The sequence below is a fragment of the Helianthus annuus genome, chromosome 8 (genome assembly GCF_002127325.2).
Source record: "Helianthus annuus cultivar XRQ/B chromosome 8, HanXRQr2.0-SUNRISE, whole genome shotgun sequence".
NCBI classification, from domain to species: Eukaryota; Viridiplantae; Streptophyta; class Magnoliopsida; order Asterales; family Asteraceae; genus Helianthus; species Helianthus annuus.
In genome coordinates this window covers 110,595,306-110,667,394 of record NC_035440.2, presented here as the reverse complement: position 1 = coordinate 110,667,394, position 72,089 = coordinate 110,595,306, and the positions used below count along the sequence as shown (strand labels likewise).

The window sequence follows — 72,089 nt, the reverse complement described above, 5'->3', positions numbered from 1 at the left end:
TCTTTTAACCACTTAAACAAGATGTAAAATGAGGAGTGTGATGTTCTTACCACTAGCTCAAGGCTAGGGATGATCAATAGAAGAAATGAAGTGGATAAAAGCACATGGAGAAGGTCCTTTAGCTTCCGAAAGCTCCAAGCTTCTTTGTGCACCTTCTAACACCTTTTTATGTGTATGGATTGGATGGATGAAGATTGAATGATGGTGGTGTGTGGTGATGTGGTTACGGCCGAGAGCAAGGGGAAGGGGAAGAGAAGAAAGTATGTTGTGAGTTTGTGATGAAATGAGAGTTATGAGCTCTAAGGTTATTCTTATAATCCATCTCATGAGTTTAACTCTTGGTTTATATGTTGAAAATGAAGGAACAAGATCCAATATTATAACAAAATAAAATCTCAAGGTGGGGCCTCATGTTGGCCGATTACTAGGTAGGGGGGGTATAGGCTAGGTTTAAACTAGAAAGTTAGTTCATAGTAAAAATTCAAGTATTCTAGTTAGGGATTTAGTTACTAGTTGTTATGTGATGTGTTATAATGTTCGGGGATCATAACTAGCTTGGTAATGTTAAAACAATGCTTCTAGTGAAAATTTGGTGTTTCAGGTAGTGTCCGGTTATTCGGTTGGTTACCGGTTCGTTAAGGTGCTAAACTATGTAGTTTAGTGTGCCTTATGTTACCTTTTGTGACAGTTTCGATTCCCAACACTTAGGAAAGCATTCAGGACCATTTAACCATATTTCTGCATTATATTAGAGTGTTTAAATGCTGATTTTGCTGATTTTCTGCAGAATTCTGCAGTTTATGTGATTCTTAGGCACTTTCCGGCACTTAAACTATCTCTAGGAAAGCAGTTTTGTGATCCTTACTTTCCTACACACTATACTAGTGTAATACTGGATTTCTGGCTTATCCTGTGTCTCAACACCTTGTCTGTCTATGTACTAAACTCCGTCAGCATTTTTCTGATTTGTCTGATAACTGTGCTAACTGTGTTTCGTGCATCATTTGAGTCAATAAAGTTCTCATGCAATAATGATATGACATTAAGCAATATGTGTTGCATATGTATGTATCATAGCAATAACCAGAAGGCAATTCAAGTCACTAATTGTAATTCAGCACAGTCATTAAGCATTAATCATGGTTTAATAGTTGTACGGATACCTGGAATTTTGACAATTGTCACATTCTCCCCCTGTTAAGAAAATTTCATCCCGAAATTTTAAGCTTTACTACTAGCTGCAGGGGAGTTGGGGAACAAATGCGGGTATTTAGCTTTCATGCGGTCTTCACGCTCCCAAGTAAACTCTGGGCCGTGGCGTGCATTCCATCGAACCTTGACGAGTTTAACACTGCTCCTCCGAGTCTTGTTAACCTTCCAATTTGTAACCTCAACGGATTCTTCGGTAAAGTGGAGTGTGTCGTCAATGTGAACTTCATCAGTAGGGATGACCACTGTCTCTTGAGTTGGACTTTTCTTCAGATTGGATACATGAAATGTATCATGAACACCATTAAGTTCTGCTGGTAGCTCCAACTTGTATGCTACAGAACCAACCCTTTCCAAAATTTTAAACGGTCCAATAAATCGTGGGTTTAACTTACCACGCTTCCCAAAGCGTGCCACACCTTTCCAAGGTGAAACTTTCAACAAAACCATATCACCCACTTCAAATTCCAAAGGTTTTCGTCTATGGTCCGCATAGCTCTTTTGTCGATCACGAGCCGCCTTGATGCACTCTCAGATCTGCATGATCTTATCAGTTGTCTCTTGGACCAGTTCGGGACCAACCAGCTGTCTATCACCTGCATCTGCCCAGCATAACGGTGATCAACACTTGCGTCCGTAGAGAGCCTCGAATGGTGCAGCTTGGATGCTGGTATGGTAGCTGTTGTTGTAGGAAAACTCAACCAAAGGTAGGTGAGTGTCACAACTGCCACCCAAGTCCATTACGCAAGCACGTAGCATATCTTCAAGCGTCTGAATCGTTCTCTCACTTTGACCGTCCGCCTGTGGATGAAAAGCTGTACTCAGATTCATCTGAGAACCAAACGCTTCTTGAAAGGATTGCCAAATCCTTGACACAAATCTTCCATCTCTGTCTGATATAATCGAGATAGGCATTCCATGACGTGCGACTATCTCCCTTAGGTACAGCTCAGCTAGCTTACCTGTGTTATCCTTTTCTCTGATCGGCAAAAGTGCGCAGACTTCGTCAAATGGTCCACAATTACCCAAATCGTATCATGACCTCTGGGAGTCTTGGGTAACTTCGTTATGAAATCCATTGAGATTTGTTCCCACTTCCACATGGGTATCTCAGGTTGTTGCAGAAGACCTGAAGGCTTCTGATACTCGGCCTTTAACTTTGGCACAGGTCAAACACTTCCCAACATAAGTAGCCACATCGCCCTTAAGTCTTGGCCACCAGTAATAATCCTTTAAATCTTGGTACATCTTGTTAGATCCTGGATGGATCGAGTACCTCGATTTATGAGCTTCATAAAAAATAACATCCCTAAGACCACCAAAAAGTGGAACCCAAATTCATCCCATAAAATACAAGGTCCCTTCCTCGTTGGGTACCAACTTTTTCTCCATTCCACGAAGATATTCAGCCTTAATGTGTTCCTTCTTAAGAGCTTCTCTCTGTGCAGCACGGATGCGCAACGAGAGATCTGTCAAAACAATCATCTCCAAAGCCCTAACCCTTATGGGCTTGATCCTTTCTTTTCGACTTAAGGCGTCTGCCACCACATTCGCCTTTCCTGGATGATATTTGATTTCGCAATCATAATCATTTAACAACTCAACCCAACGTCACTGTCTCATGTTAAGCTCTTTCTGATCGAATATGTGCTGAAGGCTCTTGTGATCCGTAAAAATCATACATCGGGTACCATATAAATAATGCCGCCAAATCTTCAAAGCAAACACCACTGCGCCTAATTCCAAATCATGCGTGGTGTAGTTCTTCTCATGAACCTTTAATTGGTGCGAAGCATAAGCGATAACCATCTATCGCTACATTAGCACACAGCCCAATCCCTGACGCGAGACGTCACAGTATACCACGAAGTCGTCGGTGCCTTCGGGTAGGGATAAAATAGGTGCATCGCAAAGCTTGTTCTTTAGCAGCTGAAAAGCTTCTTCTTGTTTATCTCCCCGTTCATACTTCTTATCCTTTTGAGTAAGGGAGGTCAGCGGTTGAGCGATTTTGGAAAAATCCTCAATGAATCTGCGATAGTACCCTGCTAAACCCAGAAATTGATGGATCTCGGTTGGCGTCTTTGGAGGTTCCCAATTCTTAATCGCCTCGATCTTGGTGGGATCCACATGAATTCCATCCTCGTTTACCACGTGACCGAGGAACTGTACCTCGCGCAACCAAAACTCGCACTTTGAGAACTTAGCATACAACTTCTCCTTCTTTAGCAGCTCTAAGATGGCTCTAAGGTGTTGTTCATGCTCTACCTTTGTCTGTGAATAGATCAAAATACCATCGATAAACACAATCACGAATTTATCGAGATATGGCTTGCAAACTCGGTTCATCAAGTCCATAAATACTGCCGGTGCATTCATTAAACTAAACGGCATCACTAGAAACTCGTAATGTCCATAACGAGTTCTGAAGGCAGTCTTCAGTATACTCTCTTCTTGAATCCACAACTAGTGATAACCTGATCGAAGATCGATCTTGGAGTAGTAACTTGAACCCTGAAGTTGATCGAATAAGCCATTAATCCTCGACAAAGGATACCTATTCTTGATGGTCAACTTGTTTAGCTCTCGGTAGTCAATGCACATACGAAAACTACCGTCCTTCTTCTTGACGAACAGAACTGGAGCTCCCCAAGGCGAGAAGCTTGGCCTAATGAATCACTTGTCCAGAAGCTCTTGAAGCCGCGTTGACAACTCTTGCATCTCTGAAGGCGCAAGTCGATAAGGTGCCTTGGCAACAGGCGCGACGCCTGGAACGAAGTCAATACGGAACTCGACTTGTCGTTGCGGAGGTAGTCCTGGCAAGTCTTCGGGGAAGACTTCAAGATATTCCCTTACCACAGGGATTTCTTCGAGCTTCGGTTCGTCGGCCTCTTTGTCAACAACGTGAGCCAAGAAGGCAACACACCCTTTGCGCAAAAACTTCTGTGCCTTCAAACAACTGATAATCCGTAGAGGCGTATCCTGCTTTTCCCCATGAATCACGATCGTCTCTCCATTCGCCAACGGGATGCGGATAATCTTCTCATGGCATACAATCTCAGCTCGATTACTTGACAACCAATCCATTCCAACCACTACGTTGAAGCTTCCCAACTCAACTGGCAGGAGATCTATCGAAAACTCACGCTCTCCAAGCTCTATCACACAGCCTCTAATTACTTCGTTAGCCTCTACTAGCTTTCCATTAGCTAGTTCTATCGAGTACGGGATATCTAACTTACTTGCAACTAAACCAAGTATATTCTTAAACTCTAGAGATACGAAGCTATAGTCGGGACCAGTATCAAATAGCACAGATGCAAAATGTTGATTAATAGGGAACGTACCAGTGACTACGTTCGGATCCTGACGAGCTTCCCTAGCTCCAATGTTGAAAACTATTCCCTGAGCTTGGTTGTTCTTTGGGCAATCCCGCTTGAAGTGCCCTGCATCACCACAGCCAAAACAATCTTGGCCGCGACCATTCCCATTTCCGTTTTGATTGTTGTTTCCTCCGCGGTTTCCGTTTCCCGCCTGATTCCCATTTCCATTTTGGTTTCCATTACCTCCCTGATTATTGTTTCCTCCTTGGTTCCTATTCCCATAACCGTTTCCACCACGATTGCCATTCCCATTACCATTTCCATTACCATTTGCATTCCCTCTTTGACCGCTATTTCCACAACCATTACCAACCCAGCACGTTTCCTTCGAATGACCATTCTTTCAACAGGTTTCACATTTCCTAAACCTACACTAGCCGGCATGATGAAACTGACATACATCACACTTGGGCAGGGTGCCCATGTATCCTCTTCCTTTGCCTTCAGAATTTGCAGCACCAATCCTGACCTCGGCTGGTGGGTTAGCATCTCGACGCTTGTTAGTACTGTTGTTGTTTCCTTGGGTACCCTTCTGGAAATTTGAGAACTTCCTTTTGTTCTCTCCAGACGACTCGACATAAGTCTCTTTCTTCTTTCCCTCAGAAGTCGAAAACTTGCCCAATCTGATTGCTTCTTTAGTCAGTGCCACACCCAAGTCGATGGCTTCAGTGATTGTTGGAGGCTTGGATGTTGTTACCATGCTCAATATTTGGGGTGCCAATCCCCAAATGAAACGTTCGACTCGCTTGAACTCTGGTTCTACCATGTAGGGGACAACACGAGATAAATCATGGAATCTCTGCACATATTCTGCTATCTTAGGACCATCCATTTTCAGATTCCAAAACTCGGTTTCCAACGTCTGAATTTTAGCCCTTGAATAGTACTTCTTACGCATCAGCTCTTTCAACTCGTCCCAAGTCATAGCATACGCTGCAGCCTCACCTAGGTTCTGAACCTGAAGGTTCCACCACGACAGGGCTCCGTCGAGGAACAATCTAGAAATGTAAGTGACTTGATGCTACGGTGCACACTTACTCATTCGCAGCACAGAATCTTTCTTCTCAACCCATCTTACAAAAGCTACAGCACCACCAGTGCCGTCAAAGTTCAGAGGCTTGCAGTCAAGGAACTGCTTGTAAGTACAGCCTGTACTAGCAACATCATTCACAGAAAGCATTAGTAAACGCACATGGAAATGTCCAAACGTATTTTAATGTGTCTTAAGTGACTTAAACATTACCATTAGGTGGGTTATTCCCTGAGGTGCCTCCGCTATGTTCGGAGCGTAGGGCCTCATGTTGTGCGATTGCCTGTGAAATTCGTTCTTGCAATTCTGCCTCGGTTGTGGGCAACTGAGTGTTCCTTCGAGGAGGCATCTTCTAAGAAGAAGATTGTATAGGTCAGGTCTTAATTGTATAATAAATAGTACGTATACATAATAGTGTTTATCATAACAAGTAAGCATGTAACATCACAATCATAGCACAAACACGTAAATCAACAACGTATTTAATGAGAACATGACGATTGAGCTTTCATTAGTCATCGACCACAAGTATTGTTACATGTGTCGCAAATGTATCATATCAAAAGGGAACACAGGGTCACACTACCCTTGTCCAACAAGTCTATCAGTCTACAAAAGTCATACAATCAAAAGGTGGTCTCCAAAAGACTTCACAAGCTCAGCTCAATAGTGGTGCTCTCATCAAAAGTAATGCAACCTACATAAAACCAAAACCCAACAATGCTGATGGTGGTTGAGGAGGAGGAGGAGGTGGAGGAAAGAAAAGCAAGTTGCGCACATGCACAAGCTCCTCCTCAAGCTCATAGACATGACGCAGTAGATAACTGATCTGCTGCTCGACGGTGAGAAATCGAGCGTCAAACTCTGGGAATGGAGTAAGAGGTGCAGGTGGATGAGAAAATGGAGACGGTGATTGTAACACCACGTAAAAACGTGTCCATTGGGAAGCGCCTAAGACACCTACAGAAATTCGCAGCTTTCTGGGTTTAGCAGGATATTATAGGAGATTCATTGAGAACTTCTCAAGAATAGCTGTACCATTGACTTCCTTGACCCGTAAGAATGTGAAATTTATCTGGGGTCCAAAGCAGCAGGAATCCTTTGAGATTCTGAAACAAAAGTTGAGCAATGCTCTGGTATTAACTTTACCGGAAGGAGTTGAAGATTTTGTTGTTTACTGCGATGCTTCACACACTGGCATGGGGTGTGTACTTATGCAGCGAGGCAATGTAATTGCTTACGCATCGCGACAGCTAAAGGTGCACGAAAAGAATTACACCACCCATGATTTAGACTTGGGTGCCGTCGTATTCGCACTAAAGTTGTGGAGACACTATTTGTATGGAACAAAATGTGTAATCTACTCGGATCACAAAAGTCTCCAACATTTGTTTAACCAGAAAGAGCTCAATATGAGACAACGCCGTTGGATGGAAACTTTAAATGATTATGATTGCGAGATTCGCTACCATCCCGGTAAGGCGAATGTGGTCGCAGATGCTTTAAGCCGAAAGGAAAGAGTTAAGCCGATTAGGATCAATGCAAAGAGCATTGAATTGAAGAATAATTTGAATGAGAGACTGTTGGTTGCACAAAAAGATGCCATATTGGAAGATAATCTTCCAAACGAAAAGTTAGGTGTAACTGTTGAACAGTTGACACCTGGTAAGGATGGAATTCTGAGAATGAATGGTAGAATTTGGGTTCCTATTCAAGGAGGACTCTGGGATGTAATCCTTCAGGAAGCCCATAATTCTAAGTATTCGGTCCACCCGGGAGGTGACAAGATGTATCAAGATCTAAAGGCAAATTATTGGTGGATAGGTTTAAAGAAATCTATTGCCACCCATGTAGCTAAGTGCCTGACATGTGCTCAGATTAAGGCTGAACATCAAAAGCCATCAGGTCTTCTACCACAACCGGAACTTCCCACTTGGAAATGGGAAATGGTAACCATGGATTTTATAACCAAGTTACCTAAAACAAGGAACAGAAATGACACTATATGGGTTATAGTGGATAGACTGACGAAGTCAGCTCATTTCTTACCCATCAAGGAGACTCATAGCTCCGATAAGTTAGCCCAGTTATATGTTGATAAGATTGTAGCTCTTCATGGAGTACCAGTGGCTATTATCTCTGATAGAGATACTAGATACACCTCTCACTTTTGGAAAAAGTTTCCAACAATCTTTGGGCACTCGGTTGAATTTTAGTACTGCTTATCATCCCCAGACAGATGGTCAGAGTGAGCGTACTATTCAAACTTTGGAAGACATGCTTCGTGCATGTGTTATTCATTTGGGTGGTAGTTGGGATGACCACCTACCATTGATTGAGTTCTCCTATAACAATAGTTATCATGCCAGCATTCAGGCTGCGCCTTTTGAAGCTTTAAATGGCAGAAAATGCAGAACGCCTGTCTGTTGGGCAGAAGTAGGAGAAGCCCAGATATCAGGACCTGATATAGTCCTTGAAACGACGGACAAGATTGTCCAGATTCGTGATCGCCTAAAAGCTGCCAGGGATAGGCAGAAAAGTTATGCTGATAAGAGGCGAAAGCCTCTCAATTTTGAAGTTGGCGATAAAGTTTTGTTGAAAGTGTCACCTTGGAAAGGTGTGATGCGTTTTGGTAAAAAGGGCAAGCTGAGCCCTAGATATATAGGACCATTCGAGATCATCGAATGTGTCGGCAGTGTAGCTTATAAGTTAAACTTGCCAGAGGAGCTGAGTGGAATTCATGATGTGTTCCACGTTTGTAATCTCAAGAAATGTTTAGCCGATGAATCTCTGGCTATGTCTCATAAAGACGTACAAGTTGATAAAAGCTTGAGGTTCATCGAGAAACCCATATTGATCGAGGATCGGCAAGTCAAAAAGCTCCGAAGAAAATTTGTACCTATAGTAAAGGTTAAGTGGGATGCTCGTAGAGGTCCCAAGTATACGTGGGACGTTGAGTCCACTATGAAACAGAAGTACCCTCACTTATTCCAGTAAATCTCGGGGTCGAGATTTCTTTTAAGGGGGTGAGGATGTAACACCACGTAAAAATGTGTCCAATTATACATAGACACGTGTCTAAACTCCGGTGATGTGAAAGATTGAGTTTAAGGAACTAAAGTTGACAACTAGTGAAAATATGCAAACGAAAGGACTAAAAGTGTCAATATGCCAAACTTGAGCCTCTGAATGACCACACGTGAAGAAAGTATTCTTAATTGGGTGATTGATTGGATATGCGAAGCTGTTATGAAACCACATTAGCATAGGTGATTAACCCCTGAAAGGGTGTCTCCTAATTATCTCGTTTGACTGATTAAATGTCGGGTCAAAGTAGTTTGACAAAAAGTCAAATTGGACAGAAATGACAAAAATGATTCTAATTAATAAACCAGAGGTTCTAAATTATATTATAACATTCTAATGACTCGGTAATGACTATATAAACATGTTTTATCAGTCCTAATCCGACAATTAATCGTCTAAGGGCAGATTATAACCGAAAGTCGCAAAAGCTTGACTTTTGCTATGACTTTCAGTTCTGACCCATTCAAGCTTATTTCTTCCATGTTTTAAGCTTCCATTAGGACCATAATACATTGTAGTATAACTCTCTAAAGTTATATTGCATGGTGCCTAATCGTTTGTATTTTATGCTCTTGATCGTAATTATGCTCATTAATACCTAAAACGCCCTTTTTGCAAAAACTGAGATTTTTAGCAATATGAATGGACTAAAATCTTTGCTACTAATATTTAGACATGTCCCGAAAATTTGACATCAGTTTGAGGTATAGAATGGGAGTTATGCTCAATAGCGTAATTAAGGGACTTCTTAGTAATTAAAAAGCGTAATTAGCATAGGGCCCATCTAAACCCGATTTTCGACACCAATATTTTTACCTACTGATGTTAACTAATATTTTGAGATTTTTGAAGATTTTTATTTATTTTTAGGCTGAGCTTAACATAGGATTATAGCCTAATTTCGGTAATTACCGGTTTTACCCTTTTCATGCGTAAATTGAGTTTTACATAACATTTTGAAGCCAAACTTTTTGCTACTGATTCCAAATGATAAATATAATATTTTGAACCTTATAAACTGACCAAAATATCAGATTTCTTATTTTTACCAAATTAGCCCTTTAAATCACATATTAAGCGTTTTTAACACCTAGTATGGGTCAAAACTATATTTACCATTTAATACTCATAACCTACTGATGTTTTAAACTAAATTACATAATATTACAGTAAGTTAATGTTCTAAACTCAGAAACCTATTTTTAACCCTTAAAAGCCTATATAAAATTACCAAAATGCCCCTACGGTGCATAATTGGTTATAAAAGGTATATTTTCCATATGTTAAGTATCCTACTGATATAACTCAATAAAATACATGTTTTTACTAATCTAATCATACCTGGAACTCAGCTTTATAAATAAACTCTTTTATGAGCATCAAAATTACCAAAATGCCCTTATGGGACTTATTTTGGTTTAAATTGCTTTTTGGGCATAAATGTTGATATACTACTAATATATTAACATATTTTGAGCATAATAATGATTAAGACCTGTTTATAGCTTGTTCGGTTACCCGTTACGCATTTACGCGTTCGAAACGGCTTACGTGACTAGTTTACGTAAAATAACCGAAACGGGCTTAACTTTGTCATTAAAACCTCATTTTGCAGAATGTGTTTAGTTTACCCATATTATACAAGTATCCAAGCTTATCGGGTCTAAATCACATTCTATCCCGGTTTCCGTTTAATCTACCAGTTAGGTCCGTAAGGTTTCTTTCTAGCTAGTCGGTCTAAGTCTTTGACTTAAGTAAAGACCCATTAGCATCCTAATAGATAATTAAACCTTCTATACAGATTTATAGCTTCCGGTAAAAAGTGCCTTTCAGGAACTTTAGGGATTTACTGCTAAATCAGGTAAATACTTTTAACTTATTTTCCCTATACGGGCTTGGGATACGGTATATTAATACCGCTTGGTCGGGTATGGGATTATTATGTCGGATTGTGATTTAATAAATCCGCATAACCCGTTTTAATCTGTATTGTTTGATAACATAAACATTTGGGGGTTAACGGCCGTGTCCTGGATATCCTTGACTCATTTAAGTTATTAATGGCCACGACCTATGCACGGGGTGCAGGCATACACCCGACAGATGCAAATGCTAAATATTAATTTACCCACAAGTTGGGGATAACTCCTTTGTGGGTTCTATAAGTGGTGAGTCAGTTAATCATGTCCGGCTTACAAATCGGCCCCACATGTATGACAAGCATGTAAAACTGTATACAAGATTTTAATAAGATTGTCCCAAGTTATAAAGGATTTGTGCCTTGTGCATCTAAATCAATTTTTCTAAATGTTTTCAAAACGAGTCAGTTAAATTGTATTTACCAGTGTATACTGACGTATTTTCCTAAAGATTGACTTGACAGGTACTTCTCGAAATAGACTGGAGCTATATAGGGTGTTATAGAGGATCTTGCAAATCCCAATAGATACCCGGAGTCTGTAGTTTTTGTTTTCTTGTACTTTATGATCCGCATGTGGATCTTATTACATTCCGGTCTGTATTATTCATGTACTCAAACATCGACAGACAGTATGGTTTGTAATAGTTTATTTACCCAGCCTTCCGCTGTGCTATATTATTGTGTGTGTTGACAATGATGATATCAACTAAGTCACGATACTCCCCGCCGGGCCCACCGGTAACACGTGGAATATTGGGGTGTGACAGGTTGGTATCAGAGCCAACGTTGAGTGAATTAAACACTAACCTTTTGTGTTTAATCTCAATGACACAATAAGCACATTCCTTAGACTCTCGAGTCTAGGCAAATGACCTAGGGTGCATCTTTATCTTTCCTTTGCTATTATTCTGTTATGTTTTATTTTGTTCTCTTCTTTCAACAGGAAGCTTACCATCATGCCTCCAAGACTAAGAGGACGTGGCAAGGGTCCCATGCGTGGAGGACCGTCATCAGCTGGACCATCACATAGACGCACTCCATCGGTGTCCTTTTCCACCTCCGACTCTCATGATATGTGGGGTCAACCTTTCGAGCCGGCAAGACACTCAGTCTCGCTCAGATCTTCGACATCTTTTCATCCATCCTTTGGGCCGTTTGCTCCAGTCGAGCTCGAACACTCTCACCACTCTCATCAGTCTCACCATTCGCACGAGTCTTACCAGTCTCATCACTCTTTGCAATCCCATTCATTTCACCACTCTGACTCCCTCTACTCCCCGGGACAATTCAACCCAGCTGAATATGTTAACGATTTTCTTGGCTATAACCCTTATTAGCTCTGTTTTCGCTGTTCTAGAGTCGGTAGTTTTAATTGCTCGTGTTGAATCAGCCGGGAGATTCGGATGAAAGGTTCTCGAAATGGAAGCTCTGTACCAAGGGTAGAGGAGAAGAGACAACATAGCTATTCTAATCATTGCCAGCAGCACAGCCGTTGACAAATCCGCCTTAGCCTCAGGTAGTTGATACTTTCAGGGGGAGCAGGATCATCATTTCCACTAAAGTCGTGGAACCGGCTTCCATCTAAAAAAAGATGATTAGTTTCATCTATATAAATGGATCATTCTTAATTGGTCGAAGGCAAACGACCTAATGAACCCAACTACGGCAGGGAAGCCTTTATTCTGGGTGTCGGAATGAAAAGTTCTGAGGACCATTTCTCTCAGGAGATGGAAATGGATGATGACCCCGACCCGGAGATGCAAACAGGAACCCCGGGCCACCCTATCAGCAAATCTAGTGGGTCTCCGTTCCAGGGATCACCTTATAATGGGCCCGACTCGTTCCAGGAGAAAATGGCTACGTATGATTGGTTCTTTACACCATCTTACCATAACTCTCCAGCCCAACCACCTTTGGAAGATCCTCAACTTCAAGCTGTCTCACCACCACCACTCCCGGTAGAGGAGCCACCGCAGCCACCTCCTGAGCCTCCGAGGCGAAGAAGTAACGCACGCATGTCCGTGCGAGGAGGACCCCGTTTCAGTTCTCCTCGAGGTTCGAGTTCCTATCCCCCTGTTCCAGAGGACCCCCAGTTGGGTGGGCCCTCAAACGCGGCACCGGAGGCTAATCCTCCGCAAGCTTCTTATGCACCACCTCTGCCGCCTGTGGGATTTGATAACCCGATCCCGACGTACCCAGGTCCTTCCGGGTACAATCCTTATGAGAACCCAACGGGATACCCCTCGGACTATGTGTCTCAAGATCCATATCTTACGGCTGCGCAGTATCAACACCTTTATCCTTCTACTTACCCTTCTATGCATCCAGCTGGATACCCGGGTCAGGGTTACCAGTACCCGCCGTATTAGCCGCCTCCTTCCCAGCAGCTACAGCAACAGCATCAAACTCAAGAAATTCTAGAGAGGCTAGATAAGGTTGAAGGCTAGAAAGAACAAGGAAAGGCATACTAGCTTCATGAAAGGTCTTGCGAACCTTATCAAAGGGAAGAAGAAGTAGAGGATTGTTCTATTTTCTTGTTTGTTGTAATTGTGTCCCTGCGAGGACATTTGTTTGATTTCTGTATCAAGTCCCTGCGCGGACTTATTTTTCCTTTCTGTATGCCCCTGCGCGGGTAGTTTGTCTTTTCCTAAGTCCCGTTTAGGGCAGTTGTATTTGCTTTCGTCGTAATAAAGTTTTAACTTTGGTTTTAAATTGTGTATTTTATTACACCATGTTATCTCTTTTCAATTTATAATTGATCTGCCAAAGAAACTCTTAGAGGTATAACCTAGCCAAAGTATTAATTGGCTATGATGGTACAACCTTTTTAAGATAGCAAATCCCTGTAACATCTGAAAACATGTTGACATTCCAGCTGTGTGGCACGAGAAACCACACAAGCTTCCAAAAGGGTACTTGGATCCTTCCAAGTCACATAAAGCCAAAATGATCAATGCGAATCATGTCTAGTAAACATCAATATGATGTATACACCAAGACATCCATTTGAGATGCATGCTTTTAAGCAAAGGTGTAAAGATGACAATGAAAGTACAATTTATAAACTTCTTGTCAAAAAGGCGATGAACTGTGTTCAACCCTTAAAAGATCACCGATCTTAGAGATCGTTAGATAGATCTTAACTCGTCCTTATGACAAGCTTCCTAAACTATTTAAATGTCCTTCGAGACGAGTTTCATGATAAATAAAATGTCTTTCACGACATTGGCAGTTGTGAAATTTCTATCCTTTCCCTGCTCAGTAATGTAAAGGATAGTGCATTCTATTAATTTTTAGTTATGATTTGAAATGGTCTAAATGGTTTAATAATACCATGACCATTGAATCATCAATGCGATGAATCTATATGTAATTTAAATTATTATTATTGTCTATATTATAGCATCCAGGAATGGCTGGCTCAGACGAAGTAAACAGTCATCCAGTAGAGGGCAACACCAGAATCAATATTACTGGTGCCGAATTACAAGCTTTAATCACCGCTGCAGTCTCTCAAGCGGTAGATGCTAAGTTTAAGGAGCCGAGTATTGTTCGGTCTCAAACTCACTCAAAAACTCATTCTCAATCTCACACCCATAAGAAGACTGAGTCCCTACACTCGTCTAACCAGGGTAGTGTACCCAAGAAGCAGGTTGTCCCTGAGCATACCCTTAGGCACGCCAAGGGTTGTACCTACAAGTATTTTGTTTCCTGTAAGCCAAGAGACTTTACAGGAGAAAAAGGGGCGATAGATTGTATAAAGTGGTTAGATGAGATGGAAACGGTGATAGATATTAGCGGTTGCGCTAAAGAAGATGTGGTTATGTTTGTCTCCCAATCTTTTAAGGGCGATGCCCTTACATGGTGGAAAGTGCTTGTACAATCCACTGGAAAAGTGCATTTGTATAATCTCTCATGGGAGAAGTTTGTTGATCTGGTTAAGGACACCTATTGTCCTCAGCATGAAGTAGAACGCGTAGAGACTGATTTTCTCACCCTCGTGATGAAGGATCTAGACTGTAGATCCTATGTGACTAGTTTCAATTCCATGTCTAGACTGGTGCCGTATTTAGTCACACATGAGCCCAAGCGCATTGCGCATTTTATCGGTGGTTTAGCCCCTGAAGTTAAGGGGAATGTTAAGGCTTCAAAGCCCGCCACCTATAGATCCGCTGTGGATCTATCACTATCCCTCACTTTGGATATTGTGAGGAGCAGGGCGAAGAAACACTCTGAAGAGGGGAAGAGGAAGAGAGAGGATGATCAGTCCTCCCAGTCAAACAAGAAAGGAAAGGGGAACTCTGGTTCCAAGAAAGGGCAGACTGGTGATAAGCCCAGGTGTAAGACTTGCCAAAAAAAGGCATTTTGGCAAATGCAACCAAGATCCACAGGCTAAACCGTGTGGAATCTGCAAGAAGAAAGGGCACAAGTCTGTTGAGTGCCGGAACATTAAGGATGCAACCTGTTACGGTTGCAATGAAAAGGGGCATATCAAGACCAATTACCCCAAGAATGCGAAGAAGCCTGAAGAGGCTAAAAAGGGTAATGCCCGAGTATTTCAGATGCAAGCACGGGAAGCGGTGACCGATGATAACGTCATAACAGGTACCTTCCTCATCAATAATATTTATGCTAGAGTCTTATTTGATTCCGGTGCTGATAAGTCTTTCGTAGATCATAAGTTTTGTAAGTTGTTGAACTTGCCTATTAAGACTCTAGACATAAAGTATGAGGTAGAACTCGCTGATGGTACCTTAGAATCAGCTTCAACTCTTCTTGATGGATGTTCCATATCCATTAAGAACCAATCCGTCCCGCTGTCCCTTCTGCCAATGAAATTGGCTGATTTTGATATAGTTTTAGGCATGGATTGGTTATCGCATAACCAAGCCCAAATTGCCTGTGATAAAAAGCTTATCATTATTAAAACCCCTCCGGTGAATCAGTCACTATCCAAGGAGACACACAGTACGGATTGCCCAGCAATGTGTCTATTCTTAAAGTATCCCAGTGTTTGAAGGGTGGATGTGTCATTTACATGGCACAAGTGACTGTAAATGACCCGAAGCCAAAGATTGAAGATATACCAATCATTTCAGAGTATCCAGATGTCTTTCCTGACGAATTACCTGGATTACCTCCTGAGAGGCAAGTAGAATTCAGGATAGACATCCTTCCAGGATCTGCGCCTATTGCACGAGCTCCGTATCGTTTGGCACCTACCGAAATGAAGGAACTCAGAACTCAATTGGATAAGTTATTGGAAAAAGGTTTCATTCAGCCTAGCTCTTCGCCTTGGGGAGCTCCAATTCTGTTTGTGAAAAAGAAGGATGGATCAATGCGCTTATGCATTGATTATCGTGAACTGAATAAGGTAACGATCAAGAATCGTTATCCTTTACCCAGGATCGATGACTTGTTCGATCAACTCCAAGGAGCGAGTTACTTCTCAAAGATAGATTTGAGATCTGGGTATCATCAACTTAAAGTTCGAACTGAAGATGTTCTGAAGACGGCATTCAGAACGAGGTATGGACATTTCGAGTTCTTAGTGATGCCTTTTGGGCTCACTAATGCACCTGCAGCATTCATGGATCTCATGAATAGAGTCTGCAAACCATATTTAGATAAGTTTGTCATTGTCTTTATAGACGACATACTTATTTACTCACGTAGCCAAGTGGAGCATGAAAAGCACCTTCGGTGTATTTTAGAACTGCTTCGACAGGAGAAGTTATATGCCAAATTCTCTAAGTGTGAATTTTGGCTTCGCAAAGTCCAGTTCCTTGGACATGTGGTCAGTGAACACGGTATTCAAGTAGATCCTGCCAAAGTAGAAGCTATGATGAATTGGGAAGCGCCTAAGACACCTACAGAAATTCGCAGCTTTCTGGGTTTAGCAGGATATTATAGGAGATTCATTGAGAACTTCTCAAGAATAGCTGCACCATTGACTTCCTTGACCCGTAAGAATGTGAAATTTATCTGGGGTCCAAAGCAGCAGGAATCCTTTGAGATTCTGAAACAAAAGTTGAGCAATGCTCTGGTATTAACTTTACCGGAAGGAGTTGAAGATTTTGTTGTTTACTGCGATGCTTCACACACTGGCATGGGGTGTGTACTTATGCAGCGAGGCAATTTAATTGCTTACGCATCGCGACAGCTAAAGGTGCACGAAAAGAATTACACCACCCATGATTTGGAATTGGGTGCCGTCGTATTCGCACTAAAGTTGTGGAGACACTATTTGTATGGAACAAAATGTGTAATCTACTCGGATCACAAAAGTCTCCAACATTTGTTTAACCAGAAAGAGCTCAATATGAGACAACGCCGTTGGATGGAAACTTTAAATGATTATGATTGCGAGATTCGCTACCATCCCGGTAAGGCGAATGTGGTCGCAGATGCTTTAAGCCGAAAGGAAAGAGTTAAGCCGATTAGGATCAATGCAAAGAGCATTGAATTGAAGAATAATTTGAATGAGAGACTGTTGGTTGCACAAAAAGATGCCATATTGGAAGATAATCTTCCAAACGAAAAGTTAGGTGTAACTGTTGAACAGTTGACACCTGGTAAGGATGGAATTCTGAGAATGAATGGTAGAATTTGGGTTCCTATTCAAGGAGGACTCCGGGATGTAATCCTTCAGGAAGCCCATAATTCTAAGTATTCGGTCCACCCGGGAGGTGACAAGATGTATCAAGATCTAAAGGCAAATTATTGGTGGATAGGTTTAAAGAAATCTATTGCCACCCATGTAGCTAAGTGCCTGACATGTGCTTAGATTAAGGCTGAACATCAAAAGCCATCAGGTCTTCTACAACAACCGGAACTTCCCACTTGGAAATGGGAAATGGTAACCATGGATTTTATAACCAAGTTACCTAAAACAAGGCACAGAAATGACACTATATGGGTTATAGTGGATAGACTGACGAAGTCAGCTCATTTCTTACCCATCAAGGAGACTCATAGCTCCGATAAGTTAGCCCAGTTATATGTTGATAAGATTGTAGCTCTTCATGGAGTACCGGTGGCTATTATCTTTGATAGAGATACTAGATACACCTCTCACTTTTGGAAAAGTTTCCAACAATCTTTGGGCACTCGGTTGAATTTTAGTACTGCTTATCATCCCCAGACAGATGGTCAGAGTGAGCGTACTATTCAAACTTTGGAAGACATGCTTCGTGCAAGTGTTATTGATTTGGGTGGTAGTTGGGATGACCACCTGCCATTGATTGAGTTCTCCTATAACAATAGTTATCATGCCAGCATTCAGGCTGCGCCTTTTGAGGCTTTATATGGCAGGAAATGCAGAACGACTGTCTGTTGGGCAGAAGTAGGAGAAGCCCAGATATCAGGACCTGATATAGTCCTTGAAACGACGGACAAGATTGTCCAGATTCGTGATCGCCTAAAAGCTGCCAGGGATAGGCAGAAAAGTTATGCTGATAAGAGGCGAAAGCCTCTCAAGTTTGAAGTTGGCGATAAAGTTTTGTTGAAAGTGTCACCTTGGAAAGGTGTGATGCGCTTTGGTAAAAAGGGCAAGCTGAGCCCTAGATATATAGGACCATTCGAGATCATCGAATGTGTCGGCAGTGTAGCTTATAAGTTAAACTTGCCAGAGGAGCTGAGTGGAATTCATGATGTGTTCCACGTTTGTAATCTCAAGAAATGTTTAGCCGATGAATCTCTGGCTATGTCTCATAAAGACGTACAAGTTGATAAAAGCTTGAGGTTCATCGAGAAACCCATATTGATCGAGGACCGGCAAGTCAAAAAGCTCCGAAGAAAATATGTACCTATAGTAAAGGTTAAGTGGGACGCTAGTAGAGGTCCCAAGTATACGTGGGAAGTTGAGTCCACTATGAAACAGAAGTACCCTCACTTGTTCCAGTAAATCTCGGGGTCGAGATTTCTTTTAAGGGGGTGAGGATGTAACACCACGTAAAAACGTGTCCAATTATACATAGACACGTGTCTAAACTCCGGTGACGTGAAAGATTGAGTTTAAGGAACTAAAGTTGACAACTAGTGAAAATATGCAAACGAAAGGACTAAAAGTGTCAATATGCCAAACTTGAGCCTCTGAATGACCACACGTGAAGAAAATATTCTTAATTGGGTGATTGATTGGATATGCGAAGCCGTTTGTGAAAATAATCGGAAGATTATAAATTACAAGGGTTAAAAGTGTCAATATGTCAATTCTGACCTCTGAGTGGCCTTTTAACGAAACCGAGGCTTCGTAATATTCAAATATACTCCCGAGAATGTGTGATAAAAATTTCACGTGATTCCGAGATCGTTAAGCATGTTTTCTAAACTTTGGGCTAAAAGCGTCAACTTGATGAAACTTGCGTTTATGAAGGAATCTAACGAACCCGAGCCTAACGAAGTTTGTTTATACCTCCTTGGGCTCCAAGAAATTAACTACAAGGGCCTTGATTGCCAAAAATGAAGTTAAAAAGGGTTTAAAACGTTCAGGGACTGAAACTGCCAAGTTTTAAACTTGTTTTACCAGTTTTCCCGGTCCACGCGGCCCGCGTAAGACCCCCCTTAAGTCTTACGCGGCCCGCCTCAGCATGCCAGTAATAGAAAAATCATGCCAGGTGCGGGTTTGGCTGTTCCACCGCCTTAGTCTAGGTTGTAACGATGTTTGGAACTATATGTCGGTTTAAATCACTAGCTAGGACACCTGGGGTGATCCTAGGGCCCCCAAAAACACCTGGAAGTGATCTAAAATCATGGAAATCACTATATAATGAAAGCTAGTTCATTTGTTCTTGACACACATTTGCAACAATTGCTTCTCTACTCATCTCTGGAGCTTGCTAAGGACTTGGAGAAGAATTGAAGTGTAGAAAAGATTGCTAGGACCATTAGTAAGCCTCTAATTACTTGTTTAGTTGTTTAATTTAGCTTAATTACTTAAAAGTCAAACTTAGTGCTTAATCAGTTTGACTTTCGTTTTAATTACATGTGGCTTAACCACTGATCAAATTGAAAGTGGTTATGAAACCACATTAGCATAGGTGATTAACCCCTGAAAGGGTGTCTCCTAATTATCTCGTTTGACTGATTAAATGTCGGGTCAAAGTAGTTTGACAAAAAGTTAAACTGGACAGAAATGACAAAAATGATTCTAATTAATAAACCAGAGGTTCTAAATTATATTATAACATTCTAATGACTCGGTAATGACTATATAAACATGTTTTATCAGTCCTAATCCGACAATTAATCGTCTAAGGGCAGATTATAACCGAAAGTCGCAAAAGCTTGACTTTTGCTATGACTTTCAGTTCTGACCCATTCAAGCTTATTTCTTCCATGTTTTAAGCTTCCATTAGGACCATAATACATTGTAGTATAACTCTCTAAAGTTATATTGCATGGTGCCTAATCGTTTGTAATTTATGTTCTTGATCGTAATTATGCTCATTAATGCCTAAAACGCCCTTTTTGCATAAAACTGAGATTTTTAGCAATATGAATGGACTAAAACCTTTGCTACTGATATTTAGACATGTCCTGAAAATTTGACATCAGTTTGAGGTTTAGAATGGGAGTTATGCTCAATAGCGTAATTAAGGGACTTCTTAGTAATTAAAAAGCGTAATTAGCATAAGGCCCATCTAAACCCGATTTTCGACACCAATCTTTTTACCTACTGACGTTAAATAATATTTTGGTATTTTTGAAGATTTTTATTTATTTTTAGGCTGAGCTTAACATAGGATTATAGCCTAATTTCGGTAATTACCGGTTTTACCCTTTTCATGCGTAAATTGAGTTTTACATAACATTTTGAAGCCAAACTTTTTTCTACTCATTCCAAATGATAAATATAATATTTTGAGCCTTATAAACTGACCAAAATATCAGATTTCTTATTTTTACCAAATTAGCCCTTTAAATCGCATATTAAGCGTTTTTAACACCTAGTATGGGTCAAAACTATATTTACCATTTAAAACTCATAACCTACTGATGTTTTAAACTAAATTACATAATATTACAGTAAGTTAATGTTCTAAACTCAGAAACCTATTTTTAACCCTTAAAAGCCTATGTAAAATTACCAAAATGCCCCTACGGTGCATAATTGGTTATAAAAGGTATATTTTCCATATGTTAAGTATCCTACTGATATAACTCAATAAAATACATGTTTTTACTAATCTAATCATACCTGGAACTCAGCTTTATAAATAAACTCTTTTATGAGCATCAAAATTACCAAAATACCCTTATGGGACTTATTTTGGTTTAAATTGCTTTTTGGGCATAAATGTTGATATACTACTAATATATTAACATATTTTGACCATAATAATGATTAAGACCTGTTTATAGCTTGTCCGGTTACCCGTTACGCATTTACGCGTTCGAAACGGCTTACGTGACTAGTTTACGTAAAATAACCGAAACGGGCTTAACTTTGTCATTAAAACCTCATTTTCCAGAATGTGTTTAGTTTACCCATATTATACAAGTATCCAAGCTTGTCGGGTCTAAATCACATTCTATCCCGGTTTCCGTTTAATCTACCGGTTAGGTCCGTAAGGTTTCTTTCTAGCTAGTCGGTCTAAGTCTTTGACTTAAGTAAAGACCCATTAGCATCCTAATAGATAATTAAACCTTCTATACAGATTTATAGCTTCCGGTAAAAAGTGCCTTTTAGGAACTTTAGGGATTTACTGCTACATCAGGTAAATACTTTTAACTTATTTTCCCTATACGGGCTTGGGATACGGTATATTAATACCGCTTGGTCGGGTATGGGATTATTATGTCGGATTACGATTTAATAAATCCGCATAACCCGTTTTAATCTGTATTGTTTGATAACATAAACATTTGGGGGTTAACGACCGTGTCCTGGATATCCTTGACTCATTTAAGTTATTAATGGCCACGACCTATGCACGGGGTGCAGGCATACACCCGACAGATGCAAATGCTAAATATTAATTTACCCACAAGTTGGGGATAACTCCTTTGTGGGTTCTATAAGTGGTGAGTCAGTTAATCATGTCCGGCTTACAAACCGGCCCCACATGTATGACAAGCATGTAAAACTGTATACAAGATTTTAATAAGATTGTCCCAAGTTATAAAGGATTTGTGCCTTGTGCATCTAAATCAATTTTCCTAAATGTTTTCAAAACGAGTCAGTTAAATTGTATTTACCAGTGTATACTGACGTATTTTCCTAAAGATTGACTTGACAGGTACTTCTTGAAATAGACTGGAGCTATATAGGGTGTTATAGAGGAACTTGCAAATCCCAATAGATACCCGGAGTCTATAGTTTTTGTTTTCTTGTACTTTATGATCCACCTGTGGATCTTATTACATTCCGGTCTGTATTATTCATGTACTCGAAAATTTACAGACAGTATGGTTTGTAATAGTTTATTTACCCAGCCTTCCGCTGTGCTATATTATTGTGTGTGTTGACAATGATGATATCAACTAAGTCACGATACTCTCCGCCGGGCCCACCGGTAACACGTGGAATATTGGGGTGTGACAGTGATGCATGAGGGGGAACAAAAGCAGGCTGACAAGGACACGGTAAAGGACACGGGGTCATCTCAAGCTCCAAAATCCTGCGACTCATAACCTCAAACTGGAGCTGAAGTGATAAAAGTAACTCATCCCGTGTATAACCAACAAAATGAGAGGGATGGTAGGGACCCGAAATCGGCATGGTGTATGGTGGGAACCATCGAAATGGCTCATCAAGTGGCGAAGATGTGAAAGGAGCAAAAGGTGCAGACTGAGGGGCCTGAGAAAATGCTGCTGAAACATAAGGATCATGACTAGGCTGCTGGCCTGAAGTACCTTCCCCTGGACGGGGTGCGGGTATGTCCTGCAAGAAAACGATATGTAAATCAACACGATGAACATCAGACTCCACATGATGAAAAGAAGCAACATCAGCGGGTGCGGGTGCAGGTGGAGGAATAAGTGGCTCAATAACAGGAAGGTCAACGTGTGTAGGAACTGGATCAGGTATAAGGGGTGCAAGGTCTGGTATGCCAAAAGGAATAGGGTCATGATCAGGTAAGGGCTCAGGATCAGCAGGTGCAATGTAAGGCTGATCAGCAGGAACGAAATCTAGCTCAAGATCAAGCTCGGGATCGTGTGGAGGAGATGATGTAGCTGACATGGCCGTATCATCATCAGAATCGGTGGCATAGCGTCGTAATCCAACTGCATGTAAGGTGGAAGACGTCACAGACTCAAAGGAATCTGAGACAGAGTGCAAACTAGTGTCAGAGGAAATCTCAATAACGGGGATCTCGAGAGGTGGAATAGCAACAACGTCCTCGTCTAGCTCTCCATCACCATGAGCGTCATCAGGAGGACCATCAACAAACAGATCAAAGTCATCATCAAACAGATCATCAAAAGGCCAATCCTCAGGAGGGATGACCACTAAAGGAACAGGAGCAAGGATCGGTGCCAATATGCTCACCATCGGGATGCCCGATGATAAGATGATAATGGGCTGGAATGGGAATAACAAAAGGATCCTCGTCTGGAATACCATCAGCAAGCGGTAAGTCATCTCCAAAGTCAAGCAACACAAACGGCTGAAAGTCGTCATCGTCGTCTGATAGCATGTCTGGGTCGCTCTCAATATCGGATGTAAAGATCTCTGGCTCCGGTGCGATCTCGTCATCGGAGACAATAGCCATAGGGTCATCAGTGTCGGACAATCCACTCTCGAATGAAGACATAGTGTCTGTAACAGATTAATCATAACATATGCACTATATTAACCACTATCATTTAGTATGCAATCAAAGACAATGTATCATGAAATCATGTATCCTCGTTATTCCTCACAAATCCTTTCTATCCTTCCTAGTCTCCTAGACTAAACCACAAAAGTAATCTTGCATTGTGTTTCGTGTCTTTCCGTTTGTAAAAATGTTTGTTCCTTGGATCTGGGCGTTTTGTCTATGCAATGAAAACATGTTGTAAAAATATTTTCGTGAGAGCCCTAATGATTGTAGTCTAGACTCGAGAAGGAATCCTAGTTCGCTACAATCGAAGTTCTGATACCAAACTGTCACACCCTGACTTTTGCGGAAGCGTGATTATGTGTGACTTGCTTAATATCATTGCATTCAACCATAACAAACAACTATATGATAAAACTAAAGATGATCATCCATTACTTAAGTTTAAAATATAACAAACATCATTGTCTTGAAATCCCAACACAGACTTTGAATCCATATTACAAACCATGCAAATAGTTTTAGAGTTCCATAAGGACTCGACAAAAGACTTTAAATAAAACCAGGCTTTGAAAGATGTGTCTTATCTAGGATAAGACACACTATCCAAACCCTTAGACTTCGGATGACATCTTTTATTTCCATTATTACTTGAAACCTCCAAACGCCCGCCAGATCCACATTTAAATCCCTGAAATACATGTAGTTTGAAAACATCAACAAAAGTTGAGCGAGTTCATGTGTTTTGTATGTGTGCACGAATAAACCTTTGAAATCATTGTAAGTATGTATGTTTGTAAACCCTTGTATGAAAGTAAACAAGGAAAACAAAGAACAGATCGATTAATGGTTTGCAAGGCCATTAATATATGTGACGTGATGCAGGAAGGCTCAAACCTAGCAGATTTTGCACCGGGCTTCCGCTGTAAGACATAGTCACCTCATGGGCCAAACCCTGGTCCACATGGGCGGGGCTCGCTACACCCAAATAGATCTATCACTCATGTCCCTTGGTCCTACAACGAGGATTAATGATCTTAAGCGTTGTACCCACCACTCGCATGATCTAGTAGTACCTTTCCTTAGCTAACCATACCACATATAAACGTTTGTAAACAGTTTGTAACATGTACTCCACCCCCGAAGTTACAAAACAGTTAAAAGAAAAGGGGGACATGAACTCACAGTCTTGCATTCTTCGTAACCAATTGAAACTCAAGGCTTCTTCTGGCATACGCGACTACCTACAACGTACTACGGTCTATTAGACGAGCGGGTCGTGCCTTGACTTAGTATTAATTAGTGTCTTTGAGTTACGTTTCTTTGTGTCCTTAATATTATTCTAAACTATGTAATTATTTGTTAAAATAATAAATATTTTAACTTAAATTACATTTATTTCATTTTGGAATAATTGTTAAAATTATATATTTTAACATGTTACCTTTATGTATTTATACATGTATATCATTCCCAAGGATGGGTGTATTTGTATTCGTATTCTTATACTTGTATATTTTTGCCAAGTATCGGTGGCGTAATCCGGTGTGTATTTATACGTACAAGAATACTTATTTTTATTGTGTTTATTAAGTATCCTTATACTTAATTTTTGTATTAATTTTCCCGGAATAATATTTCTAGTAAAAATACATCACTATATATTTTCAAAACATATATTTTAAGAAATATTACTTAGAAAAATTACTTACAATTCTTTTTTTGGCAAAAATACTTATAAATCTCATACAAGTCTCAAAATAGTATATTTCCAAGTCTAACATAGAAAGTATATATAAACCCATTTTTCATCCAAAAATAATATATTTCAAGTTTATTTAAGAAAATACATTTTCTCCAAAAAAATAATGTATTTCATGTTGGTTTGAGAAAATATATATTTGTAAGTATTTGTTTTATGGCAAACTTTATATGAAAATTCATGGTTAAAATATATTTGTAAGTATTTGTTTAAGAATATTTTTCTAAATGTTTAATTTTTAGAAAAATTTTGCCATAGTTTCCCCTAAAAACAGAGGTTTCCATGCCTTCAAGGCTTATCATTTTCTTTTGTAAATCAACACAATCAATCAACAATCAATCTATACTTACCAATTTTGCCAAAATCAAGCATAACTACTACTTCATGAACTTGAAAATTTACAAAAATTTGTAGTAACTTACTAGTGTGTTTAGTAAGCTTAGTTACCCTTTAAAGTATGGTTGTTTCTTTAAAAACATCATTTTTAAAGAAGTTAGTTCTTTACAACTTATAATCACATTTTCTAAAAATGTTTCTTCTTGGATTTTTCTTGTTAAATACATGATTCTACACTTGTTTAACCTCTAAAACATGGTTGATTTCTTTGAGGACCAAGATTAAGTAAACTTAGTATTTTTAACTTGATTTCTTGAAAAATCATACTTGAAATCTTAGATCTACAAGACTTTACACTTACTTTAATCATCACTTAACAAGAAAACAATTTATTCTTTCAAGTTCATGACTTATGTGAGGATGATCCATTGATCTTTAACATTTTTATCATCTCATCTTGCTAGATTATGTTTTTAATCATCATCTAGCAAGATCATATGATGATCTATATCATTAACATAAACAATCAATCATCAAGTATCACAACAACACTAAACAACATGATTTCTTTAAGATTTTAAGCTTATGTTCATGTTTCAAGTTCTTGATTCTTAGTGTTCTTTATTATTAACAACATGTATCATCTTTTAACCACTCAAACAAGATGTAAAATGAAGAGTATGATGTTCTTACCACTAGCTCAAGGCTAGGGATGATTAGTAGAAGAAATAAAGTGGATAAAAGCAAATGGAGAAGGTCCTTTAGCTTCCAAAAGCTCCAAGCTTCTTTGTGCACCTTCTAACACCTTTGTATGTGTATGGATTGGATGGATGAAGATTGAATGATGGTGGTGTGTGGTGATGAGGTTACGACCGATAGCAAGGGGAAGAGGAAGAGAAGAAAGTGTGTTGTGAGTTTGTGATGAAATGAGAGTTATGATCTCTAAGGTTATTCTAATAATCCATCTCTTGAGTTTAACTCTTGGTTTATGTGTTGAAAATGAAGGAACAAGATCCATAATTATAACAAAATAAAATCTCAAGGTGGGGCCTCATGTTGGCCGATTACTAGGTTGGGGGGGGGGGTGTTATAGTCTAGGTTTAAACTAGAAAGTTAGTTCATAGTAAAAATTCAAGTATTCTAGTTAGGGATTTAGTTACTAGTTGTTATGTGATGTGTTATGATGTTCGGGGATCATAACTAGCTTGGTAATGTTAAAACAATGCTTCTAGTGAAAATTTGGTGTTTCGGGTAGTGTCCGATTATTCGGTTGGTTACCGGTTCGTTAAGGTGCTAAACTATGCAGTTTAGTGTGCTTTATGTTACCTTTTGTGACAGTTTCGATTCCCAACACTTAGGAAAGCATTCAGGACCATTTAACCATATTTCTGCATGATATTAGAGTGTTTAAATGCTGATTTTGCTGATTTTCTGCAGAATTCTGCAGTTTATGTGAGTCTTAGGCACTTTCCAGCACTTAAACTATCTCTAGGAAAGCAGTTTTGTGATCCTTACTTTCCTACACACTATACTAGTGTAATACTGGGTTTCTGGCTTATCCTGTGTCTCAACACCTTGTCTGTCTATGTACTGAACTCCGTCAGCATTTTTTTTATTTGTCTGATAACTGTGGTAACTGTGTTTCGTGCATCATTTGAGTCAATAAAGTTCTCATGCAATAATGATATGACATTAAGCAATATGTGTTGCATATGTATGTATCATAGCAATAACCAGAAGGCTATTCAAGTCACTAATTGTAATTCAGCACAGTCATTAAGCATTAATCATGGTTTAATAGTTGTACGGATACCTGGAATTTTGACAGTTGTCACATATTAGGTTTGACGAACCTCACACCGTGCCGCAGAGCACGGGAGTGAACTTTTATGCCTGGGCAACTAGTCAATGATGATAGGCATTGACTTGGGGCACCAACAACATTACAGTTAGTTTCGGTATGGCATAGTTTAGTAGCTTAAAGATGGGGTAGCTCCCCATGACATGTTTTATAAAACTGAGTAACTTAACAACGTATGTTTTTTGAAACAGCACTGATAAATTGTGAACTTGTCAACTTTATGTTGATACACTACTACATGCTTTGCAGGTCGTTAGGTATATTGCAGGAGCTTGCATAGTGGGAGTGTCGTTGATGCGGAGAATCATTGATGGGTTTTTATTAAACAATTATGGTTTTATACTTTTGTTTGGAATTTGAACTTTATGCTTCCGCTGATACTTAGACTTTGTTTTGGACTCTTGAACACTTAGTCACTAATCGTATTGATAGTGATGGGCTTTACTTATTCTAAATAAATTGTTCAATATGATTGGTGGCATGATCCTGGTCAGTCAAACGCCTCGCGGTAATATTCCGCATGTGGAAATTTGAGGGTGTGACATTTTCAAACATATTTTATCTTTTCTTAAAATTTATAAGATACAATGTTTTATAAAGTAACCCTCATTTTTCGTTATTCTAATAATATTGTAATGCTTTATAAAACTCTGAATGTACCGTTGCGACATACTTATTTTATCGGTGTTATGATAAAACCTTTGTTAAAATTTGAGTGAGTCAATTATATTTGATTTTTTTTGCTCGAACAACTTCGATATCGATATAGAGTATCTTTTTATATTATAAGACATAAGCTACAACGAGTGTCAGTGACAACAAAACTGATATCGTCCGAACAACATCAGTACCACGTCGATTTCAACTGAACATCGGTATCGGTATTTATACTTTTGAAACCTTTATCAATATTCATTTTTAAACTTTTTGATCGATGTAAAATATGTGTCGATATCCTTTAGGGTATATAATGACTTTATTTTTTTGGGTTTATCTTTTGATCACTATACAAAGTGCCAATTACGATACGGATACCTTATGAATTGACCCGATACCGACTTCCTGCCGCAACGCGCGGGGAAGTCCACTAGTATATATATTGTTGACGAGTCGACATGAATAGTAACTTTATTTTTATAATAATATATAGCTTTTTATATTTTATTATTTAATCTTTTTATAGTTTTTAATTATTTTGTTTTACTGTTTTTAAAATCATAATCCGTTTCCCATTTATTTTTTACTTTTATTAATTCTTTTTTCATTTTTTTTATCATATATCTCTTATCAGTTAATTTGATATTTCTTTAATAACTTACGTTCGTTAATTTATTTCCATAAACTTAAGTACTTAGTTGTGTTTAATTTTATTTCCTCAACATTCCGGTATATATTTTGTTAAAATGAAATTATGTTAAAAATAAAATATTTATTTGTATATATTAATTTAGACTGACGATGAATAACAACTAAATATTTATTTATTGTTATAACTTTGTTTTCTTTTAAGTTTTATTCTATGATACAATATTTTATAATTTATTTATTTTCTATTATAACTTTTATTTTATTATGTAAATTTTAAACAAATATTAATTTAAACATGTCTATTTTTACCCACATGGACAAAAAAAAAAAGTTCAAAATGAGTTGTGAGTGTTAACGTACAAGCAATCGAAGTACAAACGTAAGTGTTATCAAAACCACCTTACTTTTAGTTTCTTTTTTTTTTTTTTTTGTAAATCAACGTCATTATACCTTTTCGTTATTCTAATAATGTAGAGTTATGCTTTTTAAAATTACAAATATAGTGTTACGACGTGCTTACTTTTAACTACGCTTCAATAAAAGTTTTGTTCAAATCAGATAGGTCAAATATAATTGATTTCTTTTATTATTTTTTGTGACGAAACGAACCAATATCATATGAACAACTTTGGTAATAATATAGAGAAAATATTATATACCTTAAGCTATAGAGAGTGTTGGTATGTGACAAACCAAACTGATCATCTAGCAACACTGATGGCATGTCGGTTCCTAACATCGGTACCGGTACTATCAGAACCATTATTGATATTTGTTTTAAAGTTTTTCAACCGATGTAAAACACGTGTCGATATCATTTTGGTCACAGCATAACTTTATTTTTTGGGTTTTTTATTTCGGTGATATATCGAGTGCCAATACCGTATTAGTACCATAATGAATAAAACCGATACCGACCTAATACCCGCCGCAATGCGCGGAAGAATATTACTAGTATTATTTAAGTTTACATAGAAATGTCTTTTGTCCTAATTGGTTCTTGCATGTGATGTGATCAAATAAAAACATAAAAAAGAAGCAAACATATTAATTATGTTTATTTAATATATCTTGAAATAAAAGGTTTAGAATGATAACTCACTGTCCTATTCACATGGGACACAATGCCATATTCCTAGGTTACTTTTGCTCTGTCTTTACCCTACAATTTCAAATGCAATTCATGAAGGAGAGGGGTAAATAAAAGGAACGTTTACCCAACATAGTAAACTTTTATATAATCTAGTTTTACTTAGATCATAATTATAATTATATATGTGTACATAGTAATGATGAAATTTGTTACATGCATTACAAGAAAGATAAAATTAAATCCATTATTTTATATGGTGATATCTAATTCCATCAGTTTATTGAGTTATAAGGGAATGATTTAAAGAAATGTTTGATAAAAGTAGTTGAAGTTGCAATCATAGTTAAGAGTTGCAACTAAAGCTTTGAGTTGATGCTAAAACTATCGTTAACATCGAATTGAAGCTTAAGCTTTTTTAAGTTGTGAGAAGGTTTAAGAAACACTTAAAAAAGTACTCGTCAAACAAAGTTTTTCGTTTTTCTCAGTAAACTTATTTAACAAATTAAACTCGTGAAAACTATATAATAAGCGTATAATAGCTCCTCACTGGTCAGCTCCTCGCTAAACGTAGACATCATAGTGACATTGTTTGTTAAATATTTTCTCGAACTTATAGTAATAGCACCACCTTTTGTGACACCAAATATATGTCAAGGAGTACCATTCAATAACATGTTATTTTCCTTTAAAAAAATCTTATCATTTACTTGTATGTATATGGCGCAACTATTTCTACATCATTAACCATACCAACTAAACCATAGATTAAAATTTTCGGTGGTAAATTAGAAAAAATTAAATAGTTAGTTTGATTGGTTGACCTAAAGTTGAATTTGATAAAGATTGAGGCCCAAATCAATATTAATGCATGCAAAGGTGGCAAATGGTGGTTATGTGCATTTTTCCAATGCCTAATATGGTGCTTTAATTTTCAATGAAAGATTTCTTGGTCTTCACTTAAACTTGCACAATTCATACTTAGAGACCCCACAAACTCCATTTTTCTTCTAACTTTAACCACCATATGAAAAATTTATATCCTGTTTCCATTTGGACTTTTTAGAATTCCAACCTCATACCATTGTACTCATTACATTAATCCTCTTTTAGCCTTTTAGTACTCTTTACCTAATTAACACATCTTCTTTGCTCCATTGTATTGTCGCTTTAATAATCCATTAATAAACAACTCACTATAAGGAAAAGAAGCAACACCGATGGAAATTCTACAACGGCTAACATCTGTCGTTAATTACCTACATAAATTATGCTACGGCTAACATCAGTCGTTAATTACTTTCAGAATTCACTAAAAGGTAAATAAAGAAGATAAAAGTAAATAAAATTGTCTATAACCCGCCATGATCACCTGATGAATTCCGAAACCTTGGGGACAACCTCCAATTACCGGAAAGATGTTGTGGACGATGCTCCAAAAGTTGTCGTCTGTAATTACCGAAAAGATGTTGTGGACGACGCGTGCTGGCGTAGCAGTCATATATCGAATAACGCCACTTTTCATGTCCCCCACACACTCCGTATAAATAAACGAGTTAGCTATTTTATTTTTTATCTCTTGACTTTTTCTCTTTTTACACCTTTTAAAATTTTGACCCCTTTACTTTATATATACGCGTTATCTTCCACTCAAAGCAACCCATAAAACACATCAAGCTAGCCATGGACTGGTTTTCATGGCTATCAAAATCTAACCTTGAACCTCCATTCATTCACGAATACGCAATCGCTTTCTCGCAAAATCAACTCGAAGAAGACGACATTGCGTATCTCAACCACGAGTTTCTTCAAAGCATGGGAATCTCCATAGCCAAACACAGGCTTGAGATTCTCAAGCTCGCTAGAAAGTCATCTGGTTCACACCCAATGGCTAAACTAATTGCGGCCATCAAGAAATCCAAGAGAACATTGGCTCGATATGTTCGAACATGGATTCATCGCAACGATTCGGCTATGGTTATGGTCAAGACAAGGAGCTATAGCACGAGATGGAAAGCTGCCATGGTGAAGAGAAGTAACAGGTAATTTAACAACAAGTGATCCATATTTTTTGTATTTTATAATGTATAAATGTGATATACACACGAAAGATAAAATAAGAACTCAGCTAAACCCACCCTGCTCCGGCTATATACAAGGTAGACTCCATGACCGCTGTGAGAATGTACCCCCAATACGCAGCAACTGGATGGAATCCATAAACACTCACCCCCGTCAGGCTCAAAACTCAGGATTAAACCCCTGATTCGTCCCTTCACCCCAATGTCCATCGAAAATAGTCCGAACAGAAATTGTATCTGTATCTCTATTAGAGAGGGCAAGCATCTTACCACTAAATCAAATTCTTAGGACTTTACCTTTTTACTATCTTTATTATTAAAATACAACATAAGAAAATAATGTTATGTGTAAATTTACATGATTTGTATATTAATAAAAATTACATTACATTACACTTATATACATTTACCATTTACACATGTGTAAGTTTTTACTTTTACCATTTACACGTGCACATATTTTTTTAAGAGTAATTTAGAGAGCACTGATGATTTAATTGAATTGATAAATCATTTAATATCACGGTTTTAGTAATATTTAGAGTTATTTATATATGTTCAGAAAGGTGTTGCATCGGATTTTTTAATGCAAAAACTATGTTAAAAGAAGTGGCATTATAATCAAATTGTGTAAGGATCAGATACAAATGAGTCTTAACATACAAAATGATCATAAAATGAGAAGTGAAAAAGGGAATTTTTTTTATCTTTTTTGATTTTTCACATCTACATAAGTATGATGTTTAGTTGCAAAATATAAAAAAAAATCATGTATTTCCTCTAGTAGAGTAATTATGTGTAATTACTCTACTAGTGTTATTTACCAATGTTTTAAATACCGGTATGAACCGGCCGGTTATACCGGTTAAACCGGATACCGGACACGTGCCCGGTACGATAAAGGCCGATAAAACCCAAATACGGTATGTCTTATGTACCGCCGGTAAATCCGGTTCTACCGGTCCAAACCATTGAACCGGTTTGCGTTATCTTAAAATTTGATATTTTTAATTATAAAAAAATACGATATTAAGGTAATACCGACTTTCAATTGTTGGTAATTAATCTAGTTTTAATCGCTATTGAAATTGTTACTCACATCATCTAATGTAATATTGTTTATAAGTAATAAAAATGCTCTTAAAAATGCATAACATTTTACAAGAAAACAATTGTTTTTAGATAAAACCATAATCAGTTATATAAATCTTAATTAAGATTGGATTGTTTTTTAGATTTATTTGTATTTTATGGAATTATAGTGTTAACTAATGACCCGGTTGAACCGCTCGGTACAACCCGGTTCAACCGGTTGAACCATTTTAGAGCCTAACACGGTATGAATAAAAAAACGGTTTTTAAGACATTGGTTATTTATACAATTTTTTTTAGATTCTAGGACTAAAATACGTGCTTAATAAGATGAGGAAAAAATTCAAAAAAAAAAAAAAAGAATCCTCCTTCACTTCTTCACTTCTTACGTTAAGCCAATTTGTATCTTAAGACTCATTTGTCCCGGAACTCAACTATTAACTCATGTTAAAAAGGTTGCTTCTAAAAGTTCCTATTAAACTCATTTGTAGTAGTTCATATTTTGTTTTTCAGAGATCCTATCTCATTCATGCAATAATATTTACTTCATTATCAGATTGGTGATGAATAAACGACCGGCAACTCTCCTGATCACCAACGGCTACCGGCCGGTGGTGGGATATGGTGGTGATAAAGTGAATAGCCTTGGAGGTTCTTTGGTTTATGATCTCCGGCATGATGAGAGTAAGGAAGACAGTGGTGAGTATGGAGAGAATTTGTTTAGTGATGATGAAGACGGCGGCGGTTACCGCGGCAGAGGTGGTGGTGGTGGTGGATATTGGTTTGGTAGAAGTGTTGAAGAGATCAAATGGGATGCCATGTTTCAGAACTTGAAACCAACTTAGGGGTGTTTGAGATTGTTTGATAGAACTGTTTATAATTAGTTTTGAATAATCAGTTTATTTATTTATTATAGATTTATTATAATTATAATCAGTAGTATATTTGTTTGTTCAAATGATTGTATTATTATTTTATTTTATTTTATTTAATATGTAAATTTATGATATTTTAAAGTTTTTTCTGCAAAACATTACAAGGTAACATTTATTTGCTTGTGATTTTAATAACAAAAATATAATTGACTATATCTCTAATGAAAAAAAAAGTTGATATATTAAACTTGATTAAAATATTTTATAAAAATCTGATATCCTTAACTCGAAAATAAACTATTAAAATGCTTCAATATTTAATATTCCCTTTTCTTTTGCTTTTTATTTTTCTGTATTGATTTCTCTATCCATCATAAAGAACTTTGATTGTAGGAAATATTGTAGCACAAGCACTAGCAAAAGTCTCTTGTATTAACATTTCTTAAAAGCATGCCATGTATGTGATATTTTTCCATGTATTTATGTAGTCTCTTAATGTAATGTAGACTCTTTTGGTGACATGAAAAGCTATCTCTTCGTATAATCTTATACGACTAACCAAGTTATGTTCTTAGGTCTGCAAAATAGTTTTTGACCAGTATATGTGTTAAATAAATAAAAGCACTGTATTATAGTAAAATTGAGTTAGAGACTTTTTTTGCAGAACTAAGAGCATAACTCTTAAGTGGCAAAAAAGGGAAATGTCTATATGGCGCTTAAGTAGCGTCCAAAAGGAGACACGTTCGTCCGGATAGTGCTTCATTCATCCGGAATTTCAAATGGGGGAGGGGGGGGGGGGGGGGGATGGACCCTCTTTCACACAAACATCATATGAATAAATAAATATATATGTTATTTTGTTATAGCATTTTAAATGGGACGTAACATTGTGAATAAATTATTTCAAACTTTTTGAGTTCTAGTTTGTGACTAGTTACTAGTTGGATAGTTGGATCTAGAAAGTTATTGTTGGATATTAATGTCTTTGATTAACCACCAGGGTTAGGCCCACCTTAGGCTGAGGGGATGGTGCACTTGGGTATGACCCAACCATGTGTTTGGACTTTGGACTAAGGTGGTGGTGGGCAGCCATGCCACGGGGCCTTCCTCACCAACCAACCACTAGTGTACCACATTTTGAATTAATCATTCATTCTGTGATTTTGATGTGACCATATGGCCCTTTCAATAACCTTCAAACAACAAGTGTACCACATACCATGTTTATGGCTACTAATGTCATTAAAATCAAATCATCATTAAGGTTTCTATGAAAAAGAATATATGTTTTAAAATATCAACCCGTTTACCTTATCAACAGATAAATGGGTCGATTTGATTCTGCCAAAAAGTCACAGGTGTCATATGATATACATAACTTTTTATTGTGTTATGAAGTATCTAATACCGATTTATTTATGTATTATACACATATCTGACACTCAAGTGACATTGATTCACCGGATATTAATTATTATATTTTAATCTGAGCTACAGATGTCACATGATACATGTATCTTTTTTAGCGTGTTATTATGTATCAAGTATATGATATTGGCTTTTTTTTTTTTTGCATCATATAAGATAAACGGGTTGATTTGATTCTACAAAGAAGCTAAATATGTCACGTAATACCTGTATCTTTTTTATCGTATTATTAAGGTGTTGTTTGTTTTCTCAAAGGTAAAACGTCTGCAGTCTGCAGACCACATCTGCATACACCTGTAGCAGAAGAGGTGGACCAAACCTCTGCAATCTGCATGAAGAAGATTGTTTGTTTTTTTTACCTTAATCTCTTTGTCTCTCTTCTACCTCTCTCTCCCTCTACCATCTTTCCTCTCTCCCTCTACCATCTTTCCTGTTCAAACCTAAAATTCATCCTAACCCTTTGCCAGTCCACCACTCCTCCACCACCCAAAAAATCATAAACCCAAATCAAACAAATAGAACCCTACTCTGTCTTAACATCAACTGAACCCAAATCAAACTAAACTTAAAGCCACTCCACCACCCCCAAAGAACCAAAATCAAACAAATAACGTATATTGGACCATTAATTACCATAACATTAAGCATAAAAGCTCCTAAACCAGGAACAAAGCCACCACCATCCTTGCTCGAACCCTAGAGCTTAACACCGTAAGCCGATATGAACATTTACCATTGTCGCCGCCGCAAAGGAACTTAGATCTGAACACCGTAAACCTATTGTCAGAACCCTAACCGTCGATGGGTTCTTGTTGAGATCGAGTCTGCTGAAGGATATTCGCAGAACAACAGATGCAAAGGGTGGTGCTCGGATATGGAGAAGCACAGGTCGACCAGCGGTGAGAGGTGAGAAGGGAAGGAGAACTAGGGTTTGGAAGTGGTATGAAGAGGGAAGTCCAGGTCTGCTGGAATAAGAGGACAAGCAGATGTTTTTAAATGAAATCACTTCTAAAAAACAAACACTCTGCGAAACAAAAGGTATGCGCGTGTCTGCGCGGCGCAGACAAAAGAGATCAGGAAGAGCTTTTAAGAAAAAACAAACAACCCCTAAGTACCATGTATATGTTCGCTTTTTATACATCATATACACATATTATCGTACATTTTCATAGAGCATCGACAAAAACAATTCCAAGATGTGCCGTTAAGAACAACTTCAATGCAGAATGTCGATTCGAGTATGATTTCCATAAAAGAATCGTGACAATAAGCTCAATTTTTAAGTAACAAGTGTTCTTATGCTCTTAAACATAGGACCAAGATTATTATACATACATACAACAAACATATAGACCTCATAGGTCGACTATTGACAAGTCATCAAATTAGTGACTAGAGGCTTGAGGCAAACGGAACGAACCACCAGCATAAAGCATTTGATAAACGGGTCTAATTCTAAGAGTCAAAATCAAGCTCAGTATGGTCCCTAAACCACATACACACGCAAGAACAAAAAACGTGAGCCGAAAACAAGTGGGGCCCAAACACATAGACCCACCTTGTTTAGCTCCTTCGGTGTCATAAATGTAACCCGCGAGCATACCGGAAAATAATAGTGCCCCGAGAGGGTTTCCTAGCTGCATAAAATTGAAAAATAACCCGAAGTTTTTTAATCCAAAAAGCTCGGAGGATGTTGATACCATGATAGCAATTTGAACACCATAACATGTTCCGAGTAATGCTGTTGCAGCATATAATGTTCCTTTTAGAGCTGATGCATATAGAAGATATGTTAACACCATGATGATTTGTGTTACCATTGTCCAAAATGTCCTTGGGATCGTGTGTGACCTGTACCAAGCACATAAAACCATAAAAATTCACGGGTGCACAAAGCCCGGGCCTAAAAAGACTGATTCAGGCGAAGGTCTAAAAAGTTTGATTTAGGCTCGAGCCCAAAAGGTTTTATTAGACCCGGGCCTAAAACAACTGACTTAGGCCCGGACAAAAAAGACTTATTTAGGAACCACAATCCAATTGTTCCCAGACTTTAACCTTTCTCAAACTTTTGTTTTATTTTTTTAATTTTAGCTTTAGTTAATTATAACCAAAACTATATTTTTCAACTAAAACAAGACATTATATAATTTTAAAATAGAACTTATAAAACTTTAGAATTATAAAGAATAAAAATAAGCATATCTTTTTTTCAAATACCTCCATTTACATTTTATAAAGCACAAAAATAAAATAGCATACATATATACATTTACACGTAGTGTAAATATATATATGTATGCTTTAGTTAAGAAAAGACAATAAGACATTGTACAACTTTAAAATACAACTTAAAAAACTTTAGAATTATGAAGAATATAAATATGCTTCATCTTTTTTCCAAATACCTCCATTACTTTTATAAAGCACAAAAAGAAATAAAAAAATACATATTTTATATTTACATTACATGTAAATATAATTAAACCCGTACAAAAGATTAAGAGTAAATTACAACCGGTGTCCTTTACGTTTGTATCAAATTACAACCGGGTTCCTTTAACCAAAGAAATTACAGGCTCTGTCCTTTATGTTACCAGATTTTAGCATGGTATGTCCTTTAGCCCTAACCTAGTTAAGTTTTTTGGTTAAGTCTTACCATGTGCCTCTCACATGAGGGCAACATGGTTTTTTCATCTCAATTTATCGTGAATTTCGATTTCCCCCTTGAGATGAAAAGACCATGTTGCCCTCCTGTGAGAGGTACATAGTAAGACTTAACCTAAAAAACTTAACTAGGTTAGGTCTAAAGGACATAACGTGTTAAAAACCGGTAACATAAAGGACAGACCCTGTAATTTCTTTAGTTAAAGGACACCCGTTGTAATTCGATGCAAACGTAAAGGACACCGGTTGTAATTTACTCAAAGATTAAATAAGATATGAAAATTAAATAAATTACATGAATATTTTTTTACTCTCTGGGCTCAAGAAACTGGACCTTTAAAACAGGGCATTTGGGCCTAACCGAATATTTTTTTACTCTCTGGGCTCAAGAAACTGGACCTTTAAAACAGGGCATTTGGGCCTAGCCAGCCCTATAGGCTATGACCAAGCTTTGCTCAGGACCAGGTCAACAGAGCTTTTCAATCAAACATTAGGACCAACATGACACTTCCGCGCTCAAACAGGCCAAAAACCAAGCGAAAATAAACTGGGTTTTCGGGTCGAGCCCATGACATGAATTGTAATAATAACAATAAGGAATTAAGGATTACCTCACAAAGTATTCAGAAACAGCACCGCCACCAAGCCGACCAAGAAAATTGCAAAAACTAAATAGACTCATCAATGTGGTTGTATCATCAAACCCTAGCGAACTCGCGATTTGGGCCAAATTATTCAAAACCGTGACCCCGGACCCGATCCCGAGAAAATAAGTGGTCCATAAAAGCCAAAAATCGGCCTTCATTATCGCTTCACGAAAACTAAAATCTTCACCTCTTCTAGGCCTTCGTTTCTTTATTTTAACCGCTCCTTCTCCAACCGCAAGAAGCAGATTTACATCAGAACCGTATTCATTCTCACGAAAACTCGAAAGATTCGTGTTTGAAGATGACACCGTTAGCAACGGTTCGGTTTTCATATCCAAACTGTCGGAAGAGTCAACGGGCCGGATCGACTTCTTAGTGGCGGGAAACAGGGTCATTTTAATCGGGATTGCGAGCGGTGATAGTAAAAGAACCACCACAATCGCGATAAACGTGTAGGATATCGTTTTGTTTAGGTTTAATGAGTTTTTTAGGATCGTTGTGGTTAGAAGAAAGATCGCTAGTATAAGACTACACGCTTGTGTGAACATGAAGTGAACGTTTTCCGACGGGTCGGGCTCGGAAGCAGGTGTACACGGGCGAACGTAGTACATTAAAGCGAGACATATGATCGGTATACCGAGTGTGAACACAAGCACGAGTTGTGTAGACGACCCGTTTAGTAACATGGTGCATACTTCGGTGAAAACCGCGGCACTTAGAGCGATGTAGCCTTTTAGAAGGCCCGCGACCGTGCCCCGACTTAGCGGGAAATTTCGTAAATTTGTAACGAGCACTGCGGTTCCCAACCACGCGCTACTGTTAGCCGCTAGCACAAGTGCAATCCATAACTGCAAACAACAGTTGTCATTAGTTAAGAAAGGAGATCCGACCGTATTATCTAATTCAAGAAACTTAATAAAGTTAGGATCGAGAAATGATCAGATAAACGGTTGTTTTGAGTGTTAAGTAACTCTGTTTATGAGAGTTCTAAGAGGTGAAATAATCTGGAATTTCAAAATAAAAATATTAACTTCTAAACAAAACCAATAACCATTCTATCAATTCAAGTCCTCAGGAATCAAAAACAAAATCAGAAAAAATACAAACTTTCCAAGAATTATTCTCCAAAAAGCAACACTCCCAAATAGAAAAAAAAAAAAAAAAAAGATACAAACTTTCCAACAAAAACTGAATCTTTATGAAGAAACACTTACAACCCACTAAGGCAAACTATGAACAATATGAGTGATAGCAAATTAGCAAGCCAGATTAATTTCTACCAATATAAGTCCCAAGTTTTTTTTTTTTTTTTTAAAACATAAAAAATATTAACTTCTGAACAAATCCCAATAACCATTCTCCAAAAGAACCTCTCCCAAATCAAAAGGATACGAGCATGTGTAATGGGGCGTTTTATAACGGGGAAGAGGGCCATGGCGCCCCATACCGCCGCCTAACACCGAAACAGGGGCGCTATGGGGGTGGAAAATCTTGGAGCCGCGATAGACATAGCGGCGTGAACATTTGCACCATCTTTCCCCCCACTCACACACATATATATACATACATATGTATGTATAATTGAAGGGGTTATATAACCCCCTTACCACTACACCCTCTTGTGATATAAAGCCCTCTCTTTCACATTTCGCCACTTGTCGCATAACGCCCCTAAACAGCTTAATGACTACACATGGCCTTAGCAAAAACTAAATCTTTATAAAGAAACACTTACAACCCAGTAATGCAAATTATGAACAATATCTTTATGAAGAAATACTTACAACCCAATAAGGCAAATTATGAACAATTTGAGTGATACTAAATTAGCAGAGCCAGATTAATTCCTACCAATCAAATCCCAAAAACTGTAAAAAAAAATATGTATATTTATATATATTAACTTCTGAACAAATCCCAAGAATTATTCTTTAAAAGAAACACTCCAAAATAAAAAAGATACAAACTTTACAACAAAAAATAAATCTTTATGAAGAAATACTTACAACCCAGTAAGGCAAATTATGCACAGTCTGAGTAATAGCAAGCCAGATAACCCCATAACCAAAGAAAGCAGAAAAGACCCCAACAAGAAGCACAGCCCAAGGTGGGAAATAATTACAAGCAATGCCAGGAAGAATCCCAGTGTTCTCCCCAAAATCATTAGCAACACCAAGAACTGTAAGCTGTTGTTGTGAAAACCCCAAAACTGTTTTCAAAGAGTCAGAGTAAAGTGGGAAACAGTAGGAGTTTCCGGCGGCTATTCCCACCCACACGGCGGCTGCAAACCCCACCCACGGTGGCCGGGTTCCGGCTTTCACGGTGGCTTGCATAGTACAGACGGTGGTGGGTTGGTGTGAGATCGAAGGTAAGGTGTAGAGTGGGAGTGAGGATTGAAAAGTGAAATAATAAAATATGGTATGGGATGGTTACAAGATTTGATCAAATGGGGTGGGTGTGTATTTGAAGTTGAAAGCTTATGTTGATGTGAAATTACGCTTTCATGGAAGAAAATATTATATTAAGTTGGTTTATTCCAAATTGGGCATATGATTTGTATGTTGTTTTATTGCTGGATCCGGGTAATCCGGACCATGTATAATGATCATGATCAAGTATGGGGAGACGGTCGGGTTTGGGTCGATACGGATCTCGAGAAAAATAAGTTTGGGTTAAACAGGTTGTTTTGTGAAAGTAGCAACTTGATTCGGGGAAAACAGGTAATGACGAAAATGGACTCGAGGGATGTTGTTACAACAAATACAAGACCAAGGATAGTGATTAGTCTGGTCAGGCAAAAGGGTTCAAGGGTTCCGCTTTGCGTAACGCAGGTCGTGGGGTTCCCCCACGTTTGCAAGACGTGGAGAGAGGTTCACTAGTATTGTTGTTCTCCTTGAATCCTGAACTGATAAGGAACCAACCCAGAATGTAATCGTTGGAGAAGTTGTTTTATTTGAAGTGAAGAAGAGAAACAAGCATGAAGCTAGTTCTCGAGAGGGATAAGAAGAATCAGAGAGTTAGGGTAATCTCTGCTGATCTTGGAATGTTTTGCATGTTTGTCATGGCCTGCGTTTTATAGGGAAAGGTGTTTCTCAAATGAGAAAACTTTGGACTAGTGAATTTGTGCTTGTAGTGAGGGACTTACCTTTTTGGAGGTTGAAGGGTTCGGAGCTGCGGATAAAAGAGAGTTCCATGTGCACATGCTTTCTTTTGCGGTTGTGGGAGAGTTTACAAGTAATCAGTGAGGTGACTGATCACTGTACATGTTCTTTTTGCTGTTTACCATAGTTTCCGAGCTATTAACCTTTTAACCATTTAAGCTATTACATGTTTTAGTCCTTTTGCGAGATCTGGGCTACCCCCGTCATCAAGGGAAAATTAGTCCTTTAGAAAAAAATGTCAAATGGATTAAGCTGCAATATTTGTTTTACAAAGGCGTCTCTCTGAGAATTCACGTACCACGTTCGAGCTCGAAAAGTTATGCCCTTCCATAATGTTTTACTAGTATTTAAAAAAAATCAATTTAGTATTGAGCTCAATAAACCTAATGCCAAGTGGGTTAAATTCTAAACCATAAAAAATGATTTGTAAATGGATCTATATTGTAATTGGTATGTGTTTGTTTACTATTTAAAAAAAATAACATATATATCAGATTTTTTTTTTAAATTGCCTGCTCCTCGAAATCACGGGCCTTATGCGGAGGTCCTCCCCGCACACCTTCATAGCCGCCAGTGTTGTTTTATGGCAGCTAGTGGTGACAGGTGGGGGTGGCAATGAACGATGGTGGTCCCAGTGGTGGCAATAGCGATGGAGTGGTTTTGGGGGAATGGGCGGTAGTGGTGGAACTGGCGTTAGGGGTGTGGGAGGTGGTGGTGTCGTGATCATTAATGGTTTTAATATGTTTGGCCACGTTTTAAGTTAAGAAGCTTTGTAATAGTGGCTCAAGCTGAGCCATTTGTCGAATTTTGGTAGACCTAAATTGTTTTGTTGTCTAATTTGAATTAACCAAAATTGAACATATATTTGACTTTTTTTTTTTTTTTTTTGAAGAAAAGTAAAGGTTATGTTTGATACAATCTCTTTACAACATATTTGTATGTTTTTCTATCATATAATGAACAAGGCATTTGTACAAAGTCTTTTATGTGTATATTTTGTTTACGATATAATGTAGGTCCCATTGGTTGTATGGATCTTTATAGAATTGTCAATCCAATCAAGAGTGCGGAATCCTCTTGATCATAATATCACAGAATTGAGTACAAAACAGAAATTCCAATTCAAACCGGATCTTTATTGATTATCTATCAAACTGATTACAATCAATCAAGATCCCTAACAACCAAAATTTCGTCCAAGCCTCTAGTCTCTCACGAAATTACTCACACAAACTGTTTTTGTCTGATTTACCTAAACCCTAATGCATAACCTTGTTTATATAACACAAGGTTTGCAACTTGGGCTAGGGATTCCAACTGGGTTTTGTTTAGCCCAAACTCTATTATTTAACTATTACAAAGTTAAACCCGCTAATCGTTTAACTAATTACAAGATATCCAAAGACCAAATCTAAGCTGTTGTCACAAATATGCACCAACAAACTCCCCCTAGATAATAGCTTCATAAAATAACTTTGTCTTCAGTCATCTTGCAATCTTCATGTAGTCTTGCACTGTCTTTGGTCTTTGGATAGCTTTAGCTTTAATAGCTTCTGTCAGCAACAGACTCCCCCTAAGCTGATGCATCCAATCACCAAATCTTCAAAACGTTAGCAATTGAGTAAACTCCAGTTCGGCGTTTGTAAAGCAATCTTCAAACTCTTCAACTTGTTTGCAATGTAGAAAGGAGGTTCTACCATGCATCCAATCAAACTCTCATCTTCTCAACAACTTCTCAGCAACATACCGCTTCAATCTGTATACTATAAAACAAACATCTCGAGAAACCATAAGAATTTTTCAACAAAGTTAAATAAATTATTATTATTCAAGAGATAGTTAAACTGTATCACAGATTAAGCATTTTCAAGTTATCACCAACACGCAAAACTTTTTGTCCAACACACAAGAACCTGTTTGATTTAAAATTTTGAACTCATTTTCTAACACCATCTCCCCCTATCGGTAACAATTCCTCCAAGAATAACAGTTTTCCGTACATTAAGAATTTTAACAGAAAAAGACACTATTTTTGGATTTTTATATTTTCTGAAAGCAAGTAAATAACAAAAGCAATAAACACTCTATTTTTGTGAGAATCACCGGTAAGAAGATCATATCAGCACAATCAAACTGTTATCAAACTCTATTAGATAATTCTTTATTTAATTTTTCGTGAAAAGCAGTCCAAGACGATTACCAGTATGTTTGTCCACTTAAACAAAATGCATGAACATTTCAAGTACCATTACCATATGATACGTTAAGGTAATTTTATTACTGATATACTAGTGTGTCCCACTTCAGGATATACCCCCGCGATCAAGGTATGCACAGATTCATCGTAGTAGGTGAGTATACTGAATTCATCCGTTTTGTTTTTCAACGATAGATAATTGGTGATCAAGTCAGTTCTTCCGTACAACAAAGAGACCAAAATATCTAACGAGGGCTATGACAAATACCATTTTTGGTACGATTTATGCATTTTGCACTTTTTGAATGACTCTCTAGGAGAGCTTGTTCATTTATGGGATTTGGCATTTTTTGCTCTTTTAAGATATCCTGGTTGTGCCTAGGTCAGCATGTATCTGGATGCAGCAGAAGGACAACCCTGATATCCCCAGATGAAATAACAGTATAAAGACACAAAACCTCAGATTTTGGCAATCTATCAACACAAGATTTAAGGTTATTAAACCATACACCACTGATGTGTTCCCCACTCATATTCAGTTCATTTAGGTTTATATCACATTGGTAAGTTGATTATTTCATACGTTTTGCCTACTGGTACATCATATGATGAAGCTGCTATCACACTTAAGCAATTTAATTCATTTTCAGTGTGACAGTCTAACTTGCCGATGTACTATCATTTCTTCGTTTTCACACAGTGATAACTTATTTTTGATTTTCTATTTTTTGTTTTATGTTTTTGATTTTTTAATGTTTTTGTATTTTTTATTTTTTAAGAAAAGCAGTAAACTATTTACAAAATTCTTATGAAAAACCAGTTATTCAGGATTCCTCATCCCGTTGAGTTCGACTAAATGTTCAAAGCGAGCCCTGTCAAATGCTTTAGTATAAAGATCTGCCAGGTTATCTAGTGTGTCGACTCAATAAAGTTCAATTAGTTTCTTTTCATCACTTTGAACTTCATTTTAAATCATTTAATATTCACATGTCCATCATAATAATTTTCAAACTATGTCAACAATCTCACATCCCCCATCATGTGCCTAGAGCAGCCATTATCAACATACCATAAGTTGATAATCCTCCTTAGCAGCTACTGCACACACCAACTAAGAAATTAGTTAGATTGGGGGACCCAAGCCTTAATGGTCTTGGATCGTCCAAATTCACCAATTACTGGAACATCCATCCAATATCCATTACTCCTAACTGGAGTCTTGGATCTCAGACCTGTTGATGGAATTTGACTTTGATTTCCACTAGGTGTTTGGTCCTGAGGGTTCCTATATGTGTTTAGACTATTTGACCTTTGAAAATTTTGATTCCAAGAAGCTTGATTGTTATAATTTCTAAAGCCATTGTTATAAAAAGTTTGATGATGTGCGTAAGTGTATGTATGTTTTAGGTATATATTTTAAGCCATTTTTACACTTTTTTAGCCAAGTTTTAAATTTATAAAACACGATATTTACTAACACTAAACATACATATAGGCAAGTGCACCCATCGTGGACGTAGTATAGTGTTGGTAAGATACCGAGGTCGTCCAAGGACACAAGAGCTTTTAGTACCGGTTTATCCTCAACGTCTAATCAATCAAAATGTTAGAAAAAGGTTTTTAAACTAAGAAAATAAAACTAACTAAAATGCTGAAAAATAAAATAAAAGTAAAAACAGATAGACAAGATGAATCACTTGGATCCGACTCGTGTGTAGTGTAACCTTTGATTATGGATGATGGTGGTGGATGATGGTGTTGTGATGGTGGTGGGTGGTGGGTGAAATGTGAGAGAGGTGGTGTGCCAAGGGATGAGTTGCAAGAGCTCCAAACACTCCTATTTATAGGCTAAACAGAAGCTCGGGCATGGCCCCGTGTCTGCTGGGCACGGCCCCGTGTCCATCTGACTCTCTTTCTTCATTAATTGCAATTCGCAATTTCAATAAATGCGTCTGCAGGAAGTTGACCACGCCCCCGTGTCCGCTGGGCACGGCCCCGTGGTGGGCAACAGAAGCTTCTATGAATTTGTCTTTTCTGCTGTCACTTGGGCACGGCCCCTTGCTCACTGAGCACGGGGCGTGTTCAGTCTTCTGTCTTCTTTGTTTTGCTTGGGAAGATGCTGTCGGGAGGTCGGGCATGCCACTTTTGTTCCTTTTCTTGTATTTATGTTAGATTTAGCTGTCTTTTTGCTTCTTTTGTTCATTTGAGCTCATTTAATCCTGAAAATACAAAAGGAAGACAAAAGCACACTTTTTCCAACATTAGTACTAAAAAAGGGTTAGTTTTATGCCACAATTGATGTAATTTATATGTTGCATTTTGTGCACATCAAATACCCCCACACTTGAATCTTTGCTTGTCCTCAAGCAAAACTCTTTATAATGTGGCTTTTTCACTCCCAAATGGAATGGATAGAAGAGAAGGTTTTTTGGGCTTGTCATAGAGTGTCGGGATTTCCAAGATTCTTTATTTAAGTTTTATTTTTATTTATTTACAATCCTATTCGTCATGATTTATTAAAAACGTTTCATAAAATAAATTACTTATTAGGGCATAACATACCTTTTTTAAAATTTCATTTATATACAAGTTCACATACCTCACGGGGGATCACTCAACACTCGGCCGAAGGTGTATTTTTTTAGTGAATCACTCGAGAGCGGCATGGAACTTACTCCTACCATAAGCTTGCCAAGCAATCAATCCTCCTCCCTTTTAACTATATACCTTTGCTAATATCAAGAGGACTTTTTGGGTGAAGGGTTAGGCTTGGGCTAAAGGTGGGTGGTTGGGTTAGTGGTTAGTAAAAGGGCGAAAAGCGTAACAAACGTCGGTTTTTGAAAATGTTTTTATTTCATTTTGATGAACCATTTGTTTCAAACAAATTTATTTTTGATGGACTTGTTTGTTTATTTGGTTTCATCAAAATACATATATAATTTTTTTTTCAAGTCATAAAAAAATGGACGTTGTTACTAAAAGAAAGGGTTAAAATAAAAAGGTTTAGGTGGGTAAAAAGGGTGATTTGTTTTGGGTTAAGAAATGAAAAGGTTTAGGCTCAAAGGGGTTAACTATGGGGATTTTGGGTAGGTGGTAAAAAAAATGAAAAATAATGGTGTAGAAAGAAAAAGGGTTAGTCCTAATGCCTCCATCATTTACTTACTTGGGTTTAAGTTGGTAAGGACCGGGAATGTATTGTCGTGGCAAGTTCTAGAGTCGTACGAACCAAGCGGCTATTCACACAAGAAACGAAAAATGAGCATTTAGTGTAAAGATATGTATTTGTATGCTCGATAAAGGCTCAAAACTCACTTTTGTGGAAAAGGGTTTTTTATGTGATCAAGTATATATAATCAAATTTTAACTAAGCTTATCACGCCGTTTCATAATTTTCTTATGTTGGTTCTTTTTATCACGACGCTATCGGTTGTAAACTTGTAAAAATATAACCTTGTTAGAACTTGAAATTCCCAACTTAAACTTAGACAAGTAAAAAGAAAATGAAAATTTTTGAAAAAATTTGGGGTGATTAGCGGTTCCAATAGAGTTTTGTGTAAGGCTTGTTATTAGGACTTGCAAGATTCAAGGTTTTAGCATCCCCCCCCCCACACTTAAATTACACATTGTCCTCAATGTGTCCCCAAAAATAATTTTTTAGGTTGATTGAATGTGTAAAAGGGTGTTGAAAGCAAAATTTTATGTTACTGGCATCCTGGACACGACCCCGTGGTGACCGGGCATGGCCCCGTGTTCAGGTGCCAGTGACAAAAATTAATAAAGAGAAACAGAAGCCTGGACATGGGGGCGTGTTCAGTGAACACGGCTCGTGTCCAGTTACCTGAACTGGGCGATTTTCTGCAGATTGTTCAGCACGGGGCCGTGTTGGGCGGACACGGCCCGTGCTGAGCTTACTGTAATGAAGAATTTGTTATCGAATGGCCCTGTTTTCGTGTATGGGGTGATGTTTCTCATTTCCCTTGTTATCCTTTACCATCCCGAGTGTGTTTTATTCCTGCAAATTAAAATTAAACTAAAAGATTAAACTAAACTAAGGATAGTTCCGCGGAATGCCTCCGTGGTGCGCCACGTTTATAAGGGTCCTTGGCTAGACCGAAAGTGAGGTTATATGTTTTCCGAGCGGGATGTTTTGCATCCCATGTTGCACTGTCGGAGAGCATCATCCAAACTCGAATCAATAACCTTCATTTAATTGACCGGGTCATCGTCCTCTATTTTCTTTCCAACCCCAAACTTCATTTCCTTATCCCCATACTTCAAAGTGAGTGTTACGTCATTCATGTCTACCATTGCTTGCGCGGTGGCTAGAAATGGCCTCCCTAATATGAGGGGGACTTCGGTGTCTTCTTCCATATCTAGTATGACAAAGTCGGCCGGGTAGACGAAATTGTCGACTTTGACCAATAGATTTTCAGCGACACCTTGCGGGTATTTGACGGACCTGTCGACAAGTTGTATACTCATCTTGGTAGGGCTCGTTTTTTCTAGGCCGAGTCATTTGAACATTGATGCGGGCATGAGGTTAATGCTAGCCCCAAGGTCGGTTAGTGCATTACGAATGGGGGATTCCCCGATCGAGCAAGGAATTGTGAAGCTTCCGGGATCAATCTTCTTTTGGGGGAGTTTGTTGAGTACGAGGGTGGAGCATTCTTCGCCTAGGTTAACTAATTGCAATGATTCAATTTTCCTTTTATGAGTGAGGAAGTCCCTCATGAATTTTGAGTATTTAGGCATTTGAGTTAGGACTTCGATAAAAGGAATATTAACATGCAATTGTTTTAGTAGACTTTCGAATTTTGCGAATTGTTCATCGGTCTTTTGATGAATTAACCTACTGGGGTACGGAACCGGAGGAGCCTTGGTAGGCTCTTGAAGTAGAGGAGAAGCCTTCTCTTGTTGGGGCGGTGTTGTGCTTTCCTCAGTTGGCGGTGGTGGAGCTTCTGCGGGACCCACGGTACGGTTTCTTAATGTTATGAGATGAACTTGTGCTTTTGGGTTTGTTTCGGTATTACTGGGTAACGCGCCTTGTGGTCTCTCGGAGAAATTTTGAGCTAGTTGATTTATTTGTTTTTCAATGTTTTGTATACTAGCTTGTTGATTTCTAAAATTCGATTCCAATTGTTGAAATCGATCCGAGTTTTTCTTTTTAGTGTCGGAGATGAGGCGAGATATAGTATCTTCAAGCCTTTCTCGTCCACCTTGTTGTTGAGGGAAATTTTGTGACTCATTTCTTGGTTGTTGAAAGTTTGTTCGTTGGTTTAGGCTTTGTTGGTTACTACTATTGCCGGGTTCTCACCAACCAAGGTTAGGGTGGTTACGCCATCCTTGGTTGTAGGTACCCGTTGGAGAACCCGACGGCCTAGGTCTATTATCAATGTAGTTTACCGATTCTGGTTGATCATCTGTTTCTTTCATACAACTCCAATTTTCATGTGGCCCACCACACCCTTCACAAGCCATAACCGAGACCGTTTTTGTCATTTCTAACTTTTTAATTTTTGAAGAAAGGGCACAAGAGCTTTTAGTACCGGTTTATCCTCAACGTCTAATCAATCAAAATGTTAGAAAAAGGTTTTTAAACTAAGAAAATAAAACTAACTAAAATGCTTAAAAATAAAATAAAAGTAAAAACAGATAGACAAGATGAATCACTTGGATCCGACTCGTGTGTAGTGTAACCTTTGATTATTTTCGCACTTTTGCACTTGTTTAAGAGATTATCTTAGTTATTGTAGTAGGCCTCTCTTTTGAAGGCAACGTTACCCTCAACCCAGTAGTTTGAGTCAGCAAGGATACAATCCTAGAGGTTCGGATTATTGAAAGATAATTAATTAAGTTGTTAATGCATAATGTGGTAGGCCCCTCTTTTGAAGGCGACGTTACCCTCGGCTAAGTAGTCTGAGTCAGCAGGGATACAGTCCTAATTAGAGGGTTAAAGTTTTAATAGTAGTTTAACTTATGAGGGGATCAAAGAGTTTGGACCCCCGCCATCCAATACCTTTTGGGTATTGAAAGAGGTCCTACTAAATTTGACCCAGGTCCTTTGTAGGATCTATACACTGAACAATGGCAAGACTCTTACTAAACCGTTCCCTTAACCCCCGACCAGGTAGCCAACATACCTCCATATAGACCGTGGAGATATGAATGGTGAAAATCTTTTATTTTATATAGACAGTAAAATAATGCCAAGACACCACGGACAAACGATAAGGAAGAATCACCTTCAACATTAGAAACTAGTAATTAAAGTCATTAATACAAAACCAATTAAAAAGTGCAAAAGATTAAAAATAAAAAGTATTACACTAAACACTTGTCTTCACCAAGTGATGTAAGAGACTTAGGCAAACATGGCCTTTGATTGTCAAGAACTCTTACGATCAATCTTGGATCCCGAGACGACTCACACACTCTATGATGGACAATGGATGATGGTGGTGGATGATGGTGTTGTGATGGTGGTGGGTGGTGGGTGAAGTGTGAGAGAGGTGGTGTGCCAAGGGATGAGTTGCAAGAGCTCCAAACACTCCTATTTATAGGCTGAACAGAAGCTCGGGCACGGCCCCGTGTCCGCTAGGCACGACCCCGTGTCCATCTGACTCTCTCTCTTCATTAATTGCAATTCGCAATTTCAATAAATGCGTCTGCAGGAAGTTGACCACGCCCCCGTGTCCGCTGGGCACGGCCCCGTGGTGGGCAACAGAAGCTTCTATGAATTTGTCTTTTCTGCTGTCACTTGGGCACGGCCCCGTGCTCACTGAGCACGGGGCGTGTTCAGTCTTCTGTCTTCTTTGTTTTGCTTGGGAAGATGCTCCCGGGAGGTCGGGCATGCCACTTTTGTTCCTTTTCTTGTATTTATGTTAGATTTAGCTGTCTTTTTGCTTCTTTTGTTCATTTGAGCTCATTTAATCCTGAAAATACAAAAGGAAGACAAAAGCACATTTTTTCCAACATTAGTACTAAAAAAAGGTTAGTTTTATGCCACAATTGATGTAATTTATATGTTGCATTTTGTGCACATCATTCGACCACCATTATTTTGGTATCGATTTTGATATTGACCTTGACTTCTGAAATTATTAGAATTAAAATTGTTCATTCTTGGTGAACTGCTTCTAGGTCTCTCATATCTGCCTGGTGGAGATTTAGGCTGAAATCTTGGTTGATTTCTTTGAAAACGTGGAACTTGTGGAGTTCCTTTTTCAGCCTTATCTACACCAACAACAACATTCTCTGGTTGCTTAGGCGCTGACTCTTTGGAGAGTTGGACTCTTTCTCCTTTTTATCACCATTCTTCTCTGGTGATTTCCCTCTCTGTTTTCACTAATTTGTGCTTCACTCTTTTTGTTAGGACAGCAGCTAGCTACATGTCCCTTTATGTGACACTTGAAGCACGATCTCCTTTTCAAAGACTTCTTAGTTGGAGTCTTTGAGGTAGATCCCTCATCAGATGGTGATGATGCCTTGGATGAATCTTGTTCAGTTTGCCTAATTTCAGATTTTTCTATGTTCTTATTTTTTGCAAACTCTACATTCAATTCATTTTCAATAACAGTGATTTCGTTTTTCATATCACTACCTTGAACAAAATTAATTTTTTTAATAGAAGTTTGATTTTTACTCTTAGGAGGTGAATTTTTCCTTTTCAAAGGTTCCCTGTTATTGTTCTTCTTAGTATCATCACTCTCAGACCCATCACTTTGACTTGATGCGAAACTACTTGGTGCAGTTGACATAAAGTCTGTTAGCTCATCTTCATCAGGCAGGAATGAATAATCATGACTAAGAGGAGGTGGGACTTCATTAAAGCCCTGGAAGCCCACACTGATCTTGTCATTACTCTTCTTTAACCCACCCATCATGTGTTTCATAACAAAAGACGAATCTCTGAATTGACTTAATTTCTTTTCAAGTTCAACAATTTTGAGTTGTGCATCTGACAACTCTTCGCATTTTTCAGAAATCTCTTTTGTTTTCTCAGCCATCATGTCATGAGCTAAGTCTATGACTTGAAGTTTTTCGTTTAGTTTGCATGTTAAAGCTTCAATTTCACTTTCATAACCTTTTATCTTCTTCAAGTATAAAGATTCATTTCTTTTAGCAAAAAAGTTTGATTCTTTTATGTTAGACATCTCGCTTACCAGACTTTGGTTTTGTGTTGACAACCTGTCAACCTCACCCTGTAATTCACGACATTTTAAACACACAGAATTAGATTGTACCTCTTTCTCATGAACTTCTGTAGTTTGATCAGCAACGACCTGTTTAGCTTCACTCTCTTTCTCTACTTCAGCATCACTTTTGCTTCAGCATTCTCCACTTTAGCTTCAGCATCATTCACAGTAGTTTCAGCCTCATCAACTGGCACTATCTCTGCCATGAATGCCTGAGTGGCACTCTCATTATCTTCCAGATGAACACTCCAATCATATGAATCTTCTTGTGCTGTAGAGCTCAAAGTTTTATTCTTTTTGACATCTGCATTTCCCTGATATCGCTTTTGTAATGCATCCCACATATCCTTTGAATTAGTGTACTTATTAAAGGTATGCTTGATGCCATCAGGTAAGGACATCTTGATAGCAGCTAAGGCTCTCTTTTCAGCCTCATACATCTTTTTATCATCCTCTTGCATGTTCACATAGTCTGTTCTACGTGGTCTGCCCTCAAAATCGTGTGTTGGGTTTATGTACCCATCTACAATACAGATCCACATGCATGCATCCTGATATTCAATGAAGGATTGGAACCTATCCTTCCATGTAAGATAATTCTCCACCTTCATCATCTTAGGTGCATTCAAATTTGTCATGTTCGACATTTTAACGCAACAGACTGGTAAAACCGTACAAAATATCTCCAAAAACAGTGGTTACCAAATTACACCTTTAGAATCGTCTCGAAAAGACGAATCCAATGATATATAATGTCGAAAACCGAATTCGGGATTTTCCAGAGTCCTAAAAATGCAAGGAATTCAACGGTGCAGACGGTCATGTCAAACGAGCTACTGATCAATTTCTATTTGCAAAACACTGAAATTTTATCGACACTTGCCAACAAAAATTCCACCCTTTTAAATTTGTTGGTTTTAATTCCTCTGTTAATTTCGCTGGGTCAGTAATTAAATTCGCTGGCCTGTAATTTGTTCAATTTCGCTGATCAAAGTTCGCTGAAAGGTCAATTTCGCTGTCAACTTCACTGGTCAAATTCGCTACAAATTCGCTGCTTAATTTCGCTATTACGACGACCAGTAAAGTCACCGAACACTGTGATAATTTCGCTGTGGAAAATTATACGGTTACCAAAGTCGCCTTTGGATTTAATTTCGCAAATAAATTCGCTGGTCAGTTAATTTCGTAGGTCCAGACTGCGAAATTAATCAAATTCGCCTGTAAATTTGGAAATTCAATATTTTCGAAATTTTGGATGATTTTCCGGATTCTTTAAACAATTCCTGCAAAATCGAACCACCAAATCAGCAAACAAATGACACAAATTTGATGAACTTAATGAAGAAAACCAAGAACAGTCTTCGAATTCCAGCCAAATTCTTCAAACAATCAACCAAAACTGTCCTGGAAACAAGCAAATCAGCAAAAACAAACAAACAAACCGATCAAACACAAACAAAATCGCAGAAAATTATCAGAACTCAAGAAATTTCGAAACCCTAATTTTCAGGCTTCAAAATTTCGAAAATTTTCACCCAAATCTGCAGACACAAATCTGAACCGAGCTTCAAGAGCCTAATGCTCTGATACCAATTGTAGGTCCCCTTGGTTGTATGGATCTTCACAGAATTGTCAATCCAATCAAGAGTGCGGAATCCTCTTGATCAGAATATCACAGAATTGAGTACAAAACAGAAATTCCAATTCAAACCGGATCTTTATTGATTATCTATCAAACTGATTACAATCAATCAAGATCCCTAACAACCAAGATTTCGTCCAAGCCTCTAGTCTCTCACGAAATTCCTCATACAAACTGTTTTTGGCTGATTTATCTAAACCTTAATGCATAACCTTGTTTACATAACATAAGGTTTGCAACTTGGGCTAGGGATTCCTACATAGGCAAGCCCAATTCGTCCCCCTATGACCCAACTGGGTTTTGTTTAGCCCAAACTCTATTATTTAACTATTACAAAGCTAAACCCGCTAACCGTTTATCGTTTAATTAATTATAAGATATCCAAAGACTAAATCTAAGGTGTTGTCACAAATATGCACCAACATGTAATGATCAAGACATTTGTACAAATTCTTTTCTGTGTATATCTTGTTTAGGATATAATTTAGTTGACCAATTATGCTAACTCGTGAACTCAAAAATCCTGATTTCCATTTCATATATTACATGTTAATAACCGGTATCTCATACATATAATATCTCTTGGTAAAAGTGTGATTAAGCTTGTAATTAAGGGTTAAGAGTAGTGTGTCTAAATCGACCCCTCATGGATTTAAAGGTCATATTTATTTGGGTAAAATAAAAATTGGACCCACGGGCTAGAATTGGTTGTCGACACGGAACTTGTCGACATGGATTTAAAGGTCATATTTATTTTAGTATTATTATTGCAGTCTATTTCATATATTAAACGAGGGGTTCAACTTTTTTTATTTCTTCTTACTTTATTAACTTTTTATTATTATTATTATTATTATTATTATTATTATTATTATTATTATTATTATTATTATTATTATTATTATTATTATTATTATTATTATTATTATTTTTAGTTTACATGATGACAGATGACTGCTAAAGTGAAAACATATATAGAATTGAATTTACCCAAATGCCAAAAACTATTGGGTCTTGGCTCAGTGGTCACCGACACCCATTTAGTGTTTCTTGAGGCCTCCTATTACGTGGAGGTCACGGGTTCAAACCCTGACTACTTCAGGCTCTTCAATCCAATCAAGATGGCAACGGCATTTATCGTCAGGGATCGTTGTCGGGTCGTGAACTGGGAAGGGAGATCCCTTCCGCGGCTAAGGATACCGTGCACCTATCCTTTTTTTAGAACTAAAGTTCTAGAAGTTATAAAACAATATTCTAAAATTTATAAAAGAAAATACTAGATTTTATAAAAGGGGTTGGTGGATACAGTTCAATATATCTTAATAATAAATTATGAGGATCAAACATGAAAGTAACTCATATGGAATGTAGATATATGTCACCATCAAATATTAATAGGACAAGTAAGAGAATCAAATTCTTGTGATCATTGAGTTGAAGTCCCTTCTTTTCATCATTTTTATTATATATTATTTTATATTTAAATTAAATGTTGTAATAAATAGTGACTGAGCCCAAATGAAAAAAAAAGATTAAGGTTAGAGTTCTCTAACCTTAATGGTGTTTTTTTTGAAATAATAGGAAACACGTTAAAGGGGATTAGTACTACTTAAACAAGCGAGTTGAGTTGAGTCGAGTCAAGTCAAGTTGAGTCGATATAAACTTTGTCTCAACTCTCAAGCTTGTAAAATTACAACTCATAATCTTCAATGCAAGATGAAAGTTGAGCTTCTACTTGTTATCAGCTCGGGATAAGACTACATAAAATACATACATGTGTTTCCTTGATTCGTCTTTGAATGAACTCCATTTCCTTATAAGGTAAATAGTGTGCAAGGAAAAACTGTCTTCCACGTCAAATGGTGTACACCACCACTAAACGTCCCTATCGAGCGGTCCTAGATTAACATGAGGGAGATAAATCACGTACTGTCCCAGAGTAAATCAGAGGGTGTCGTCGTGCCGGGTTTGATCACCAGACTACTACAACGCTACAACAGATTACCATCTTCTAACAACTTGAGCACTATCATAGGGACGGTGTTCATTTCAAATGAATTACAATAAAACACTCGAGCAAGCCAACAAACTAGATCATCTCAATCAAAAAAAAATTATATCAAAAGATCAGATACTATAACTTTTTTATGCTTAATGAAATCGGAAGAATGCGTCTTATTTGAGTACTTAGGGTGGGAGATCACATGAAGAACGCGTCTTATATGTTGACCTCCATCGGGTCTTGTGGTTCCTTTACGACAAAATCCAAAAGCGAGTTATTTTTAGTAATTAATTACGCATATAGCCAGAGTAACCTGACTACATGGTCGTGCATTAATGTTATGGACTAATACCATTGCAAGGTATGGGACTTGTCCCACATCGGTTGTATGGGCAACTGATGTGGGGTTTATATACCAAATGGGCTCTTTCACCCACCAGACTAGTCTTTTGGGTTGAGTTCTCTCGTTTAGTATGTAACATTGGTATCAGAGCCAGAACTCGGAGTGGTGGCCCGTGGAGTGGTGGCCTGGAGAGAGCCAGCCGTGACCAACGTGGCCGTGACCAACGAGGCTCGGAGTGGTGGCCCATGGAGTGGTGGCCTGGAAAGAGCCAGCCGTGACCAGCATGGCCGTGACCAACGAGGACGTTGGCCCTTAAGGAGGGTCGATTGTTATGGACTAATACCATTGCAAGGTATGGGACTTGTCCCACATCGGTTGTATGGGCAACTGATATGGGGTTTATATACCAAATGGGCTCTTTCACCCACCAGACTAGTCTTTTGGGTTGAGTTCTCTCGTTTGGTATGTAACAATTAAGTATATATAACTATCGTATGCCTCTTTATTCCATCAAACACATGTTTACATTCCCATTGTACGCAAAAATACTTGTGTAGCGTCTTTTCATGGTGTATAATGTTACTTATTCTATGTTATTCATTGTAATCGTTCCATTGAATAAATAGAGTCACATACCCTTAATCCCTATTTTATTATCTCTGGTTGTGTCAAATTGAGTTCATAACATATAATCAATAAAACGTATGTTTTGTTGAGGGAGTTTAAGTCATACACCAATTCGACTCACGTATATGCTCTAATTTTCACAAATATAGCTATTGGTTTTCCTATTTAAGGCATGAAATTTAAACACATCTATAAACAAGTTCCATAACTTATCTAAACACATACATACTGGATATGAAATACGAATTGGAGATCATTGATGACGACGATCCAAGCATATCTGAGCTCTTTACAAATCAAAGGAAGTGTTGTATCTAGATGGTTCAGAGGTCAATCATGCAAGTGGTGTTGAATCCTTGCATTTTTTTCTTATTTTTCCTTTACAAGACTCTTAGTATAGGCAATTTCAACCATTCACTTGTGAAGGGATGGAATCGGTTTATGTTTTAATATTAACAGGTCAAAGGGGTAAAAAAGTAGTTTGCTAATATTGAAACATGTCAAATGTAAAGATGTCACTCAAACATTGATACACTATTATTTGTAACCGTTTTTTGGCAAAGATGTTTCGGGTCAATACAGTCCGACCTATATCTAAATTGCTTGTTTGACCCGAACTCATTGCCCAACCAAGTTGGTCACCTCTAACAAGTACAATGTACAAGTTTAAATCGCTTCAAAAGGAATCCACGTGACGCTGTGTAACTGGGTAACTTTTGTTGCAAGTCTATGTCGGGTTAATTCACCGGCCTTTTTTTCCTTTTATAAATCCTGCTATATTTTTATTTGATATATAAATCATGTGACCCATTTTTTCTAGCTAAAGTTGATAATGAAAACTTTACCTGTGGTATGCAGCTTCGGGACTTTAGATGCTGTCTTGAAGAACCAAATACATTAGAACAATCCTAACATCACAAGAGAAGATATGCTAAATGATGACGTTTTTGTGCATTTAAATAAGGCTATTTATAAAGTTATTATTTGTATAGAATAATTCCTTCTTTTTGTACTTTCATTCATTTTCTAAACTAACATTATAAATCTATCAATTATTATATAATAATAATAAGAGTTAATTACATAGTTAGTTCTTGTGGTTTGCACAAAATAACATCCTTAAGTACTAATAGTTTAAAATCACCTTCTAGGGTATTAACTTTTCATTTTGTAACGTTTGGATGTATTAACTTCTAGGGTATTAACATAGTTAGTCCCTATGGTTTGCACAAAATAACATATTTAGGTACTAATAGAATGTGATTTTAAGCCTACAAATAACGTTAATACCTTCAAACGTTACAAAATGAAAAGTTAATACCCTAGAATGTGATTCTAAACTATTAGTACCTAAGTATGTTATTTTGTGCAAACCACAGGGACTAACTATGTAATTAACTCTAATAATAATAATAATAATAATAATAATAATAATAATAATAATAATAATAATAATAATAACTAGATTTTACCCATGCCGCGCGTTGCGGCGGCAACATCACGTTTATCACTTCGTTACACGCGTTACAATGATGACATTAACATGTGGTGCCCACGCGTGATGTGACACGTTTTTTACTTTATCACACACGTTACGTTAGTAACATTAACGTGGTTAGGTAAAAAGGAGTATAATGTATCGCACGTTGCAGTGTAAAGTCGTAAAAGTAATTTAATCAAAAGAATTGAAGCGTTAGAGAAGATGATGTGCCCACGTGTGATGTAACGCGATTTTGACGTTATTACACACGTGATGTTAGTGACATTAATGTGATTAGACATAGATAAAAGGAGTATAATGTCTCACATGTTGTAGTGTAAAGTCGTTAAGTGATTTAATCAAAAAAATTAAAGTGTTAGAAAAGATGAGGTCTGAAGTTATCAAGTAGAGATAAATGAGGGGCCAAAGTTGTTAAATATCAAAAGTTACGGGTCAACGTGTCGATAATCTAAGAATCATTTTTTTTTTGTCAAAGGAACCTTTCAACAAATTTTAATTTGAATATGTATAGCTAGCGACACGACGCATTATGTGATGCGTTAACCATATGTAACTCAATGTAACCTATATATTCATTTCGGTTACAGTGTATGATGAAGACATTAACGTGTGGTGTCCGTACGTGATATTACGTGTTTTTGACTTTGTTAAACACGTTACGATCGTGACTTTAATGTTATTAGATATAGATAATATAAAAAAGACTATATCTTGATCGTAAATTAAAATTTAAGTTAAATAATAACAAAGATAGCATATTTAATTGATTTGATTATTATCATTTATTGATATTAATTGAAATGTGTAAATGAAAAAATCAAACTTCAGAGAAATGAAGGGGTATTATTGTAATATACTTGGAAGTGAAGGGTCTTTTGTCAAAAGTACATAACAAAATTGTTTTGGTCAGTGGGCGTACGGCAACTTTTGCTCAAGTCATATATATGCATGCTTTTGTCGTGATGTGTCACCGACCTTTCATTTTAATATTTACTAGATGGTTGCCATAAGCTGCGCGTTGCAGCAGCGACGCCTTAGTTGTTTCGACGTATAAAATAAACGAAATTGAACCTGAGTTGGTTCGTTTAGTAAGGGTTCCACCTAACCACAACATCACCCTTACCACCATTGCATCAAGACTTAGCTGCGTCAAAATGTACGGTAACTCAAATTTATACCGTATAACGAATACGTATTATATTTGACCTGACTTGTTTCCAAACACAGTTTACGTCAAAACGTAGACCAACAAAAACATAAGCATAAAAGCATATTATATGTCGAAACATGAATTCATATCGTTTACGTTGAAACGTTACATTTATACCGACACGTACATTAAAATGTCAAAATGTAGACAAACAAAATATGTACATAAAATAAGTATGAAGACGCATATGACCCTACTCGTTTAAAAAAAAATAACTTCGAAATGTCAATTTATACCGACACATATATAAAAATAATCACGTGAGAAAATAGTCTATAACTTTAAGCTAAAGAATAAAAATATATGGGGTAAATTTGGGAAGTTAGAACTTAAAGAGGTAAAAAATGATAATTTATAAAGTTTTTACAAAGTTTTCTAAAGCCTAAGGGTTGTTTTTGTCAATTTAGAAAGTTTAAGGTGACTTTTTTAATTTATAAAGTTAGGGTAACTTTTTGTCTTTTAGTGGTGTTATCCACCGACCATTTGTTTTAGTATATAGTAAATATAATAATAATATAATCTATTAATTAGACATGGTTAGGAATAGTGTACTGCGCCACATGGCATAACACTATTGGTTGCTTCAATATATCAATTGTCAACATGCTAATAAGGAACTTGATACTAATTGTCTAATTCCTTACACGTTTTTTTTTTTGGAATAGTCAAAATTTTATTAAAACAAAACACCAAACCCTTAGCAAGTTGCTAGAGGATTGATACTAATTGTCTAATTCCTTGTTTGACCTGAACTCATTGCCCAACCAACTTTGGTCGCCTCTAACAAGTACAATGTACAAGTTTATATCGCTTCAAAAGTAGTCCATGTGACGCTGTGTAACTGGGTAACTTTTGTTGCAAGTCCATGTCGAGTCAACTCACTGGCCTTTTTTCCTTTTATAAATCCTGCTAAAATAGTATTGTTATTATTTGATATATAAATCATGTGACCCATTTTTTCTAGCTTTTTCTAGCTAAAGTTGATAATGAAAACTTTACTTGTGGTATGTAGCTTTGGGACTTTAGATGTTGTCTTGAAGAACCAAATACATTAGAACAATCCCAACATCACAAGAGAAAATATGCTAAATGATGACGTTTTTGTGCACTTAAATAAGGCTATTTGTAAAGTTGTTATTCGTATAGAATAATTCCTTCTTTTTGTACTTTCATTCATTTTTTAAACTAACATTATAAATCTAGTAATACCCATGGCTTTATAGCCTAGTGGTATCTTGGGGGTGAGTTAAGACTTTGGACCAATAGGTCCTGGGTTCGATTCTCACAAGGAGGTTTTTCTCATATTTATTGGGTTTCCTCCTGAATTGGTGTATAGGCATTATGCCTAGTGGAGATGGATATGATCGGGTGGTTCTGCTGGTGGTACGATGATACTCCAGTGGTCCGTCAGTGATCCAAATTTGCCGTTAAAAAAAAAAAATTATAAATCTAGTAATAATAATAATAATAATAATAATAATAATAATAATAATAATAATAATAATAATAATAATAATAATAATAATAATAATAATAATATAAATCTATTAATTAGACATGGTTAGGAATAGTGTTCTACGCCACGTGGCATAACACTATTGGTTGCTTCAATATATCGATTGTCAACATGCTAATAAGGAACTTGATACTAATTGTCTAATTCCTTACACGTTTTTTTAACAACCAAGGTTTTATTAAAACAAAACACCAAACCCTCAGCAAGTTGCTAGAGGATTGATACTAATTGTCTAATTCCTTATTCATTGTTGGATTAGTTTTGTTGGATCATCCTCGGTGAGTTTAATCTATGCTTACTCTCATGTGATGGTTTGATTTGACATCCATTAGCAAGGGTCGTAAAGATTCCAACTTTTAAAATAATTCACTAACTTTATTACACGGATAGTCCATATGATTTACATGTTTTATGAATTTAGTCTCTAAATATGAAAAACTATAACTTTAATTCTTCTGGTCAACGGATAAAATAGATGATTCCTGCCACTAACTTTCGTTTAACTTTGGTGAAATTGCCTTTGTACTTTTATTATTAAAAAAGACCAAATACGCCATTGACGGACCTCCAAATGATATCTTCGCCGGCTTATCTGACAACCTTCGCCAACATGTTCCCACCGAACATCAGCGGCCATCGATCGTACAATCGCCAATTTCAACAAATATTATATTTTGGTAATTGTCTACATAATACCTCAACTGAATAAACGAAGCTCCAACGGAGGTTGTCTTCGAACAAAAAGCACAATATTATTAAACCTTTAACAGTGAAAAGTGATCGGAGTGTCGCGATCCGGTCAAAGATGCGTTTATAAATTCCAAATTACCTCAAACAAATAGTTAGTGGCATTCAGGGTGTCGAACCACGAAGAGTTCGTGGTCTGTGTCAAGATTCAGGTGATTACTGATTTTGGAACAACTTTTGAAGCTTGCTATTTTATAATTGTTGTTTGTTTGAATGGTTTGAAAGAATGTTGGATTTAACCAACAAATTACTACTAACTGCGAAAACGATTGTTTGATTACGAAATCAAAAAAACTTGCTTATTTGATTGAAAATGATAGTTTGGAATAAGGTTCACACCTGGTTCGAAATTGCAAGACCTAGGGTTCCTAAACATTTTAGACTTAATTTAGTTGTACTTGATTATTAACAAGTTTAGTGTTACGTGGCTTAGGTGTCGATGGCTATCAATGTCATAAAGAACGGACATAAATGCACTTCGTTACCAAGAACATGTGAACCCTAACCTATAGCAAAGTATAAATGCATATATTCATTTCACAAAATCGAATTTCATAACTCACTCGACAATTCATGAATTCAATACAAATACAAGACAATTGATATAAGTTTCAGATGGTATAACACAACTAGTCACAAACTAAATCATAAGCAAAATGTTGAAACATGATGTGTTGAAAAGCACACCACTTTTCCGTTGTATTTAATGTATTATTTTAGAGTAAATTACAAGTTTTGTCCTTTATGTTTACATCAAATTGCAGACGCTGTCCTTTTGGCCAAAAGTTTACAGGCAGTGTCCTTAACCTTCCAAAATCTTGCATGTTATATCCTTTAGGCCAAACCTGGTTAGAAATCTCAGTTAATTCTTGTCACGTGCAATGCACATGAGGGTACAATGGTCTTTTTCCCTTAACCCTTTCTATTTCCCCCCTTTATAACCCTCACAAACCCTCAATTCGTCTCTGTCATTAAATTAGGGTTACAACACACTATAGAATTAGGGATCAAATTCACGAATTCAGTTCTTCATCTTGCAATCGATCATAGTTTTCTGCCATTGTGGAAAAAAGGCCGTAATTCAGACTTCATGGACAAGTAAGAATCCTGGTCGTCGTTTTTATGGTTGTCCGCTCCATATAATATCGAATACCCATGGTGCCTTTATAACTAGTCTTCTGAAATGTTGCTTTTTTGTATATTAGGGCTCAACTTGTGCTTTTATTGGATGGTACGATCAAGAAAGGTGTGTCTATATCCTACCTGGATTGCTTAGGTCTAAGAACAACTTGGAAGTAGATAAGTAGAACCTGGAACAAGCGAATATAAATCTGGAACATTCAAACTGGTTACTTGAAGGCAAACTGCGAGAGTCTGAAGCTAATTCAAGAAAATTCAAAATGTATTTGGTTATTAGCTGGGTTTGTTTTGCTATGTATGTGATGGTGTCTTAGTGTATCTATTAGTAGTAGGTGTAGGCTTTTTGTGTAATGCAACAGATGTAATGTGTAGGTTTAAAGTGCTAATGAAATGTGGAACTTTTGTATTAATCAATTGTGTAAGTGTAAAAGAAGTGTATTTGTATTGTGCGCGTGCAAAACGACCAAAACTTCAAAACGACCATAACATCACTACAATCTGACCTTAACTTCAAAACGACCATAAGATAACATAGATATATCACTTACATACCATACCATACCATATCTTACTTGTTCAAAAGACAACATAATAACAAGTTCAAAAGAAATTAGCACAAGTTCAAAAGATAGGTTGCAGCCAACATGTTGTTCAAAGTACAAAATAAGCAGCAGACATCACAGTGTTTGGTCATTTTCCACCCTTCCCAGATTTCCCAACCTTCCCTACTTTCCACTTTTCCCTGCATTTCAACCTTTCCCAACTTTTGCACCATTACCCGCTTGACCTTGACCTTTGCATGTCCTAGAATTATGCCCTGTTTTCTTACATTTTGTGCATGCAACCTTACTGTGCCTTTTGGATAGCCTACCAGATTGGGTCAACTCTTCAAGTTCAACTACAGATCTTTTCCTTAACTTCTTTGGTCTTCCTACTTGTGTATGGTGCTTTGGAGGTACAATAATTGTAGCAAGTTGAATATTTGTCCATAAAGTACGGCCATTAATTGGATTAACCTTGAAAGAATACACCAGCTTCCACCTCTCCATGGTGTAAAATGGATGAACCCAACTCTCTAAATCACCCATCCTTCCACTAGTAGCAGCCTTCTCCCATAATGTAGCCACAACATGTCTGCATGGAATACCTGCATTGGTACCAACATTCAATAAGTATGTTTGTCAGCAACACTTAATAAGTATGTTTGTTACCTGTTATTTCCCAGCCTCTACACGTACAAGTCCTTGTAGCTAAGTTCACCACGCGAGCACTGTTCGGTTTTCCACTGACCTGGTAGTAATCCCCTCCATTCCACTGAACATGGTAGTGAGTTGTATCCTGCTTGATCCTATCAAAACTTCTGTTGCTTTTGGTGTCAGTAACCCTTCACTTTTCTCTATCAACTTCAACACAGTCACAATCATCCGCATAAGATACTCCCTTATGTATTCAAGTGCAGAAATGATGGGCTTGTCCTTTCCTTCCACAATCTTTCCATTGTAAACCTCACACATGTTGTTAAGAAGTATGTCAGAAATAACCCTTCCTGTGATCAAATTGCAATAAATCAATACATGCATTAAAAACATACATATTCACTGAATTATATACCTGAAAAGTGTGACCTTGACCAATGTAATGGTGGAATCTTTGACAACCACACGTGGGCTTTCTTGTTGAAAGCCTTCAATTCATCCATAGCAAGTGTAAATTCTGGAATTATTGTTGCGTCAACACACTTCCACAACATTTCCTTGTATATATCACCTTTAAAGCTCACTTTCATATTCTCATGACTGTGCCTGAGACAGTATTTTTCCCTGGATCTGGACCTGCTTCAACCTCAATTTTTATTATAGTACCTGGATTTTTTGGATCAATTCATTAGCATATTCCTGCAACAGTGTATACTGTTCAACATAGTCCCCTTTTACATGCTTCTTGGCTAGTTTCTTAGCCCTGTATGTCTTCATCCTGGAAATCCAAACAGCAAACTGTGACATCTGTGCTTGTAATCATTGTATAAAGTTTAAACAATTCATTTATCAATAAAACAATGTGATTTGATCCCAATATTTGTTTATTTATGTTTGAAATTTTGCACGTTTTGATTTTTGTTCGATTTCAAACTCTATATCGCTTTCTGGAAAGTTATACGCAAACTGATGCGTAAACGTAATCAGTTTAACGCGACAAACACTCCGGAACATCAACATATGCTTAAAATACCTTAAATAACCTTTACATAACTTAGAAATAAGTTTTGAAGGGTTTGGTATGGAAAAAACAAGTTTATTCGATCGCAGGGACTATTTGCGACAAACTGCGAAACTATGCCGATTCGTATAGTAACGAACATTTCGAAACTTGATCATAAGCTAAACATAACCTAAATATCCTTTACATTGCTTAGAAATTAGGCTTTAAGGGGTTCGGTATGCTAAAATAAACTTATTTGATCAATAGGGACTAAAAGCGTCAAAAAGTGCATAAGTTTGCATTTACGCGCATATCTTACGTTCTGAACATATCCGGACATCCAAAAATTTTTTTAATCATTAAAATATTTTATTTTAGTGATTGTTATGTTAAAATTCCATTCATCATATAATTTGAATCGTTTTTCGCGTCCGTTCGTGTTTCGTAATTAACCGAATAACGCGACCGTACGACCAAACGAACCGACATCTGAGATGTTTTCAAGCATATTTCATGTCCCCTATACTTTGGCATCATTGTAGAGCCTTGAAAATGGCTTAACGGAGCTTAAACGAGTCAGAAATGGCCTTATACACATGCAGGGACTGAAACTGCAAATATCAAAACTGTTGCTGAAACCACCATCGCTCGCGGGCCGCGATCGAGTAGGCCTCAGCCTACGCAGGGCGCGAGAGCTCCCCAGAACAGCAAAAACAGTTTTTCAGCAAACAACAGCTTAATTCTTGGTTTTGAACATGGTTTTAACAAACCTTGAGCTGGTTTAGACTCCCCTAGTATTCTAAATCAAGGGGTTACACTTGGATGGTTCAGATTGAAGCTCAAATTATGAGAAACGATCCTAACGGTTGTGGAAAATCTACAAATACCCATCCATTTTCATTTCACAACTTGCACAATCTGAGTTTTCTTCATCTTCTGCACAATAGGAGCTATCCCTTCTGGTTGAAGGCTCATTTCTTCTTGTTTTCTTGTTCTATCTTCAAGCATTGGACCTCTTGTAAGCTTTTTTCATGCTTTTTGATGTGCGCAAAATGCAACATATAAATTACATCAAATGTGGCATAAAACTAACCCTTTTTTAGTACTAATGTTGGAAAAAGTGTGTTTTTGTCTTCCTTTTGTATTTTCAGGATTAAATGAGCTCAAATGAACAAAAGAAGCAAAAAGGCAGCTAAATCTAACATAAATACAAGAAAAGGAATAAACGTTGCATGCCCGACCCCTCGACAGCATCCTCCCAAGCAAAAATAAGAGAACAGAAGGCTGAACACGCCCCGTGCTCAATGAGCACGGGGGCGTGCCCAAGTGTCTGCAGAAAAGACAGTTGTAGAAGCTTCTATCACCCACCACGGGGGCGTGTCCAGCAGACACGGGGCCGTGGTCAACTCTAAGATTCACAGAATCTAGGGAAATCTTGATAGTACAGATACGCTTCTGCACACGGGGTCGTGCCCAGCGGACACGGGGGCGTGGTCAACTAATGCAGATAAACTGCAATTATTGAAGAAAGAGAAGATGGGTGGACACGGGGCCGTGTCCGGGCTTCTATGCAGACTATAAATAGGGGTGCTTGGCTCATTTGCAAACCATCCCTTGGCAAACCACCTCTCTCACACTTCACCCACCCACCACCACCACCATCACAACCCACATTCACCACCATCATCCATCATAGAGTGTGTGAGTAGTCTCGGGATCCAAGGTTGATTATAAGAGTTCTTGACAATCAAAGGCCATGTTTGCCTAAGTCTCTTACATCACTTGGTGAAGACAAGTGTCTAGTGTAATACTTTTTATTTTTAATCTTTTCGCACTTTTTATTTGGTTATGTATTAATGACTTTAATAACTAGTTTCTTATGTTGAAGGTGAATCTTCCTTATCATTTGTCCGTGGTGTCTTGGCATTATTTTACTGTCTATATAAAATAAAAGATTTTCACCATTCATATCTCCACGGTCTATATGGAGATATGTTGGCTACCTGGTCGGGGGTTAAGGGAATGGTTTGGTAAGATGTAGGATCGTTTTCGGCCCTGTTTGAGTCGATCAGAAGAATTCCTATCCAAAACAAGAGGCGGAAGCTAATGTCTTGGTGCAATTTCAGCCGTATTCACTTTAAACTGTTGTTGTATTGATCAATAATGCAATTACACGTTCTGACAACACTTCGGCAGCACTTCGTGGCTTACCGGAAGACAACACCTAGAACTACTCTTCTGATTTCGCTTCTACATACCCCTATATATAACATTCTGATTTCGCTCTAACATGATGTCCACAGGAGCGAAATCAAGAAGTTTACAGCTATGAGCGAAATCAGCATTATAGGACATTCTTGGGCGAAATCAGCATAACAGGGTTTCGCTCCAAATGACACATTTGTCATTTGGAGCGGAATCACATGCTTAGACATATTCTTGATTCGCGTGCCCAGTTCTAGTCTATTCTACGCAAGACTCGATACAAGACGTAGTCGACAGATGTGCTGCACTAACAGAATCCCCCCTCAGATGTTGACGGAGTCTTCAGTGTCGAGTCTTCGGTTGTCAACCTTCAGTCTTTACAGTCTTCATTCTTCCTCTGAAGTATTTGTCATTGCAAGAATCCTCATTCTCTCTCTCTCTCTCTCTAATGCAGTTCCAGGATCAATACTGACTCTTACTGCTTTATCAACATTGTCTTCAGACTCCCCTTTTCAATCTGCTGGGATCCTAGTCTGGAGTTCTCTCATTCATTCTAAGATCGTGATCAGGCTCTCATCTGGTTCAGGATCATCACCTGGCACAAATTTACCTGCACAATCTCTACCCAACACATAAGTTTCTCAAAAACTAAAAACTTTTAAAATTTAGAAACTGTGTCAAAAAGTAATGATTTGTTCCTTACACACCACTTGTAAATCCAACACTTTCATTCACTCTCCCCCAAACCTGTTCTTCATGTTTAGCACTTGGAATTTCGGAAATCAGCTTTTCAATACCAGCTGTCTAAAATCTTTTTGAATTTTAACAAAAATTATGCTAAAACACACTAAACTCTTTTTGGATTTTCTGAAAGAAAGTAAATGTAGAAACAAAATATTTACAGACAATATTTTTGTAAGTTCGTGCAAGAGGATCATATCAGTTTTTGAGACCAATCCCTAACATCGTTAAGCTTAATTTCATTTTAAGTTCTAAACAATTCACCTAGATTGTCAGTATGTTTGTCCACTTAAATTTTCACACAAATTTCAACTGTTTCGAGATACGCAATTAGTGTCTTAATTACTTAGACTTATTCGTGTGTCCCATCACTTGAATATACTCCCGTATACAGATCCCAATATTCAGTCTTACAGGTGAGTATACCACAGATGATATCTGTAAAGGGGTTAAAATGCGAGGGCCGTGAGAGCTCAGGTCGATACTTCCATATACGCAGAGAGATGACGGCTTCGACTTTTGGTGTGTCCCCTTTAGAGGATTTTTTCGTTACAACTGCAGTGACTATCAATTTTATTGTTTCATCAACTTGCTGAGGGCGAGCTTATATTTCAAAGCATTTGCAGAAAGTATTATCTGGGGACTAGGTTAGTATTTCCATATAGCAGAAGTCCCGAGATAATACCCCAGATATCACTGAGCATAAAGACCTAGTATCTCAGAATACGTGACCTTTCAAACAAGATTTCAGGGGTTACCTATATATCCAAGAATTTGTTATCCACAGAATAAGCAAGTTTGTATTTAGTTTTATATCTCGTTACAGTTTACTAAATGTGTAAAAACCTACTGACACATCCAAAGTAAGATTGTTTATCACATTTTGACTTTACAATTCTTTAGCGTGCTGTGATAGTCCACTGATGTACTATCATTTCATCTTTTATGCAACCAAAACTCATTTTAGATTTATCATGTTTTTGGCTTTTTCATATTTTCTAATGTTTTTGGATTTTCTGAAAATTCTGAAAATTTCTTACTCCCCCTAAAATTCAAAAACATTTAAAGAAATTGAAAACAAACTATACAGAACATGACAACTGATATCGAATTGCCTCAATTCTCCATCCGCTTGGCATAAACAATCAGAACTCCCCCTCACAACAAACTATTTTCCCATTAAGATCTCAAAACACTTAAGTTTGTTTTAATCAGAATGGTTTTTCCAGAAAATAAGTTTGTATATCAACCATTTGTAGGTTTGGGGGTCATTTCATCACATTGTTTACCAATCTTTTAAATGATAGTTAAATCAAGTTCAACTTAATGACCTTGATTAACCACTTGTAGAATCAATGATTGGACCACTTGAAAGATTACAAACCAAACATTTCAAACCTGTTTTTCAACCAATTACCATCTGTTGGTTGAATTCTCAAGGTGCCGATTCCTACTCCACGCTTACAAACCTGGGAGTTCCGGCAATTCCTGCTTTTCAAAAAACAAAATTTTTTAAACATGATAAAGAATGATGCCGATTCATGCTCCACGATTACCAACTTGGGAGCTCCGGCAAGTCAGGTTTCTATTCTTTGAAAAATATATCCACCCAAGCCTGACCTTCCTTGGGTGTAACAACATCTTCTTCTTTATCTTTTCTTTCAACAGACTTGTGAACACGTCTTTTAGAAGCATAAAATTCTTTGACACTTTTGGCCTTACCATTGACCATTTTGCCAAAAATGTGTTTCACATTTCCGTTGAACGTCTTTTCAACATCAAATTTCTTCTTGTCAAAATAAAATTGATTTGAAATTTCTACTTTTCCAACTTTCTTCATAAAATTTTCAGCACACAAAGGTGGAAAATTTTCATCATTCATAGTTGGAACTGATCTTTCAACCTTTCTTTCAACACGTGGCTCCTTTGATTTTGTGGAATCAGATTCATCACCAGAACCGTTACCTGAACCTTTCACAACCCATTTTTGATTTTTCAAATTTTCTTTTCCTTTTAAAACATTCTTTGAACATTCTCCCACCTCAAAGGTTGAATTTTCAAAGCCTGTAAATTTTCGAGTTGAAAGTTCAGTTTTCTCCACAACTTTCTCTTTCAGTTTACCAGAGACTTCCTGTTTTGGTTTGAATGTCTTCGGACAATTCCTAGCAACATGACCAGCAGTCTTGCACTGAAAACAGGTTCTCTTTTCAATCTTCTTTTGAACAACATTCTTCTTCAACTCTTCTTGCTTCTTGGAAAGGAATTCTTGATTCGTCTGCATTCTAAATACTTGTTCTTTCTCGAACTCTGATGTTTTTCCTAAAACAAACACAATGTTTGGTTTATAAACTTTTTCATTTTTATAATTTTTCGGTTGATTAAAACCAAGACCTTTCTTTTTGAAATTACGATTATGGTTTGGTTTCTTTTGGAAACTATAACCACAATTGTAACCCATTTTCTTGTTAATTCTTTGTTGGTCTCTTGAAGTGTATTTTTAGGTTTTCCGATAAGATTTAGATCTTTTATTTCAGAAATATTAATTTCTGTAATTTTGAATACCTTTTGAATCATTTCAAATCTGACACTTCTTATTGGAAAAGCTTCATCAGAATATAATTTGTCAGAATCTTTCAAAGTATATGCTGCTTTGAATGATTAATCATTCAAATTAGATTTTGATAGCAAAAACTCTTTATCATAAACCCGTTTGTCCTTTTGATTGTCGGCTTTGACGTATCAGACTCAGACTTTGACTCTGGTTTGGACTCCGGTTTTGACTCCTCTATGTCATCTTTATCCAACACCTGATCGACCACACTTTTTATCAACTTTGACTCATGATCAGTGTCAGACGACGTGTATGTGACATCAATGTTTCTGGCAAGTTATCTGATGGCCCAGAATCCCATTGTAAGTTAATTGCCTTTTTGACTCTTTCGGAATTTGGATTTCGAGGTGAATATCCATTTTCGACCGGGGGCGGACATCTATTGTAGACCACACTTGGTTTCTTACTAGAAATCTTCACTTCATCTTCGTCTTCTGTCACAGATTTCTTTTCTTCTAAAGTCTTTGCTTCTTCAAATGTCTTCAGTTCCTCCACAATCGGATAGATCCTGTCAACAACAAAAGTAGAACATGAGTAACTTTCTAATAACTTGTTGACTCTTTCAGTTTCGATTCTTTGTGATTCCAGCTTTAATTCCAGCTCAGCACACTTCTTTATGTGAAAGTTGACATTATCAAGCTGTCTGATATATGCTCCTTTGAGTGTATTCATAGCTACAACTTGTTCACAGTTTGAATCAGTGTACTTGTTGATCTCTCTGTTCATTGTATCATATGATTCTTTCAATCTGTTTATGTTGTGTAACAACTCATTGTTCTGCTTGATTAAAGAATCACAGTTCATGCACTTTTCAGACACTTTGACAGGTTCTGCATCAACTTTGACTTCAAATTCAGGTACAACTTTGACTGTTCTGTTTGATTGGAAAAACTCATTTCTTTTCTTTCTTTCAGCTTCAGCTTCTGCTTTTAACCTTTCTCTTCTTCTTCATCTTCTTCTTCAATCTTTCTCCGTTTTTCTTCTGCAGCTTCCATGACTTTTCTGCACTTTTCTGCCCATTTCAGATCGTAGGCATTTGCAATGAAAGCTTTAACATTTGAAGTGTCTTTGGACATCTCTTTGGCCATGTATTCTTGATCTGGGCAAAAATTGTCCCAACAAAAACCTTCAGCCAATTTTTCATCATCTTGTTCTGCCAAACACACTTTGTTGTTCGTTGGAAGATATTTATCCCAGCTAAACTTATCATATTTGCCCTGATTAACTAGACACGCTCTTTTTGAATCTTCAATCACACCTCTCCCATGTGCAGTTTGTGCCTGATGCGGTGCTTGTTGTTGCGGTGTGATTTGATGATAAATCGCCTTTTTGTGATAATCATTGTTTCGGAAGGGATTTTGAGCTCCACTTGCTTCTTGATTTATGCACTCCTTCTTGAAATGCCCCCTTTCCCTGCAACGGAAACATGTAACTTTAGATTTATCAAAACCTAAAGGAGAAACATGAGCTTCACGAAAATCATCTCTGCTAGTAATTTGTTTGAACTTTTCAGC

The 72,089-nt window shown here is 37.5% G+C and overlaps 4 protein-coding genes across 4 annotated transcripts; 2 read left to right on the top strand and 2 right to left on the bottom strand.

Annotated features, from left to right (window-relative positions):
* The first annotated feature begins 12,360 nt into the window (after positions 1-12,360).
* Positions 12,361-12,996, top strand: LOC110870517 (extensin-like). Its single transcript, XM_022119694.1, has one exon. The coding sequence runs from the start codon at positions 12,361-12,363 to the stop codon at positions 12,994-12,996; it is 636 nt and encodes a 211-aa protein (XP_021975386.1).
* An 18,408-nt stretch (positions 12,997-31,404) lies between these two features.
* On the top strand, positions 31,405-33,940 carry LOC110873656. The gene is made up of 2 exons (XM_022122637.2): positions 31,405-31,793; positions 33,481-33,940. Exons 1-2 carry the CDS (start codon positions 31,435-31,437, stop codon positions 33,767-33,769), a joined length of 648 nt encoding a protein of 215 aa, XP_021978329.1. The 5' UTR covers positions 31,405-31,434; the 3' UTR covers positions 33,770-33,940.
* Positions 33,941-36,447: 2,507 nt separating this feature from the next.
* LOC110873655 (protein NUCLEAR FUSION DEFECTIVE 4) lies at positions 36,448-41,075 on the bottom strand. The gene is made up of 3 exons (XM_022122636.2): positions 40,545-41,075; positions 38,503-39,386; positions 36,448-37,078 (listed from the first exon to the last, which is right to left on the bottom strand). The coding sequence occupies exons 1-3, from the start codon at positions 40,869-40,871 to the stop codon at positions 36,613-36,615; spliced, it is 1,677 nt and encodes a 558-aa protein (XP_021978328.1). The 5' UTR covers positions 40,872-41,075; the 3' UTR covers positions 36,448-36,612.
* A 22,493-nt stretch (positions 41,076-63,568) lies between these two features.
* LOC110870516 lies at positions 63,569-71,301 on the bottom strand. The gene is made up of 6 exons (XM_022119693.1): positions 71,126-71,301; positions 70,966-71,083; positions 64,682-64,822; positions 64,431-64,572; positions 64,110-64,365; positions 63,569-63,953 (listed from the first exon to the last, which is right to left on the bottom strand). Exons 1-6 carry the CDS (start codon positions 71,299-71,301, stop codon positions 63,569-63,571), a joined length of 1,218 nt encoding a protein of 405 aa, XP_021975385.1.
* Positions 71,302-72,089: the final 788 nt, after the last annotated feature.

Excerpts from the sequence above, each read along its gene's own strand:
- LOC110870517 (XM_022119694.1), top strand. The coding sequence starts at position 12,361 with ATGGATGATGACCCCGACCCGGAGATGCAAACAGGAACCCCGGGCCAC.
- LOC110873656 (XM_022122637.2), top strand. The coding sequence starts at position 31,435 with ATGGACTGGTTTTCATGGCTATCAAAATCTAACCTTGAACCTCCATTC. Across the intron at positions 31,794-33,480 it reads ATGGTGAAGAGAAGTAACAG|ATTGGTGATGAATAAACGAC; the intron begins GTAATTTAACAA and ends CTTCATTATCAG.
- LOC110873655 (XM_022122636.2), bottom strand. The coding sequence starts at position 40,871 with ATGCAAGCCACCGTGAAAGCCGGAACCCGGCCACCGTGGGTGGGGTTT. Across the intron at positions 39,387-40,544 it reads ATAATTTGCCTTACTGGGTT|TTATGGATTGCACTTGTGCT; the intron begins GTAAGTATTTCT and ends TGTTGTTTGCAG. Across the intron at positions 37,079-38,502 it reads GTTTCTGAATACTTTGTGAG|GTCACACACGATCCCAAGGA; the intron begins GTAATCCTTAAT and ends TGCTTGGTACAG.
- LOC110870516 (XM_022119693.1), bottom strand. The coding sequence starts at position 71,301 with ATGAACAGAGAGATCAACAAGTACACTGATTCAAACTGTGAACAAGTT. Across the intron at positions 64,573-64,681 it reads AATTGATCCAAAAAATCCAG|GAAATGTTGTGGAAGTGTGT; the intron begins GTACTATAATAA and ends GATATATACAAG. Across the intron at positions 64,366-64,430 it reads GTCAAGGTCACACTTTTCAG|GAAGGGTTATTTCTGACATA; the intron begins GTATATAATTCA and ends ATTTGATCACAG.